A 72089-nucleotide genomic window follows, 5' to 3' on the forward strand; every position below is an offset into this window, starting at 1 on the left:
TTCAGGGTTTCTACTCCACGGCTATATTTCATACGGGTCCACATTTCAACAATCAAGTACCGTCTCTTTGCATCTGGACACAATCTGTCTCTATACCGTCATTTTCTTTTGAGCTACGTTTCAGAATGGTTGGTAGCAATCTTGTTTTGATTCGTGGCCTGCCAAGATGGTGCTGCGCTCCCACAATGCATTGCGACATTACGTCAACTCCAAAGCCCTTTGCGGGCAGGAGAGTATGCGCATGCGCATTGCCGTGGTGGTTTAAAAATAAAGATATAATGAAAAGTAATTAATAAAAATTAAATATTTAAACATTCCCACAAATGTGCAATGAACGTGCAAAAACTCTCTTTATTAGTTGTTGCTGTTTCTTTCTTTCTTTCTTTTTTTGAAAAATAACGACGTCTCTGAGGCGCGAATTCCGACAGTGAGAGGAACGGCCGGATACAGGAGGCGGGAAGAAACAAGCCGATTATGTTCGCGTTAATTAAGTGATTGGAAGATGTAAAATTCTCAATTCTGCCAACTGAACATATACGAGATTTTAATGAGGATGAATAATTAGCCGGCATGGAGGAAACGGACCTTTATTTGGTGGAGGGGCGACAAGAAGCCAAAAGGCGGGTGGCCGGTCTATGAAGCCTCCATCATCAAGCTAGCAGGTGCCTTTTCTCATATAATATTACTTTATTCTCGCTTATTTGGCACGGAAGCGTAGAGCTGCCACCCAGGCAAAAGAGAAATATAAGTATATCACGTTATAACGTGAAAAGTTTATCGTTCTAACAATATACTATCATGTTTATACAATATACTTTTCATGTTTGAACAACATGTTTTGAACAACATTGTACGAAAAATGTACATAATTATCACGTCCGTACAATATTGTGCGAACGTGATAATTATGTATATTGTAATAACGTGATATTATATTATACAAACATGAAAAGCATAATGTTAGAACAATAAACCTTTCACGTTATAACGTGATATAGAAGCCGAGACCATCACAGACTACAGGACCACCAAACCCTCCCCCGCATCCTCTGATGTCTCCTTCCTCAACGAGCTCAACAACTTTTATGCTCGTTTTGAGCGAGGGAACCCCACAACCACAACCAAAGCAGACGTGACGCCAGACCACCAACCTCTGACTCTCTCCCCCACCGATGTAGGAGCGGTGCTGAGCAGGATCAATGTCCACAAGGCTGCAGGCCCTGATGGCATACCCGGGCGTGTTCTCAGAGCGTGTTCTGGGGAGCTTGCAGGAGTGCTGACAGACATATTCAACCTGTCCTTGGCCCACGCTGTGGTACCGGCCTGCTTCAAATCCACCTCCATCGTCCCGATACCCAAAAACTCCAACCCATCTTGCCTCAATGACTACCGCCCAGTAGCACTCACCCCCATCATCACTAAGTGCTTAGAGCAGCTGGTCCTAGCACACTTCAAATCCTGTCTCCCCCCCACCCTGGACCCCCACCAATTCGCATAGCGCCAGAACAGGAGCACAGAGGATGCAGTCTCCATCGCACTGCACTCTGTCCTCTCACACCTGGACAACAACAACACCTACGCCAGAATGCTGTTTATAGACTTCAGTTCAGCGTTCAATACAATCCACCCCTCACAACTCTTCAGGAAACTGACAGACCTGGGCATCAGTTCCCTCATCTGCAAATGGTTACTGGACTTCCTGACCAACCGCCCCCAACATGTCCGGCTGGATAACCGCTGCTCATCTACCATCACAATGAACACCGGTGTACCACAAGGCTGTGTGATGAGCCCCTTCCTCTACTCCCTCTTCACCCACGACTGCAGACCTGCTGATGGTTCCAACACCATCATTAAGTTTGCAGATGACACCGCGGTGATTGGCCTCATCAGTGACAACGATGAGGCCGCCTACAGGGAGGAGGTGGATCGTCTGGCTGAGTGGTGCGACGGAAACAACCTGCTGCTTAACACCGAGAAGACCAAGGAGCTCATCGTGGACTACAGGAGGAATGCTGACCCACATCCACCCATCCACATTAAGGGGACGGCTGTGGAGCGTGTGAGCAGCTTCAAGTTCCTGGGAGTCCACATCTCCGAGGATCTCACCTGGACGACCAACTGCTCCAAGCTGGTCAAGAAGGCTCACCAGCGCCTCTTCTTCTTGAGGACTCTGAGGAAGAACCACCTGTCCTCAGACATCCTGGTGAACTTCTATCGTTGCACCATCGAGAGCATCCTGACCAACTGTATAACAGTCTGGCACGGGAACTGCTCTGCCTCGGACCGGAAGGCGTTGCAGAGGGTCGTGAAAACTGCCCAGCGCATCGCCGGAGCACCACTTCCTGCCATAAAAGACATCTACAGGAAGCGGTGTCTGAAAAGGGCTGGGAAAATCATCAGAGACCCCAGTCACCCATCACATGGACTCTTCACCCTCCTGCCCTCTGGGAGGCGCTACAGGAGCCGCCGGACTAAGACCACCAGGTACCGGAACAGCTTCTTCCCCACAGCTGTCAGACTCCTGAACTCTGCCTCCTGACATCTGACCCACGTTAACACATGGACTGAACATACACACACCCACAATGGACAACTGTACCCTCAAACACACAATAATAACATGGACTGAACCACCACTCACAACCACTAGCACTTTATATAGATACTGTAGAAATTATCCACATATCTAATTTATCTTAACTGCACTACTGTATAGCTCTGTAAATAATCATTCTGTACATACGATAATTTTTAACCCTACAACTGTTTACAACTTGCATAGTTCCCATTTCTGTATAACTGTATATCTCAGATTTCTGTAAAGTTATTTATTTCATATTCTGTATAGTTTTTCATATTTATATCCTGTTCATAGCCCGTACATAGCTTGTACTCACTACAGCCTGTACATACCTATAGTTATAGAATATTCACAACATACTTCATACCGTGTACATTATAACATACCATAATAGACCCATTTCTGTAATATACTTACATATCTATATTATTGCTAATATATATTGTAATATATCTATATCACTAAAGCACTTCTGGATGGATGCAAACTGCATTTCGTTGCCCTGTACCTGTGCATGTGCAATGACAATAAAGTTGAATTCTATTCTATTCTAATTCTATTCTCTATTTTGCTTTTGTCTGGGTGGCAGCTCCACGCTTCCATAATTTGGTAATCAAAATATGTAACTTAATGAATTATATTGTGACGTACTTTTGCCTTTTCTTATTATTCTGCCTTCTCAGAAAGGGAAAAAAAATACAAATAAAACTGTTTACACTTGTTATATACAATAACTATCAAAACCTATTCACATTTAATTTGGCTTTCACAGAAATCCCACCTCTCCTTCTGGCTACAGAGTACTTACCAAGGTTAGAAACGAAGCACAGTTATGCTTTATTAATGTTCGCTAATTACAATGTTCCACATTTCCTTGCTTTTTAAGTCATTTTTAGGCTTTTTAGAGTTTTTGTTTTTTTAGCAGTAATGTTTCTGCCTATTTATTTCAGCCCATGAAATCGAATGCAGATCTTCCTGATGTGAGATTGACATAAATGTAAGTAATTTTGTTTGTCATTGTCATTAATGTTGTTGCTGTTGTTGTTTTTGTGCAGTTTGCAATCATATAAACCTAGCAAGCATTAGTCAGCACAGTGACTAACCTAAACAGATTCTTGCTTTATTCACATATATTATATGTAATTATATATACCTGCACATTGTACCTAGGGTTGCAGCCACTTGGCCCCACCCCATTGTTGTGACAGCCCTGATTGTACTTATACACTGCATCTGAACAGGGAACAGTCTGCCACATTAATGTATTTTTAAGTGACTTGTTTGTAATACATGAATTTGTTTCTTACAGATGTCAAAGTCTCAACCTCATGCTGCCCTCCCCCATCCTCCTAAAGTAAGTATTTGTTGTTGTAGTTTTTTATGCAGTGTCTGTGTCACATGCTAATCATAATTATTGAAATAACTGTTTTCTAACAGATTTTCCAAAACACTAGTTATGTTTGTTGTCATTCAGACCAATACTACTGCTTAGACATTGCTTAGTGGTCATGCATGTTTGACAAGCTCGTTATGATACCAAAACAGTAGGCCTATCACAATAATCGATATATCGACTTAACACACAATACATGTACATGACCTCAATAATTGTTGATGATGTAATTTATCTGCCATTATATTTACAAAAATAAAATATAATGATAACAAAACAATAACATTAAATAACATTGTTTTCTATTTGTTAGAAAATTTACTATTTATTCAAGTTTTTAAGGTATCTAATATTTTGATTCCTAATTTCAATGATCTAAATACTTTAAGAATTAGATGTTGGTTTGTCAATTGAAAGTGTGTAGACCTTGCATTATTATGGTGTTATATTATGATTATACATTCAAAGACATAAAATGGTCTTAAAATGACAATGACATAACTTGTCGCAATTGTTTATGGGGCAATATACCGACCAACAAAAAGTCGTTATCGTAACAGGCCTTCAAAACAGACGGTTTTATGATTGATAAATTCAAAAAATAAATACATTTAATTTCTCTGAGATTCTCTAATATTCAGTTACAGTTCACAACACAGCTACCTGTACATGCAGTATTATACTGTAAATATAAATCTCTGCATTTAGCATCCCACTAGAAGAGTCACAGTTACTGCCTCTTTTTTTTTTTTTTTTTTTTTACAAATACCTGGATTATTACTAACATTTACTGTTTTACTTTTAGCCTGTGGATACAAATGCAGATTTCCTTAATGTAAGTTGTGCATTTTAATTACATCATGTTATTTTTATTATTATTTATTTATTTATTTTATTTTACATTCAAATATTTCAAGCTTCTTGGTTAAAGAAGCTTGATTGCTAGTAGGTAAAGAATAGTTCACCTATAATTGATATTCCCAATTAATTTCTCACCTCTGATTGAATGCCTTTGTTTGTTTGCCTTTTTTGACTATAACAAAACATTTTTGCAGGACATATATATATAGTGAATTTATATGCATAGATACAGTCGTAGTGCTTGACACATGCACACAGCAGTAGATGTACTAAAAAGGAAATAATTACAATCATGATGTTGATTGCTGATGTCAGTATATATATTTTAGAGGAATGTTTTGTTTTTCACCCAAAATGAACTATATTGCTTCAGAAGAGATTTATTACCCTACCTGACTCTTACATATTGTTCTGTTTTTTGTTTGTTTTTGTTATTTTCAGGTTCAATGGTGCGTGTTCTTCTAATGGCCGCCTTCCCACTGGAGGTTTTGATCCACAGCAATTTAAAAGGTAAACAGCTTTGAAAGTCAGTTCAAATGATTAGCTAATAGTACTCTAAAAAGCCTACAACTCTGTCACCAGTTTCTTTACCAAAAAGTACCCATAAAAGTATCTCTCAATAGCATATCATTGTAGTTCAAATGTTTAGTTGTACAAATATCAGATTTTTGGAAATCTAAAACTAGTCAAATACTCAAATGTTCATGCTTTTTATAGGAGGACAGAGCAAAACGGACATCAGCGCAGAGTGAAGAACTGCCCTTGATAAGGACACTATGACAGCTACATATAGTAAGTGAAGACTTTCTGTGTATCTAAAATTGCATACAGCACAAGTAACTTACTTTGCAACCATTAAAATAGGTTGTAAAGTAAGTTACCAATACAAATAGGCGATGATGCATTGTAGTGGTTGGTCTCAGACAAAGAAGGTCAACAGATTTATGAATGCTGGAGGGTAAGGAGAGACGACCAAAAGGGGTGTTAGCATTACTGTAATGTGAACTGGATAGACTTTCCATCTAGGAAAAAAAAAGAGGTAAAATTATGCGTAAAATATATCTGTATTAATATCTGTATCTATATAAACAGAAATATCTGTTTGCTAAATGAAGCCAGCTAACATAAATCATATTTTTATTTTAACTCTGATAAAAGTAATAGAACTGTGACTTTTGTTTGTTACAGTGGCAGTAAGGAAGAGGTTTCCCAATGTGTCCAGAGGGGCTTTGAGGATTGCAGTGAAAGCTGGGGGAACTGAGACTGCTGGAAAAGGAAAAGAAATTACATTTTAAGTATGTTGACTTATGTTCATACAATCATACACACATATACACATACACACACATATGTATATATATATGTATGTATATGTATATATATATATATATATATATATATATATATATATATGTGTGTGTGTGTGTATATGTATATATGTATATGTATATATATATATATGTATATATTAGAGATGGCACGATACCACTTTTTTATGTCCGATACCGATACCGATATCATAAATTTGGATATCTGCCGATACCGATATGAATCCGATGTAGTGTGTTTTTAATCAATAAAACGTTTTTTTAATATCTTGCTGCATTTTGTATAAGTTTATACTCAAGTTTAAATAAATAACAACACTAAAGCTATTCTGTTATACCTGTATGTAAAAAATACACTGCGCCCAAAATATTTCATAGTTCAGCAACACTGATCAATCTAATAAACTTAAACCTACTCCATCCTCCCTATTCTGGTATTTTAAAGAGTACTTAGCAGAAATATTAAGCAACCTAACTAATAGGGTTGCAAGCTCCCAGCAAAAAAAAATAGGGAACCACCCCCCACCCTCCACCTCATGATGCTTAATCGATGTAATCAACTTTAATTTGATGCAGTGTGGAAAAATGCACAGAAATAAATTATTTTTCAAGAATAATTAAATAGATTCAACATCTTTCTTCAACAGAATTGCAGACTGCACAGATGCTACTTTCCCAAAGGAAAAAGTACTATAGCTTATAGGGTATATTAGACTTAACAGTTACTATATACAGTAATGGACTTCTATATATTTTACATCAGATTAAAACTTTGGGTGTAAGATTCAGATAATTATTTATTAAAAGCTAGACATTTTAAATGAGAATAAGAAAGAAAAGTATGTCTTTGTGCCCCCCCCTGTTCATGCCCTATCGGTCCCCCTGGCTAAACTTTGCTAGATCCGCCCCTGCACAGTTACCAGCCGTCAGCTACGTAGAAAAAGATCCTGGTGTAGAAAGTAATCTTAAATAAATTGTAACAACAGCTTATCAAGCTTAATAGTGCTGCTGTTGTTCAGCCGCTGGTTTCCTCTTTCTGGTGAGAAGTGGGCCAAAAACAAAGAAGAGAGACGGACTCACGACAGAAAAGCCGATCAGCTGATCATTCAGCAGTTTCACGATTGAAGTAGCAGTAGGGGAGAGAGAGAGAGAGAGAGGCAGTCGCTCCATATATCGGTTGTTAAGCTTAACGTGGGAATGCTTTACAAACATTCAGAGATGAACTTACACACTTGCTTTACTTCTCTCTGGGAAAACTTCCTCGGAGATGAAATGCTGGATTGCTAGCGAGGCTACAAATACACACAGCCGCTCTATCACGTGATGCATACTGCTGCAACGTGCTACGGTTATGAGCCGAGTTACGCCGTGTAGCAAGTTTTGTGGGGTGCTTTTTTGATATTTAATGGATCGGATTACATTTTTTATTTCTCGCCGATATCCGATCCAGTAACACATTAAGTGTTTAAGTGTTTCTTAGTTTTAGACTAGTTGGTTAGTCTATTTCAACGTTTTAAACCATATCCCAGGGTTTTTACTTCACCATTGATGGGGTTTTAACAAGCAAATAAAAGACAGAGCTTAATTCTGTAAAGATTAGATGAAAACTACTCAAAGGATAAATTCAATTGGTTTATTATTTTGTTACATAAGTTGAAAAAAGTAAAACAAGTAACTACAGAAACAACAAAAGAAAAGTAAAACAAGCAAATAAGTAAATGAAGGGGGGAAAGGAGGAGGGGAGAAAACCCCAACAACCCCCTCTGAGCAAGCACGAGGCGACAGTGGGGAGGAAAAACTGCCTTTTGACGGGCAGAAACCTCCAGCAGAACCAGGCTCAGGAGGGGACAGTCAACTGCTGGGACTGGTTGGGGGGGAGGGTGAAAAAAGAAAAAAGATGAAGAAGGTGGAGAATATGTGTTAGGGGGGACAGGAGAGGTGAAAAGTAAGATGGATGACAGGTGGAGGAGGACGAGGCTAAATCATCTGAATAAGCAGCAGAACCAGCCTTTTTTCTTCTTTTTCAGGTATTTTTCCATGAGCTCGTGCTCCAGGAGAAGGATTCTCAATTGATCGTTTGTTTCTGCATTCTGCTGCTCGAGTCGCTGGCATCTTTGCTCCATTTCTTTTAAGGTTTCTTCTTTTTTTCTAAGCTTTTCTGTCAGGTCTTTGTATGTTGCCTCCTCCATTAGATTTGCCTTGCACATGTCTGTATTTCTCTCTTGTTGTTGCTTTTGTGCCTGCATTTCAATTATTTGGCTCTTCAAGTCATTGGACTTCAACAACATGTCTTTAATGACCGCTGAGTGTTTTCTCTTCATTCCATCAATCCTACGCTGCATCTTTGAACATCGTTTCTCCAGTATTTCCTTTTCTCTTTGCAGTTCAGGTGTTTCATTACAAAATTCTAGCAATGCTAGATTCCTTCTCTCAAAGTCCCGGAGAATACGTTTTTCTTCTTCCTGTTTCTTTTTTTCTTCAAGAAGCTCTTTATTTTTGCACATTGTTTTACCAAACCTGACTTTCAGATCGTTGTACAATTTCTGTGTGGCTTTGAGTTTGTCCTGCATTTGTATTTCCTTTTCTCTTTGCAGTTTAAGTGCTTCGTCATTTTCTTTATTACAAAATTCTTGCAATTCTAGAGCCCTTCTCTCAAAGTCCTGGAGAATACGTTTTTCTTCTTCCTGTTGCTTTTTTTCTTCAAGAAGCTCTTCATTTTTGCACTTTGTTTCACCAAACCTGACTATCAGATCGTTGTACAAGTTCTGCATGGCTTTGAGTTTGTCCTGCATTTGTATTTCCTGTTCAGTCTTCTGTTGGTGGATTTTTTCAATTGTTTTCTCCGCTTCATTGAGCTTTCCTTGAAGCACCTGATTCTGTTTCTCAGTGTTTTGGAGATCCCACTGTATCTCCTCAATAGCAGCTTTCTTTCCTTGAAGCTGGGCAGATGTTTCTTTTAATTCAGCAGTCTGTGTTCCTGATGAAAGAAAACGAGAAAAAATCTTCTCTCGTCCTTCACCAAACTTCTCTCCCGAGCCCTCATTGATCATTTTTATATCAGGCTGGCGTTGCTGTTTTTCTTCCAGGTCTTTTTTTTGTGCTTCCAGTTGTCTGCACTTTTCCTCTAGTTGAAGCTTCTCTTCTTCAATTTGTTTAATTTTGTAATGCAGGTCAGAATTTTCCTTCTGACTTTCCTGTAATGCTCTTTGGACTGATAAGACACCATCCGTGGTCATTTCTCCTGGAGAGATTGGCCGGCCAGAACACAAAGGACAGGCAGCATAATCTTGTTGTGTTTTTTGGCGTTTTCGTGGACGCATGTTGGAGCCTGTGCAGTGACTCTGAAAAGGCTTAGAAATATTTCCAAATGTATCTCTGGTCGAACGTTTGAAGGCTGTGAACAAACTGATTTTAAAATTGCTGTTGCTGATCCCTATTTATAGACTTCAGAACTTCAGAACTTCAAAGGATCAAAGGCAACAAAGTCCTTGTTCTTGTGACATCATCACTCCGTAAGCCAATCAGATTGTCACATGACATTTTAGAATGGGGATGTTTTTTTTTAATTGTTTTCAAATTTAACTTTAGTGTTTCTTAGTTTAAGACCAGTTGGTCTAACACCCCCCCCCCCCCCCCCCCCCATTTAGTTGATTCACGTATTAATTGCCACAAACACGTGTCAATAATAAATTTTATGATAAGTGTTTTTTCATTATCCTACCTTTATAAAAGGAAACATTATTTAAAGCAGCGGTCCCCAACCTTTTTTGCGCCACGGACCGGTTTATACCCAACAATATTTTCACGGACCGGCCTTTAAGTATGGAACGCCAGGACTGCCATAATGAATTAATTAAATACACCATTAAATAATTATTTACATGTGGCAATAATTAATTAAAATTGGAATTAATTAATTAACTAAATAGTTATGACACATGTAATTAATTATTTATGTATTTCACATTTTAATTAATTATTGACACATTTAATTCAGTTTAATTTGAAATTAAACTGACTTTTAAAATGTTTTTATACAAAGAGGAAAGAGAAGGCGCATTTCCACCGAGAGGAGCAGGGTTTGCAACAGCATGTTCATCATGAAGTCTGCAACCTGGACAGTAATATTATATCATCTGTTTTTTAATAGTTATTCAACTGTGTTCTAAGCACCAGCTGTCTGTTAGAATGTGATTTTTTTCTTTTTTCTTTTTTTTTCTTTTTCGGTCATGTTATGTTTAACTGTCAAAGGTTTGTTACAAACTATGAAACACATCGTGCAGACTTCTGGATGTTAGAAGAAAACTAATACTGCTCATGAAGGAGACTAAAGGCAGGAAGGTGTCCTTTAAAACTAAACATGTTAATAGGACCTCCCTATTTATATAATAGTTTATGCGGTAAAAAAATACATTTTTCCTGGCCAAAATATATTTCAAATATATGGTAAATATATTTTGTATTTGTGATGCTCCGAAAAAATATATTTTTGAAATTGAAAATATATTTCTTTCAAACCAAAATACATTTCAAAACAGATTTTAGGGTGAAGAAAATACATTTCCAACCTCACAGTAGAATGTATATCAAAATATCCTTTATTTAAAATGTATTTAGTGCAATAATGATGATAATGATAATAATAATGATAATAATACTAAAAGTAACAACATGTTTTATTTACATCTGCAAAAAACAGTTGGATTCCAACAAAACAGAGTCAAAGGTCTATCACGAATTAGGTTGTTTATTCATTTGCTTACAGTATTTCAACTTACACAATATCTCACTATAATGTAGCGTTCATTGACTTTGAAATTATTTGTCAGTGATACAGTAAACAAGATACAACAACTGCTATGTACACTTTAGTTTTTGACAATATATACAATATAGTACTTAAAGGAACACACTCCACTTTTTTTGGAAATAGGCTCATTCTCCATCTCCCTCAGAGTTAAAAATGCAGCGTCTTCTTTCTAGATCCGTACGTTAATAGGACTCTGGAGCGTGATCTTACGGGATGGGGCATAGCCAGGATTTTTGGTCGAGGCGCCATATTAGCAGGCCAAACAAATGCTTGCTGTGTGGCCGGTTGTAATGTTAGATTTCACTACTGGCAAAGGAATAAGCTTGAAAACAGGCTCTCTTTTCATTGTTTCCTCACCTGGAAGCATCATGAGGGAGCTTATGTGTTGGATGTTACCAAAAGAAGGCGTCTAGCCTGGATAGCAGCTGTGAGACGAGCTGATATTCAGTTCTCTACCATCCCCAGATCTGTTGGTTTGCTCCAGTATTTTCATTCAGGTAAGTTCTAAATAGGTTCATATTACTCTTTTTATTTTCAATGCGCTCTGAGATCATAGCACAAACTTAGAACAAACATGCAGAACTACCTTCTATTTATAGAGTTGCTAATTATTTGGCATTATTGCAGCAAACCAGGCTATGAAATGAATGAAACAAATCCCGACTGGGTTGCAATACTACACATGGGGCACTACAAAATCTTTGTTTCAAACTACATGCTACACACCACCATGCCAATCAGATTACTTCTTCCATGTGTGGTTAAAAAGGTGATCCTCCTGGATAAGATGGCAAAGGTTTGCTGCGTTTTGGTGAACATGTGCCCCAGTGTGTTAGTAAAACCAGGGAAAAATGCTCTTCTTAAATACTCTTAAGTCTTGTGCTGTTTATGTAGTGATAAGTTTTCAAAAGAGACAGTAAATTACAGAATGCTAGTAGTGGGTGATATTATATAAATGCTGTCATGATTTTATGTAAACATTTTGTCATTTGTAAACTATACATGACATTGATTCTACATTGTAACTGATGTGATGTTCTACAAAGTGGTTTTAATTAAAAATAGGCAAACATTTCTTTGTTTCTTTATTCAACTTTTGAACAGTGGTAATTAGTAAGTACATATTCAGTAAATGCAAATTATTTACATGCCCCCCTAAATTAAAACATTATGGGTTATTCAGAACAGAACTATGCTTGGAAAAATATTGTCCCATCAGTTGATCCAACTCCTCCACAGTAGCAGGTGGAACTTTTCTTTTTTGAGGACGGCTTCTTTTACCTGTCACAACGAATGGTCTGTTTATGTTTTGATCAAGAACCTTTTTTTGGGCAGCTGAAGAGGAGAAGTCTATCTTATGGCCAACCTCTGGCAAAACCCAGTATGCAGCTTTATCTGTAGCAGTCCTTGTGCCACAGATCCGCACTGTTGCTTCTACATTAAACAGAAGAGCAGCGACATGGCTGCAGGTCTCCACGACTCCGGCCATACAGCTGCAGTGGGCGGCTTCAACCTTCCCTGTGATGCTCACAATGACCTGTGGCTGCAATGCTGCAATTCAGTCTTTAAGAGTGCAGGACCTGAAACACACACAGACAAAGTTCATTTAAAGACAAGAACTTTAATAAGCCAAGGCCGACACAAATGTGTTTTTATTTACTTTTAAATCCATTTATCATAAATGTAACAAATAAAGTGTTTTTATGTATCCATCTATAGAACGCTGCATGTTATATTCTAAATCTGCCTGTTTCTTTTTAGAAACCTATCAGCAAAAAATGAACCTAAAGTATGTAATGCAAGGATGTAATCACTTTCAAGAGGGAGAAAACATAATGTTCGACTTTAAGTGACAATTATGGACACCTAATATGATAAGGAGATTCTGCAGGTCATTAATCAATGTATAAAACTAAAACAGAATGTATTTTTAGTGACACAGGACACAAACAAGGAAGCAAGATGTGTAATTAGGATTATTTATAATAAATATGAATTAATTAGGGCAATTTCTTTAACCATAAAGAATAACTAAATCCTTCAGGACAATGTCACATCAATGCACTGAACTCACTATGTTATCCCTCTAACAGAGCCTCTACATGTTCTCACTGTAATTTCCCCCTCATGAATGAATTTTTGCTAGCACTAATCTGAATGTTCGGGGGGAATCAAACGCATTTTACTCGCAGTACTCAAGCTGACTTACCTTTGCTTGAATGACGGCGTACTCACAACGTGGAGGCTTAAAAATAGCCAAATCTTGTACCCAGTCCTTGGTGAATTGGATGTGCGCCTCCAGAGATTTATAATTGCGAAATTGGTGCGCCGTGTATGCTCTGACTCCACAGACAAGGTACGAGGGTAGATCATGCTAAGTCAATAGCGGTTTGGTCTTCAGGGTTTCTACTCCACGGCTATATTTCATACGGGTCCACATTTCAACAATCAAGTACCGTCTCTTTGCATCTGGACACAATCTGTCTCTATACCGTCATTTTCTTTTGAGCTACGTTTCAGAATGGTTGGTAGCAATCTTGTTTTGATTCGTGGCCTGCCAAGATGGTGCTGCGCTCCCACAATGCATTGCGACATTACGTCAACTCCAAAGCCCTTTGCGGGCAGGAGAGTATGCGCATGCGCATTGCCGTGGTGGTTTAAAAATAAAGATATAATGAAAAGTAATTAATAAAAATTAAATATTTAAACATTCCCACAAATGTGCAATGAACGTGCAAAAACTCTCTTTATTAGTTGTTGCTGTTTCTTTCTTTCTTTCTTTTTTTGAAAAATAACGACGTCTCTGAGGCGCGAATTCCGACAGTGAGAGGAACGGCCGGATACAGGAGGCGGGAAGAAACAAGCCGATTATGTTCGCGTTAATTAAGTGATTGGAAGATGTAAAATTCTCAATTCTGCCAACTGAACATATACGAGATTTTAATGAGGATGAATAATTAGCCGGCATGGAGGAAACGGACCTTTATTTGGTGGAGGGGCGACAAGAAGCCAAAAGGCGGGTGGCCGGTCTATGAAGCCTCCATCATCAAGCTAGCAGGTGCCTTTTCTCATATAATATTACTTTATTCTCGCTTATTTGGCACGGAAGCGTAGAGCTGCCACCCAGGCAAAAGAGAAATATAAGTATATCACGTTATAACGTGAAAAGTTTATCGTTCTAACAATATACTATCATGTTTATACAATATACTTTTCATGTTTGAACAACATGTTTTGAACAACATTGTACGAAAAATGTACATAATTATCACGTCCGTACAATATTGTGCGAACGTGATAATTATGTATATTGTAATAACGTGATATTATATTATACAAACATGAAAAGCATAATGTTAGAACAATAAACCTTTCACGTTATAACGTGATATAGAAGCCGAGACCATCACAGACTACAGGACCACCAAACCCTCCCCCGCATCCTCTGATGTCTCCTTCCTCAACGAGCTCAACAACTTTTATGCTCGTTTTGAGCGAGGGAACCCCACAACCACAACCAAAGCAGACGTGACGCCAGACCACCAACCTCTGACTCTCTCCCCCACCGATGTAGGAGCGGTGCTGAGCAGGATCAATGTCCACAAGGCTGCAGGCCCTGATGGCATACCCGGGCGTGTTCTCAGAGCGTGTTCTGGGGAGCTTGCAGGAGTGCTGACAGACATATTCAACCTGTCCTTGGCCCACGCTGTGGTACCGGCCTGCTTCAAATCCACCTCCATCGTCCCGATACCCAAAAACTCCAACCCATCTTGCCTCAATGACTACCGCCCAGTAGCACTCACCCCCATCAACACTAAGTGCTTAGAGCAGCTGGTCCTAGCACACTTCAAATCCTGTCTCCCCCCCACCCTGGACCCCCACCAATTCGCATACCGCCAGAACAGGAGCACAGAGGATGCAGTCTCCATCGCACTGCACTCTGTCCTCTCACACCTGGACAACAACAACACCTACGCCAGAATGCTGTTTATAGACTTCAGTTCAGCGTTCAATACAATCCACCCCTCACAACTCTTCAGGAAACTGACAGACCTGGGCATCAGTTCCCTCATCTGCAAATGGTTACTGGACTTCCTGACCAACCGCCCCCAACATGTCCGGCTGGATAACCGCTGCTCATCTACAATCACGATGAACACCGGTGTACCACAAGGCTGTGTGATGAGCCCCTTCCTCTACTCCCTCTTCACCCACGACTGCAGACCTGCTGATGGTTCCAACACCATCATTAAGTTTGCAGATGACACCACGGTGATTGGCCTCATCAGTGACAACGATGAGGCCGCCTACAGGGAGGAGGTGGATCGTCTGGCTGAGTGGTGCGACACAAACAACCTGCTGCTTAACACCGAGAAGACCAAGGAGCTCATCGTGGACTACAGGAGGAATGCTGACCCACATCCACCCCTCCACATTAAGGGGACGGCTGTGGAGCGTGTGAGCAGCTTCAAGTTCCTGGGAGTCCACATCTCCGAGGATCTCACCTGGACGACCAACTGCTCCAAGCTGGTCAAGAAGGCTCACCAGCGCCTCTTCTTCTTGAGGACTCTGAGGAAGAACCACCTGTCCTCAGACATCCTGGTGAACTTCTATCGTTGCACCATCGAGAGCATCCTGACCAACTGTATAACAGTCTGGCACGGGAACTGCTCTGCCTCGGACCGGAAGGCGTTGCAGAGGGTCGTGAAAACTGCCCAGCGCATCGCCGGAGCACCACTTCCTGCCATAAAAGACATCTACAGGAAGCGGTGTCTGAAAAGGGCTGGGAAAATCATCAGAGACCCCAGTCACCCATCACATGGACTCTTCACCCTCCTGCCCTCTGGGAGGCGCTACAGGAGCCTCCGGACTAAGACCACCAGGTACCGGAACAGCTTCTTCCCCACAGCTGTCAGACTCCTGAACTCTGCCTCCTGACATCTGACCCACGTTAACACATGGACTGAACATACACACACCCACAATGGACAACTGTACCCTCAAACACACAATAATAACATGGACTGAACCACCACTCACAACCACTAGCACTTTATATAGATACTGTAGAAATTATCCACATATCTAATTTATCTTAACTGCACTACTGTATAGCTCTGTAAATAGTCATTCTGTACATACGATAATTTTTAACCCTACAACTGTTTACAACTTGCATAGTTCCCATTTCTGTATAACTGTATATCTCAGATTTCTGTAAAGTTATTTATTTCATATTCTGTATAGTTTTTCATATTTATATCCTGTTCATAGCCCGTACATAGCTTGTACTCACTACAGCCTGTACATACCTATAGTTATAGAATATTCACAACATACTTCATACCGTGTACATTATAACATACCATAATAGACCCATTTCTGTAATATACTTACATATCTATATTATTGCTAATATATATTGTAATATATCTATATCACTAAAGCACTTCTGGATGGATGCAAACTGCATTTCGTTGCCCTGTACCTGTGCATGTGCAATGACAATAAAGTTGAATTCTATTCTATTCTAATTCTATTCTCTATTTTGCTTTTGTCTGGGTGGCAGCTCCACGCTTCCATAATTTGGTAATCAAAATATGTAACTTAATGAATTATATTGTGACGTACTTTTGCCTTTTCTTATTATTCTGCCTTCTCAGGAAGGGAAAAAAAATACAAATAAAACTGTTTACACTTGTTATATACAATAACTATCAAAACCTATTCACATTTAATTTGGCTTTCACAGAAATCCCACCTCTCCTTCTGGCTACAGAGTACTTACCAAGGTTAGAAACAAAGCACAGTTATGCTTTATTAATGTTCGCTAATTACAATGTTCCACATTTCCTTGCTTTTTAAGTCATTTTTAGGCTTTTTAGAGTTTTTGTTTTTTTAGCAGTAATGTTTCTGCCTATTTATTTCAGCCCATGAAATCGAATGCAGATCTTCCTGATGTGAGATTGACATAAATGTAAGTAATTTTGTTTGTCATTGTCATTAATGTTGTTGCTGTTGTTGTTTTTGTGCAGTTTGCAATCATATAAACCTAGCAAGCATTAGTCAGCACAGTGACTAACCTAAACAGATTCTTGCTTTATTCACATATATTATATGTAATTATATATACCTGCACATTGTACCTAGGGTTGCAGCCACTTGGCCCCACCCCATTGTTGTGACAGCCCTGATTGTACTTATACACTGCATCTGAACAGGGAACAGTCTGCCACATTAATGTATTTTTAAGTGACTTGTTTGTAATACATGAATTTGTTTCTTACAGATGTCAAAGTCTCAACCTCATGCTGCCCTCCCCCATCCTCCTAAAGTAAGTATTTGTTGTTGTAGTTTTTTATGCAGTGTCTGTGTCACATGCTAATCATAATTATTGAAATAACTGTTTTCTAACAGATTTTCCAAAACACTAGTTATGTTTGTTGTCATTCAGACCAATACTACTGCTTAGACATTGCTTAGTGGTCATGCATGTTTGACAAGCTCGTTATGATACCAAAACAGTAGGCCTATCACAATAATCGATATATCGACTTAACACACAATACATGTACATGACCTCAATAATTGTTGATGATGTAATTTATCTGCCATTATATTTACAAAAATAAAATATAATGATAACAAAACAATAACATTAAATAACATTGTTTTCTATTTGTTAGAAAATTTACTATTTATTCAAGTTTTTAAGGTATCTAATATTTTGATTCCTAATTTCAATGATCTAAATACTTTAAGAATTAGATGTTGGTTTGTCAATTGAAAGTGTGTAGACCTTGCATTATTATGGTGTTATATTATGATTATACATTCAAAGACATAAAATGGTCTTAAAATGACAATGACATAACTTGTCGCAATTGTTTATGGGGCAATATACCGACCAACAAAAAGTCGTTATCGTAACAGGCCTTCAAAACAGACGGTTTTATGATTGATAAATTCAAAAAATAAATACATTTAATTTCTCTGAGATTCTCTAATATTCAGTTACAGTTCACAACACAGCTACCTGTACATGCAGTATTATACTGTAAATATAAATCTCTGCATTTAGCATCCCACTAGAAGAGTCACAGTTACTGCCTCTTTTTTTTTTTTTTTTTTTACAAATACCTGGATTATTACTAACACATTTACTGTTTTACTTTTAGCCTGTGGATACAAATGCAGATTTCCTTAATGTAAGTTGTGCATTTTAATTACATCATGTTATTTTTATTATTATTTATTTATTTATTTTATTTTACATTCAAATATTTCAAGCTTCTTGGTTAAAGAAGCTTGATTGCTAGTAGGTAAAGAATAGTTCACCTATAATTGATATTCCCAATTAATTTCTCACCTCTGATTGAATGCCTTTGTTTGTTTGCCTTTTTTGACTATAACAAAACATTTTTGCAGGACATATATATATAGTGAATTTATATGCATAGATACAGTCGTAGTGCTTGACACATGCACACAGCAGTAGATGTACTAAAAAGGAAATAATTACAATCATGATGTTGATTGCTGATGTCAGTATATATATTTTAGAGGAATGTTTTGTTTTTCACCCAAAATGAACTATATTGCTTCAGAAGAGATTTATTACCCTACCTGACTCTTACATATTGTTCTGTTTTTTGTTTGTTTTTGTTATTTTCAGGTTCAGTGGTGCGTGTTCTTCTAATGGCCGCCTTCCCACTGGAGGTTTTGATCCACAGCAATTTAAAAGGTAAACAGCTTTGAAAGTCAGTTCAAATGATTAGCTAATAGTACTCTAAAAAGCCTACAACTCTGTCACCAGTTTCTTTACCAAAAAGTACCCATAAAAGTATCTCTCAATAGCATATCATTGTAGTTCAAATGTTTAGTTGTACAAATATCAGATTTTTGGAAATCTAAAACTAGTCAAATACTCAAATGTTCATGCTTTTTATAGGAGGACAGAGCAAAACGGACATCGGCGCAGAGTGAAGAACTGCCCTTGATAAGGACACTATGACAGCCACATATAGTAAGTGAAGACTTTCTGTGTATCTAAAATTGCATACAGCACAAGTAACTTACTTTGCAACCATTAAAATAGGTTGTAAAGTAAGTTACCAATACAAATAGGCGATGATGCATTGTAGTGGTTGGTCTCAGACAAAGAAGGTCAACAGATTTATGAATGCTGGAGGGTAAGGAGAGACGACCAAAAGGGGTGTTAGCATTACTGTAATGTGAACTGGATAGACTTTCCATCTAGGAAAAAAAAAAAGAGGTAAAATTATGCGTAAAATATATCTGTATTAATATCTGTATCTATATAAACAGAAATATCTGTTTGCTAAATGAAGCCAGCTAACATAAATCATATTTTTATTTTAACTCTGATAAAAGTAATAGAACTGTGACTTTTGTTTGTTACAGTGGCAGTAAGGAAGAGGTTTCCCAATGTGTCCAGAGGGGCTTTGAGGATTGCAGTGAAAGCTGGGGGAACTGAGACTGCTGGAAAAGGAAAAGAAATTACATTTTAAGTATGTTGACTTATGTTCATATAATCATACACACATATACACATACACACACATATGTATATATATATGTATGTATATATATATATATATATATATATATATATATATATATATATATTAGAGATGGCACCATACCACTTTTTTATGTCCGATACCGATACCGATATCATAAATTTGGATATCTGCCGATACCGATATGAATCCGATATAGTGTGTTTTTTAATCAATAAAACGTTTTTTTAATATCTTGCTGCATTTTGTATACGTTTATACTCAAGTTTAAATAAATAACAACACTAAAGCTATTCTGTTATACCTGTATGTAAAAAATACACTGCGCCCAAAATATTTCATAGTTCAGCAACACTGATCAATCTAATAAACTTAAACCTACTCCATCCTCCCTATTCTGGTATTTTAAAGAGTACTTAGCAGAAATATTAAGCAACCTAACTAATAGGGTTGCAAGCTCCCAGCAAAAAAAAATAGGGAACCACCCCCCACCCTCCACCTCATGATGCTTAATCGATGTAATCAACTTTAATTTGATGCAGTGTGGAAAAATGCACAGAAATAAATTATTTTTCAAGAATAATTAAATAGATTCAACATCTTTCTTCAACAGAATTGCAGACTGCACAGATGCTACTTTCCCAAAGGAAAAAGTACTATAGCTTATAGGGTATATTAGACTTAACAGTTACTATATACAGTAATGGACTTCTATATATTTTACATCAGATTAAAACTTTGGGTGTAAGATTCAGATAATTATTTATTAAAAGCTAGACATTTTAAATGAGAATAAGAAAGAAAAGTATGTCTTTGTGCCCCCCCTGTTCATGCCCTATCGGTCCCCCTGGCTAAACTTTGCTAGATCCGCCCCTGCACAGTTACCAGCCGTCAGCTACGTAGAAAAAGATCCTGGTGTAGAAAGTAATCTTAAATAAATTGTAACAACAGCTTATCAAGCTTAATAGTGCTGCTGTTGTTCAGCCGCTGGTTTCCTCTTTCTGGTGAGAAGTGGGCCAAAAACAAAGAAGAGAGACGGACTCACGACAGAAAAGCCGATCAGCTGATCATTCAGCAGTTTCACGATTGAAGTAGCAGCAGGAGAGAGAGAGAGAGAGAGAGAGGCAGTCGCTCCATATATCGGTTGTTAAGCTTAACGTGGGAATGCTTTACAAACATTCAGAGATGAACTTACACACTTGCTTTACTTCTCTCTGGGAAAACTTCCTCGGAGATGAAATGCTGGATTGCTAGCGAGGCTACAAATACACACAGCCGCTCTATCACGTGATGCATACTGCTGCAACGTGCTACGGTTATGAGCCGAGTTACGCCGTGTAGCAAGTTTTGTGGGGTGCTTTTTTGATATTTAATGGATCGGATTACATTTTTTATTTCTCGCCGATATCCGATCCAGTAACACATTAAGTGTTTAAGTGTTTCTTAGTTTTAGACTAGTTGGTTAGTCTATTTCAACGTTTTAAACCATATCCCAGGGTTTTTACTTCACCATTGATGGGGTTTTAACAAGCAAATAAAAGACAGAGCTTAATTCTGTAAAGATTAGATGAAAACTACTCAAAGGATAAATTCAATTGGTTTATTATTTTGTTACATAAGTTGAAAAAAGTAAAACAAGTAACTACAGAAACAACAAAAGAAAAGTAAAACAAGCAAATAAGTAAATGAAGGGGGGAAAGGAGGAGGGGAGAAAACCCCAACAACCCCCTCTGAGCAAGCACGAGGCGACAGTGGGGAGGAAAAACTGCCTTTTGACGGGCAGAAACCTCCAGCAGAACCAGGCTCAGGAGGGGACAGTCAACTGCTGGGACTGGTTGGGGGGGAGGGTGAAAAAAGAAAAAAGATGAAGAAGGTGGAGAATATGTGTTAGGGGGGACAGGAGAGGTGAAAAGTAAGATGGATGACAGGTGGAGGAGGACGAGGCTAAATCATCTGAATAAGCAGCAGAACCAGCCTTTTTTCTTCTTTTTCAGGTATTTTTCCATGAGCTCGTGCTCCAGGAGAAGGATTCTCAATTGATCGTTTGTTTCTGCATTCTGCTGCTCGAGTCGCTGGCATCTTTGCTCCATTTCTTTTAAGGTTTCTTCTTTTTTTCTAAGCTTTTCTGTCAGGTCTTTGTATGTTGCCTCCTCCATTAGATTTGCCTTGCACATGTCTGTATTTCTCTCTTGTTGTTGCTTTTGTGCCTGCATTTCAATTATTTGGCTCTTCAAGTCATTGGACTTCAACAACATGTCTTTAATGACCGCTGAGTGTTTTCTCTTCATTCCATCAATCCTACGCTGCATCTTTGAACATCGTTTCTCCAGTATTTCCTTTTCTCTTTGCAGTTCAGGTGTTTCATTACAAAATTCTAGCAATGCTAGATTCCTTCTCTCAAAGTCCCGGAGAATACGTTTTTCTTCTTCCTGTTTCTTTTTTTCTTCAAGAAGCTCTTTATTTTTGCACATTGTTTTACCAAACCTGACTTTCAGATCGTTGTACAATTTCTGTGTGGCTTTGAGTTTGTCCTGCATTTGTATTTCCTTTTCTCTTTGCAGTTTAAGTGCTTCGTCATTTTCTTTATTACAAAATTCTTGCAATTCTAGAGCCCTTCTCTCAAAGTCCTGGAGAATACGTTTTTCTTCTTCCTGTTGCTTTTTTTCTTCAAGAAGCTCTTCATTTTTGCACTTTGTTTCACCAAACCTGACTATCAGATCGTTGTACAAGTTCTGCATGGCTTTGAGTTTGTCCTGCATTTGTATTTCCTGTTCAGTCTTCTGTTGGTGGATTTTTTCAATTGTTTTCTCCGCTTCATTGAGCTTTCCTTGAAGCACCTGATTCTGTTTCTCAGTGTTTTGGAGATCCCACTGTATCTCCTCAATAGCAGCTTTCTTTCCTTGAAGCTGGGCAGATGTTTCTTTTAATTCAGCAGTCTGTGTTCCTGATGAAAGAAAACGAGAAAAAATCTTCTCTCGTCCTTCACCAAACTTCTCTCCCGAGCCCTCATTGATCATTTTTATATCAGGCTGGCGTTGCTGTTTTTCTTCCAGGTCTTTTTTTTGTGCTTCCAGTTGTCTGCACTTTTCCTCTAGTTGAAGCTTCTCTTCTTCAATTTGTTTAATTTTGTAATGCAGGTCAGAATTTTCCTTCTGACTTTCCTGTAATGCTCTTTGGACTGATAAGACACCATCCGTGGTCATTTCTCCTGGAGAGATTGGCCGGCCAGAACACAAAGGACAGGCAGCATAATCTTGTTGTGTTTTTTGGCGTTTTCGTGGACGCATGTTGGAGCCTGTGCAGTGACTCTGAAAAGGCTTAGAAATATTTCCAAATGTATCTCTGGTCGAACGTTTGAAGGCTGTGAACAAACTGATTTTAAAATTGCTGTTGCTGATCCCTATTTATAGACTTCAGAACTTCAGAACTTCAAAGGATCAAAGGCAACAAAGTCCTTGTTCTTGTGACATCATCACTCCGTAAGCCAATCAGATTGTCACATGACATTTTAGAATGGGGATGTTTTTTTTTAATTGTTTTCAAATTTAACTTTAGTGTTTCTTAGTTTAAGACCAGTTGGTCTAACACCCCCCCCCCCCCCCCCCCCATTTAGTTGATTCACATATTAATTGCCACAAACACGTGTCAATAATAAATTTTATGATAAATGTTTTTTCATTATCCTACCTTTATAAAAGGAAACATTGTTTAAAGCAGCGGTCCCCAACCTTTTTTGTGCCACGGACCGGTTTATACCCAACAATATTTTCACGGACCGGCCTTTAAGTATGGAACGCCAGGACTGCCATAATGAATTAATTAAATACACCATTAAATAATTAATTAAATGTGGCAATAATTAATTAAAATTGGAATTAATTAATTAACTAAATAGTTATGACACATGTAATTAATTATTTATGTATTTCACATTTTAATTAATTATTGACACATTTAATTCAGTTTAATTTGAGATTAAACTGACTTTTAAAATGTTTTTATACAAAGAGGAAAGAGAAGGCGCATTTCCACCGAGAGGAGCAGGGTTTGCAACAGCATGTTCATCATGAAGTCTGCAACCTGGACAGTAATATTATATCATCTGTTTTTTAATAGTTATTCAACTGTGTTCTAAGCACCAGCTGTCTGTTAGAATGTGATTTTTTTCTTTTTTCTTTTTTTTTCTTTTTCGGTCATGTTATGTTTAACTGTCAAAGGTTTGTTACAAACTATGAAACACATCGTGCAGACTTCTGGATGTTAGAAGAAAACTAATACTGCTCATGAAGGAGACTAAAGGCAGGAAGGTGTCCTTTAAAACTAAACATGTTAATAGGACCTCCCTATTTATATAATAGTTTATGCGGTAAAAAAATACATTTTTCCTGGCCAAAATATATTTCAAATATATCGCAAATATATTTTGTATTTGTGATGCTCTGAAAAAATATATTTTTGAAATTGAAAATATATTTCTTTCAAACCAAAATACATTTCAAAACAGATTTTAGGGTGAAGAAAATACATTTCCAACCTCACAGTAGAATGTATATCAAAATATCCTTTATTTAAAATGTATTTAGTGCAATAATGATGATAATGATAATAATAATGATAATAATACTAAAAGTAACAACATGTTTTATTTACATCTGCAAAAAACAGTTGGATTCAAACAAAACAGAGTCAAAGGTCTATCACGAATTAGGTTGTTTATTCATTTGCTTACAGTATTTCAACTTACACAATATCTCACTATAATGTAGCGTTCATTGACTTTGAAATTATTTGTCAGTGATACAGTAAACAAGATACAACAACTGCTATGTACACTTTAGTTTTTGACAATATATACAATATAGTACTTAAAGGAACACACTCCACTTTTTTTGGAAATACACTGAAAAAAATGCAATAGGGTGGTTGTTGAATTTGCATAGAATTACTTCATATATCCAGCATGACTAATTTAAATTTCACATCTAAACATATTTTTGTCTTTTAATTTTCACATATTCTTTAAGAATATTCATTCTTTTAGAACAAATCATGTTGAAAAGAAACAAGTTAGTCGTGTTTTATCCTCAAGCTCCGCCCCCTGGAAAGGAAAAATCGGCTGCACTGTCCGCCATTTTTGTCTCTCGCTTTGGGAAATCTACTACCATCTGGAGTTTTACACTTGAAGGTAAATAAGACTTTAAAGCTAACACACCAGTGAGAAAGAGTGTAGACCCTTTATATATGTGGACTTTTACTGGGGTGTTGTTATTTTACAGGTATGTGGGCTGTTTATCGAAAACCATGAAAGGCTAATGTTAGGCTCCAGTTAGCTAATGGTAACCGAAATTATGCTATAAGCAAATTAGTAATTAACATATATAATGTGAGTTAATATTGTTTGTATATTCTTTCAGTCTAAATTAACAGACTATTACAAACTTGCATCGGTGTCTGTAGTAAGTGGTGGTACCTGCAGTGTCTTAACCATTAAACAAGCTAATGTAGGGCCGGGATATGACTAGTTTGTTGAAACATGTCTGCTGCCAATGTGACTGCTCACACACGGTAACATTACCAGCACATAGCCACAGCCGCTATAAACATGCTGAAAGGTCAATCTAGCTTCTGTAGTCAGCAGCTGGAAGACTCAACACAGACCCAAGATTCAGTGTAACGGTTATCTAAATGTTGTGTGTCCTGTTTGTAAGCCCAGAAAAAGAAATTAAATAAAATGACGACCTTGAGCGTCAAGCTAATGTAAGCGTAATGCTATAGCATAAAGCGACTAATGCAATGATGAGGTTGTTAAATTAGTAAAAATACAGTAAATATATCCAACATGAATCATTTATATTTTTGGTCTAAACATAATTAAGTCTCACGCCTTTCACTTGTTTTAGAAGGATGTTCAGTCTTTTAAAACCAGTCATGTCAAAATAACAGAAAATAGTTATGTTTTCTGTTGAAACTCCACCCCCCCAGGGTGTGTTCTGCGAGGGAAAATTCACTGTGGCGGTCCGCCATTTTTTGTCTTCGCTTAGTTTACGTTTGGTGCTGAGCTTTACTTTGTCGAGGTAAACTGAAAACTACATGTTTGAGAGGAAACGAAGAGAAAATCCATTAGATGGGGAAGTTTTTCTCATGAATTGCTGTTGAGCAACATAATGGAAAAAACAAGTCATTCCTTAAGTTAACTGACGATAATGCTAGCTTAAGCTGCGGGACAATATTATGGGCATTAGCTTTTTTTCAGTGTGTGCCCAGTCACATTCGCTTGTTTTTTCTCAGTGAATACAGACTAACAAACTTGTGTCCATTTAGTTAACTGGTTGCACCTAAAATGTTTTAGTTAAACAGTTAAATAAGCTAGTTTGCCATGGGGTGGGCTCTGTGTGTGTGTGTGTGTGTGTGTGTGTGTGTGTGTGTGTGTCTCGGGGGGGGGGGGTGTCTTCACTAAAGTCGGTTTATTTAGGGCATGACACCTATGCAGTACTCATTAGGAGAGGAAGTGCATGACGTGGGGCTTTATTTCATGTTCTGGGGCAGTGAATGTAATGTACTGATAACATGTTAAAGACACACAAAAACCCAACAAATTATTTTAACTGATTTATAGAGAGACTGAGAGGAGGGCTTAAAGAGATAAAAATAATGACGATAGAAATATGTTAAATTTATTTTTTCTGTATCGATATATGGTGCTTATCCCTGCTGAAGGGCAGATTGGTGTTGCTTCAGAACAATTCTCTAGCGCTGTTACGTAGAGGTGTTACAGTTAAGGTTTTAATAACATTATTTTATTTACTAGTGAAGATTTGCATATGTTATCTCACATTCTGTAAGGTAAATTTTCTGGAAAGGTCAAATTAACTAATTTAACTAAGTATTAATGAAAGACCTTGATGTGTATATGACAATAATAGATGTAGTTTCTGGGTCATTTGGCAGAACTGCAAAATGGCCAGAAGGAGGCAACTGCTGTGGTTGCAAACAGGCTTTGGGTGGTATGGAAGTAAGGGCAACTATGGAACTGCTCAGCAGCATGGGACCCATAGCTAATAAATAGTAATATGACAAAAAATAACAACTTTGTGTGGATGTAACCTTGTGAGATTTGAGATTTTGACAGCATTTTTATGTGACAACTTCTCTTTTTAGATAAATGCAGAGTTTAAGCGCATTACCACCATGCCACTGCAGTCCAGATTACTCTCGCAGATAGATGTGCTATCTGACAAACTAATAAAGGTCTTAAAAAGGCGAGGAGGACAAATAGGAAGAAGACTTCAGAACATTCTGGAGCCCACGGCCCAGGTAAGAAAAAAATTAATTTGTGTATACACTTTAGGGAAAATAATAATTTTAACAAAATGCTGCTTGTCACTCTATGCCAGGAGTATGTTGAAAATCACCTGGGATTTTCACAATTTACCATGGGTGCGTTTTTTTTTTTTTCTTCTTTTACCTGCATTAGAACTATGTGTGGAGTTCATAGTTGAACACCTCTCTATGCTCTGACAGTATTCTGCTTCTTTGCGTGGAGATTTCACTTCAGAAATGCATTACCTTTTTGAGCATTCTGAGGACTCAAATCACATGCTGTAATGAATCCATTTTTGTTCACCTAATGTGTTAATGTTAACATTTTTTGGAATAGTGACACAGATTAAAATAAGATTTGGTATAATGTTCTTTGACCAGTGTTCTCTTTAATTAAATTTTGGAATTCTGCATTTTCTAGGCCACAGATGAAGCCATTATCCAACGATCTAATGAGGAAACAACCATGGGAATTTACATCATAAAGTCAAGAGATGCCAATGGCAGCCCTGAGGACATCGGGATAGTCCTTGAAGGCCAGAGAGTCTGGCAGGATTTGGATAACTATACCCTAGCAGCTGCAATGCTGTTTGGACTAATGTACACTTTGAACCTCACCTACCCACTGGAAAAGTATACCTTCGAGGTATTATAGAAACTGGTTATGGAGCTCAAAAGGAACAGCCTTTCAAAGAAGGCCCAGGTTTTCAGGACCAGACTGTACGATTGAACAGTTTTCCAGTTATGATGTGGGAACAACATGTTTACCTCTTCGAATATGTACCATCCTTTCTTTTAAGCCAGCACTGGTAAAGTTGCAGTACATAGTGAAACTTATTTTTCTGGCACTTTTCAACTTGGGGCCTTTATTACTGCAGTTTTCACTTTTCAAGCCATGGCTCTTTTAAAAAAAAGTCAAACTTTGAATGTCCATTTTTCTCAATGGAAATGGTGCCTTGCACCAATTTCACCAGTTTGCAATTTTTTTCCCAAGGTGCACCACTACAAACAGATTGCATCGTCTAGTATTAGTGATTGTGATGTTTAGTGATAGAAGCAAGCCAATACTAATCAGTTTAGGTCTCTTGGTTTTGTGCCTGTGGGTTATAATGTTATTTTAAGTCTCTTCTTTGTGTCATTTTAATAATTACACCCCTGTTGCCATATTACCTTATGGCTCTTACATTTAAAAAACTATTTTTTACATAAGCGCGATGTCATAAGGCCCCACAATGTTGAATTCAGCTTACAGAAGATAACTTTGAGGAATGTTGTGGAATGTTTTTCAAGAGATGCATTGTAGAAATATGACTCATGTATATTTTGGAAGCCTGAATTGAAAGTCCATTGTTACAACTGTGTAGTATTTTCAAAAATACAGGTCATTGTTCAAAAATGTTTTGCTTATTTCTTTGATTGAAGAGAAAGTGTGCAGTACATACAGTAAGATCAGCCTTAATTTAGTTGTATTTATTGAACACTCAATTATATATTAGATTATATATTATATATTAGAAATTTGTTATAAAATAAAATAAGCTTACCATAAAATAATCTTGTCAATATAACACATAGTAGTCCAATACAATTAACACAAAAAGTTCATGTCTGATAAACAAGTGGTTTCTATAAATATTTGACCGGAATGAAAAACATAACAACAACATAACAAAGTCATGTTCATGTTACCAGAAAAATGTGTGCAGGTATAACATAAAAAACCAAGGTTAACCAAACATAACTTAATTTCGTGCAACCGATTACAATAATTTTTTTACGTTTATCCCACTGATTATTTTTTTCAGTGTAGGCTCATTCTCCATCTCCCTCATATATATATATATATATATATATATATATATATATATATATATATATATATATATACACACATATACACATACATACATACATACAGGGAGTGCAGAATTATTAGGCAAATGAGTATTTTGTCCACATCATCCTCTTCATGCATGTTGTCGTACTCCAAGCTGTATAGGCTCGAAAGCCTACTACCAATTAAGCATATTAGGTGATGTGCATCTCTGTAATGAGAAGGGGTGTGGTCTAATGACATCAACACCCTATATCAGGTGTGCCTAATTATTAGGCAACTTCCTTTCCTTTGGCAAAATGGGTCAAAAGAAGGACTTGACAGGCTCAGAAAAGTCAAAAATAGTGAGATATCTTGCAGAGGGATGCAGCAGTCTCAAAATTGCAAAGCTTCTGAAGCGTGATCATCGAACAATCAATCAGATTTTTTCATCAAAATCAAAACAGGCCATCTACCAGTAATTTCAGTGAGTAGACTTTAATTTTTTTCATGTCCAATTTGGCACACTTTGGAAATAGATTCAACAGGTAGTGCCTTACCTTTGTATAAGCCGGCTTATGCCCACTCACGTCAGACCACTGGCTCGTGCCTGTCCGTTCGACAACCTCGGACCGTCCAAACCTCCAACTTCCACCCCAATACCGCAGGACGAGCCCCCAAACTGTTACGGATTCAAATATTGGGGATGGATACAAGAGGAAAAAGCACAATAACAACACTGGTCCGGCCGGGTTGAGTCAAACGATGATTTTAATGATCACACGCGTGGGAGATGGACACCGTACGCAGACAGCATCAGATCTCAAAATGGTGGAGCATTGATCAAACTCTTATAGCCTCTAAAACTACTCAAAACTACTCAAAGGATAAATTCAATTGGTTTATTATTTTGTTACATAAGTTGAAAAAAGTAAAACAAGTAACTACAGAAACAACAAAAGAAAAGTTAAACAAGCAAATAAGTAAATGAAGGGGGGAAAGGAGGAGGGGAGAAAACCCCAACAACCCCCTCTGAGCAAGCACGAGGCGACAGTGGGGAGGAAAAACTGCCTTTTGACGGGCAGAAACCTCCAGCAGAACCAGGCTCAGGAGGGGACAGTCAACTGCTGGGACTGGTTGGGGGGGAGGGTGAAAAAAGAAAAAAGATGAAGAAGGTGGAGAATATGTGTTAGGGGGGACAGGAGAGGTGAAAAGTAAGATGGATGACAGGTGGAGGAGGACGAGGCTAAATCATCTGAATAAGCAGCAGAACCAGCCTTTTTTCTTCTTTTTCAGGTATTTTTCCATGAGCTCGTGCTCCAGGAGAAGGATTCTCAATTGATCGTTTGTTTCTGCATTCTGCTGCTCGAGTCGCTGGCATCTTTGCTCCATTTCTTTTAAGGTTTCTTGTTTTTTTCTAAGCTTTTCTGTCAGGTCTTTGTATGTTGCCTCCTCCATTAGATTTGCCTTGCACATGTCTGTATTTCTCTCTTGTTGTTGCTTTTGTGCCTGCATTTCAATTATTTGGCTCTTCAAGTCATTGGACTTCAACAACATGTCTTTAATGACCGCTGAGTGTTTTCTCTTCATTCCATCAATCCTACGCTGCATCTTTGAACATCGTTTCTCCAGTATTTCCTTTTCTCTTTGCAGTTCAGGTGTTTCATTACAAAATTCTAGCAATGCTAGATTCCTTCTCTCAAAGTCCCGGAGAATACGTTTTTCTTCTTCCTGTTTCTTTTTTTCTTCAAGAAGCTCTTTATTTTTGCACATTGTTTTACCAAACCTGACTTTCAGATCGTTGTACAATTTCTGTGTGGCTTTGAGTTTGTCCTGCATTTGTATTTCCTTTTCTCTTTGCAGTTTAAGTGCTTCGTCATTTTCTTTATTACAAAATTCTTGCAATTCTAGAGCCCTTCTCTCAAAGTCCTGGAGAATACGTTTTTCTTCTTCCTGTTGCTTTTTTTCTTCAAGAAGCTCTTCATTTTTGCACTTTGTTTCACCAAACCTGACTATCAGATCGTTGTACAAGTTCTGCATGGCTTTGAGTTTGTCCTGCATTTGTATTTCCTGTTCAGTCTTCTGTTGGTGGATTTTTTCAATTGTTTTCTCCGCTTCATTGAGCTTTCCTTGAAGCACCTGATTCTGTTTCTCAGTGTTTTGGAGATCCCACTGTATCTCCTCAATAGCAGCTTTCTTTCCTTGAAGCTGGGCAGATGTTTCTTTTAATTCAGCAGTCTGTGTTCCTGATGAAAGAAAACGAGAAAAAATCTTCTCTCGTCCTTCACCAAACTTCTCTCCCGAGCCCTCATTGATCATTTTTATATCAGGCTGGCGTTGCTGTTTTTCTTCCAGGTCGTTTTTTTGTGCTTCCAGTTGTCTGCACTTTTCCTCTAGTTGAAGCTTCTCTTCTTCAATTTGTTTAATTTTGTAATGCAGGTCAGAATTTTCCTTCTGACTTTCCTGTAATGCTCTTTGGACTGATAAGACACCATCCGTGGTCATTTCTCCTGGAGAGATTGGCCGGCCAGAACACAAAGGACAGGCAGCATAATCTTGTTGTGTTTTTTGGCGTTTTCGTGGACGCATGTTGGAGCCTGTGCAGTGACTCTGAAAAGGCTTAGAAATATTTCCAAATGTATCTCTGGTCGAACGTTTGAAGGCTGTGAACAAACTGATTTTAAAATTGCTGTTGCTGATCCCTATTTATAGACTTCAGAACTTCAGAACTTCAAAGGATCAAAGGCAACAAAGTCCTTGTTCTTGTGACATCATCACTCCGTAAGCCAATCAGATTGTCACATGACATTTTAGAATGGGGATGGTTTTTTTTAATTGTTTTCAAATGTAACTTTAGTGTTTCTTAGTTTAAGACCAGTTGGTCTAACACCCCCCCCCCCCCCCCCCCCCCGCCCCATTTAGTTGATTCACATATTAATTGCCACAAACATGTGTCAATAATAAATTTTATGATAAATGTTTTTTCATTATCCTACCTTTATAAAAGGAAACATTATTTAAAGCAGCGGTCCCCAACCTTTTTTGCGCCACGGACCGGTTTATACCCAACAATATTTTCACGGACCGGCCTTTAAGTATGGAACGCCAGGACTGCCATAATGAATTAATTAAATACACCATTAAATAATTATTTACATGTGGCAATAATTAATTAAAATTGGAATTAATTAACTAAATAGTTATGACACATGTAATTAATTATTTATGTATTTCACATTTTAATTAATTATTGACACATTTAATTCAGTTTAATTTGAGATTAAACTGACTTTTAAAATGTTTTTATACAAAGAGGAAAGAGAAGGCGCATTTCCACCGAGAGGAGCAGGGTTTGCAACAGCATGTTCATCATGAAGTCTGCAACCTGGACAGTAATATTATATCATCTGTTTTTTAATAGTTATTCAACTGTGTTCTAAGCACCAGCTGTCTGTTAGAATGTGATTTTTTTCTTTTTTCTTTTTTTTTCTTTTTCGGTCATGTTATGTTTAACTGTCAAAGGTTTGTTACAAACTATGAAACACATCGTGCAGACTTCTGGATGTTAGAAGAAAACTAATACTGCTCATGAAGGAGACTAAAGGCAGGAAGGTGTCCTTTAAAACTAAACATGTTAATAGGACCTCCCTATTTATATAATAGTTTATGCGGTAAAAAAATACATTTTTCCTGGCCAAAATATATTTCAAATATATGGTAAATATATTTTGTATTTGTGATGCTCTGAAAAAATATATTTTTGAAATTGAAAATATATTTCTTTCAAAGCAAAATACATTTCAAAACAGATTTTAGGGTGAAGAAAATACATTTCCAACCTCACAGTAGAATGTATATCAAAATATCCTTTATTTAAAATGTATTTAGTGCAATAATGATGATAATGATAATAATAATGATAATAATACTAAAAGTAACAACATGTTTTATTTACATCTGCAAAAAACAGTTGGATTCAAACAAAACAGAGTCAAAGGTCTATCACGAATTAGGTTGTTTATTCATTTGCTTACAGTATTTCAACTTACACAATATCTCACTATAATGTAGCGTTCATTGACTTTGAAATTATTTGTCAGTGATACAGTAAACAAGATACAACAACTGCTATGTACACTTTAGTTTTTGACAATATATACAATATAGTACTTAAAGGAACACACTCCACTTTTTTTGGAAATAGGCTCATTCTCCATCTCCCTCAGAGTTAAAAATGCAGCGTCTTCTTTCTAGATCCGTACGTTAATAGGACTCTGGAGCGTGATCTTACGGGATGGGGCATAGCCAGGATTTTTGGTCAAGGCGCCATATTAGCAGGCCAAACAAATGCTTGCTGTGTGGCCGGTTGTAATGTTAGATTTCACTACTGGCAAAGGAATAAGCTTGAAAACAGGCTCTCTTTTCATTGTTTCCTCACCTGGAAGCATCATGAGGGAGCTTATGTGTTGGATGTTACCAAAAGAAGGCGTCTAGCCTGGATAGCAGCTGCGAGACGAGCTGATATTCAGTTCTCTACCATCCCCAGATCTGTTGGTTTGCTCCAGTATTTTCACTCAGGTAAGTTCTAAATAGGTTCATATTACTCTTTTTATTTTCAATGCGCTCTGAGATCATAGCACAAACTTAGAACAAACATGCAGAACTACCTTCTATTTATAGAGTTGCTAATTATTTGGCATTATTGCAGCAAACCAGCCTATGAAATGAATGAAACAAATCCCGACTGGGTTGCAATACTACACATGGGGCACTACAAAATCTTTGTTTCAAACTACATGCTACACACCACCATGCCAATCAGATTACTTCTTCCATGTGTGGGTAAAAAGGTGATCCTCCTGGATAAGATGGCAAAGGTTTGCTGCGTTTTGGTGAACATGTGCCCCAGTGTGTTAGTAAAACCAGGGAAAAATGCTCTTCTTAAATACTCTTAAGTCTTGTGCTGTTTATGTAGTGATAAGTTTTCAAAAGAGACAGTAAATTACAGAATGCTAGTAGTGGGTGATATTATATAAATGCTGTCATGATTTTATGTAAACATTTTGTCATTTGTAAACTATACATGACATTGATTCTACATTGTAACTGATGTGATGTTCTACAAAGTGGTTTTAATTAAAAATAGGCAAACATTTCTTTGTTTCTTTATTCAACTTTTGAACAGTGGTAATTAGTAAGTACATATTCAGTAAATGCAAATTATTTACATGCCCCCCTAAATTAAAACATTATGGGTTATTCAGAACAGAACTATGCTTGGAAAAATATTGTCCCATCAGTTGATCCAACTCCTCCACAGTAGCAGGTGGAACTTTTCTTTTTTGAGGACGGCTTCTTTTACCTGTCACAACGAATGGTCTGTTTATGTTTTGATCAAGAACCTTTTTTTGGGCAGCTGAAGAGGAGAAGTCTATCTTATGGCCAACCTCTGGCAAAACCCAGTATGCAGCTTTATCTGTAGCAGTCCTTGTGCCACAGATCCGCACTGTTGCTTCTACATTAAACAGAAGAGCAGCGACATGGCTGCAGGTCTCCACGACTCCGGCCATACAGCTGCAGTGGGCGGCTTCAACCTTCCCTGTGATGCTCACAATGACCTGTGGCTGCAATGCTGCAATTCAGTCTTTAAGAGTGCAGGACCTGAAACACACACAGACAAAGTTCATTTAAAGACAAGAACTTTAATAAGCCAAGGCCGACACAAATGTGTTTTTATTTACTTTTAAATCCATTTATCATAAATGTAACAAAGTGTTTTTATGTATCCATCTATAGAACGCTGCATGTTATATTCTAAATCTGCCTGTTTCTTTTTAGAAACCTATCAGCAAAAAATGAACCTAAAGTATGTAATGCAAGGATGTAATCACTTTCAAGAGGGAGAAAACATAATGTTCGACTTTAAGTGACAATTATGGACACCTAATATGATAAGGAGATTCTGCAGGTCATTAATCAATGTATAAAACTAAAACAGAATGTATTTTTAGTGACACAGGACACAAACAAGGAAGCAAGATGTGTAATTAGGATTATTTATAATAAATATGAATTAATTAGGGCAATTTCTTTAACCATAAAGAATAACTAAATCCTTCAGGACAATGTCACATCAATGCACTGAACTCACTATGTTATCCCTCTAACAGAGCCTCTACATGTTCTCACTGTAATTTCCCCCTCATGAATGAATTTTTGCTAGCACTAATCTGAATGTTCGGGGGGGAATCAAACGCATTTTACTCGCAGTACTCAAGCTGACTTACCTTTGCTTGAATGACGGCGTACTCACAACGTGGAGGCTTAAAAATAGCCAAATCTTGTACCCAGTCCTTGGTGAATTGGATGTGCGCCTCCAGAGATTTATAATTGCGAAATTGGTGCGCCGTGTATGCTCTGACTCCACAGACAAGGTACGAGGGTAGATCATGCTAAGTCAATAGCGGTTTGGTCTTCAGGGTTTCTACTCCACGGCTATATTTCATACGGGTCCACATTTCAACAATCAAGTACCGTCTCTTTGCATCTGGACACAATCTGTCTCTATACCGTCATTTTCTTTTGAGCTACGTTTCAGAATGGTTGGTAGCAATCTTGTTTTGATTCGTGGCCTGCCAAGATGGTGCTGCGCTCCCACAATGCATTGCGACATTACGTCAACTCCAAAGCCCTTTGCGGGCAGGAGAGTATGCGCATGCGCATTGCCGTGGTGGTTTAAAAATAAAGATATAATGAAAAGTAATTAATAAAAATTAAATATTTAAACATTCCCACAAATGTGCAATGAACGTGCAAAAACTCTCTTTATTAGTTGTTGCTGTTTCTTTCTTTCTTTCTTTTTTTGAAAAATAACGACGTCTCTGAGGCGCGAATTCCGACAGTGAGAGGAACGGCCGGATACAGGAGGCGGGAAGAAACAAGCCGATTATGTTCGCGTTAATTAAGTGATTGGAAGATGTAAAATTCTCAATTCTGCCAACTGAACATATACGAGATTTTAATGAGGATGAATAATTAGCCGGCATGGAGGAAACGGACCTTTATTTGGTGGAGGGGCGACAAGAAGCCAAAAGGCGGGTGGCCGGTCTATGAAGCCTCCATCATCAAGCTAGCAGGTGCCTTTTCTCATATAATATTACTTTATTCTCGCTTATTTGGCACGGAAGCGTAGAGCTGCCACCCAGGCAAAAGAGAAATATAAGTATATCACGTTATAACGTGAAAAGTTTATCGTTCTAACAATATACTATCATGTTTATACAATATACTTTTCATGTTTGAACAACATGTTTTGAACAACATTGTACGAAAAATGTACATAATTATCACGTCCGTACAATATTGTGCGAACGTGATAATTATGTATATTGTAATAACGTGATATTATATTATACAAACATGAAAAGCATAATGTTAGAACAATAAACCTTTCACGTTATAACGTGATATAGAAGCCGAGACCATCACAGACTACAGGACCACCAAACCCTCCCCCGCATCCTCTGATGTCTCCTTCCTCAACGAGCTCAACAACTTTTATGCTCGTTTTGAGCGAGGGAACCCCACAACCACAACCAAAGCAGACGTGACGCCAGACCACCAACCTCTGACTCTCTCCCCCACCGATGTAGGAGCGGTGCTGAGCAGGATCAATGTCCACAAGGCTGCAGGCCCTGATGGCATACCCGGGCGTGTTCTCAGAGCGTGTTCTGGGGAGCTTGCAGGAGTGCTGACAGACATATTCAACCTGTCCTTGGCCCACGCTGTGGTACCGGCCTGCTTCAAATCCACCTCCATCGTCCCGATACCCAAAAACTCCAACCCATCTTGCCTCAATGACTACCGCCCAGTAGCACTCACCCCCATCATCACTAAGTGCTTAGAGCAGCTGGTCCTAGCACACTTCAAATCCTGTCTCCCCCCCACCCTGGACCCCCACCAATTCGCATACCGCCAGAACAGGAGCACAGAGGATGCAGTCTCCATCGCACTGCACTCTGTCCTCTCACACCTGGACAACAACAACACCTACGCCAGAATGCTGTTTATAGACTTCAGTTCAGCGTTCAATACAATCCACCCCTCACAACTCTTCAGGAAACTGACAGACCTGGGCATCAGTTCCCTCATCTGCAAATGGTTACTGGACGTCCTGACCAACCGCCCCCAACATGTCCGGCTGGATAACCGCTGCTCATCTACCATCACGATGAACACCGGTGTACCACAAGGCTGTGTGATGAGCCCCTTCCTCTACTCCCTCTTCACCCACGACTGCAGACCTGCTGATGGTTCCAACACCATCATTAAGTTTGCAGATGACACCACGGTGATTGGCCTCATCAGTGACAACGATGAGGCCGCCTACAGGGAGGAGGTGGATCGTCTGGCTGAGTGGTGCGACACAAACAACCTGCTGCTTAACACCGAGAAGACCAAGGAGCTCATCGTGGACTACAGGAGGAATGCTGACCCACATCCACCCATCCACATTAAGGGGACGGCTGTGGAGCGTGTGAGCAGCTTCAAGTTCCTGGGAGTCCACATCTCCGAGGATCTCACCTGGACGACCAACTGCTCCAAGCTGGTCAAGAAGGCTCACCAGCGCCTCTTCTTCTTGAGGACTCTGAGGAAGAACCACCTGTCCTCAGACATCCTGGTGAACTTCTATCGTTGCACCATCGAGAGCATCCTGACCAACTGTATAACAGTCTGGCACGGGAACTGCTCTGCCTCGGACCGGAAGGCGTTGCAGAGGGTCGTGAAAACTGCCCAGCGCATCGCCGGAGCACCACTTCCTGCCATAAAAGACATCTACAGGAAGCGGTGTCTGAAAAGGGCTGGGAAAATCATCAGAGACCCCAGTCACCCATCACATGGACTCTTCACCCTCCTGCCCTCTGGGAGGCGCTACAGGAGCCTCCGGACTAAGACCACCAGGTACCGGAACAGCTTCTTCCCCACAGCTGTCAGACTCCTGAACTCTGCCTCCTGACATCTGACCCACGTTAACACATGGACTGAACATACACACACCCACAATGGACAACTGTACCCTCAAACACACAATAATAACATGGACTGAACCACCACTCACAACCACTAGCACTTTATATAGATACTGTAGAAATTATCCACATATCTAATTTATCTTAACTGCACTACTGTATAGCTCTGTAAATAATCATTCTGTACATACGATAATTTTTAACCCTACAACTGTTTACAACTTGCATAGTTCCCATTTCTGTATAACTGTATATCTCAGATTTCTGTAAAGTTATTTATTTCATATTCTGTATAGTTTTTCATATTTATATCCTGTTCATAGCCCGTACATAGCTTGTACTCACTACAGCCTGTACATACCTATAGTTATAGAATATTCACAACATACTTCATACCGTGTACATTATAACATACCATAATAGACCCATTTCTGTAATATACTTACATATCTATATTATTGCTAATATATATTGTAATATATCTATATCACTAAAGCACTTCTGGATGGATGCAAACTGCATTTCGTTGCCCTGTACCTGTGCATGTGCAATGACAATAAAGTTGAATTCTATTCTATTCTAATTCTATTCTCTATTTTGCTTTTGTCTGGGTGGCAGCTCCACGCTTCCATAATTTGGTAATCAAAATATGTAACTTAATGAATTATATTGTGACGTACTTTTGCCTTTTCTTATTATTCTGCCTTCTCAGAAAGGGAAAAAAAAATACAAATAAAACTGTTTACACTTGTTATATACAATAACTATCAAAACCTATTCACATTTAATTTGGCTTTCACAGAAATCCCACCTCTCCTTCTGGCTACAGAGTACTTACCAAGGTTAGAAACAAAGCACAGTTATGCTTTATTAATGTTCGCTAATTACAATGTTCCACATTTCCTTGCTTTTTAAGTCATTTTTAGGCTTTTTAGAGTTTTTGTTTTTTTAGCAGTAATGTTTCTGCCTATTTATTTCAGCCCATGAAATCGAATGCAGATCTTCCTGATGTGAGATTGACATAAATGTAAGTAATTTTGTTTGTCATTGTCATTAATGTTGTTGCTGTTGTTGTTTTTGTGCAGTTTGCAATCATATAAACCTAGCAAGCATTAGTCAGCACAGTGACTAACCTAAACAGATTCTTGCTTTATTCACATATATTATATGTAATTATATATACCTGCACATTGTACCTAGGGTTGCAGCCACTTGGCCCCACCCCATTGTTGTGACAGCCCTGATTGTACTTATACACTGCATCTGAACAGGGAACAGTCTGCCACATTAATGTATTTTTAAGTGACTTGTTTGTAATACATGAATTTGTTTCTTACAGATGTCAAAGTCTCAACCTCATGCTGCCCTCCCCCATCCTCCTAAAGTAAGTATTTGTTGTTGTAGTTTTTTATGCAGTGTCTGTGTCACATGCTAATCATAATTATTGAAATAACTGTTTTCTAACAGATTTTCCAAAACACTAGTTATGTTTGTTGTCATTCAGACCAATACTACTGCTTAGACATTGCTTAGTGGTCATGCATGTTTGACAAGCTCGTTATGATACCAAAACAGTAGGCCTATCACAATAATCGATATATCGACTTAACACACAATACATGTACATGACCTCAATAATTGTTGATGATGTAATTTATCTGCCATTATATTTACAAAAATAAAATATAATGATAACAAAACAATAACATTAAATAACATTGTTTTCTATTTGTTAGAAAATTTACTATTTATTCAAGTTTTTAAGGTATCTAATATTTTGATTCCTAATTTCAATGATCTAAATACTTTAAGAATTAGATGTTGGTTTGTCAATTGAAAGTGTGTAGACCTTGCATTATTATGGTGTTATATTATGATTATACATTCAAAGACATAAAATGGTCTTAAAATGACAATGACATAACTTGTCGCAATTGTTTATGGGGCAATATACCGACCAACAAAAAGTCGTTATCGTAACAGGCCTTCAAAACAGACGGTTTTATGATTGATAAATTCAAAAAATAAATACATTTAATTTCTCTGAGATTCTCTAATATTCAGTTACAGTTCACAACACAGCTACCTGTACATGCAGTATTATACTGTAAATATAAATCTCTGCATTTAGCATCCCACTAGAAGAGTCACAGTTACTGCCTCTTTTTTTTTTTTTTTTTTTACAAATACCTGGATTATTACTAACACATTTACTGTTTTACTTTTAGCCTGTGGATACAAATGCAGATTTCCTTAATGTAAGTTGTGCATTTTAATTACATCATGTTATTTTTATTATTATTTATTTATTTATTTTATTTTACATTCAAATATTTCAAGCTTCTTGGTTAAAGAAGCTTGATTGCCAGTAGGTAAAGAATAGTTCACCTATAATTGATATTCCCAATTAATTTCTCACCTCTGATTGAATGCCTTTGTTTGTTTGCCTTTTTTGACTATAACAAAACATTTTTGCAGGACATATATATATATAGTGAATTTATATGCATAGATACAGTCGTAGTGCTTGACACATGCACACAGCAGTAGATGTACTAAAAAGGAAATAATTACAATCATGATGTTGATTGCTGATGTCAGTATATATATTTTAGAGGAATGTTTTGTTTTTCACCCAAAATGAACTATATTGCTTCAGAAGAGATTTATTACCCTACCTGACTCTTACATATTGTTCTGTTTTTTGTTTGTTTTTGTTATTTTCAGGTTCAATGGTGCGTGTTCTTCTAATGGCCGCCTTCCCACTGGAGGTTTTGATCCACAGCAATTTAAAAGGTAAACAGCTTTGAAAGTCAGTTCAAATGATTAGCTAATAGTACTCTAAAAAGCCTACAACTCTGTCACCAGTTTCTTTACCAAAAAGTACCCATAAAAGTATCTCTCAATAGCATATCATTGTAGTTCAAATGTTTAGTTGTACAAATATCAGATTTTTGGAAATCTAAAACTAGTCAAATACTCAAATGTTCATGCTTTTTATAGGAGGACAGAGCAAAACGGACATCGGCGCAGAGTGAAGAACTGCCCTTGATAAGGACACTATGACAGCCACATATAGTAAGTGAAGACTTTCTGTGTATCTAAAATTGCATACAGCACAAGTAACTTACTTTGCAACCATTAAAATAGGTTGTAAAGTAAGTTACCAATACAAATAGGCGATGATGCATTGTAGTGGTTGGTCTCAGACAAAGAAGGTCAACAGATTTATGAATGCTGGAGGGTAAGGAGAGACGACCAAAAGGGGTGTTAGCATTACTGTAATGTGAACTGGATAGACTTTCCATCTAGGAAAAAAAAAGAGGTAAAATTATGCGTAAAATATATCTGTATTAATATCTGTATCTATATAAACAGAAATATCTGTTTGCTAAATGAAGCCAGCTAACATAAATCATATTTTTATTTTAACTCTGATAAAAGTAATAGAACTGTGACTTTTGTTTGTTACAGTGGCAGTAAGGAAGAGGTTTCCCAATGTGTCCAGAGGGGCTTTGAGGATTGCAGTGAAAGCTGGGGGAACTGAGACTGCTGGAAAAGGAAAAGAAATTACATTTTAAGTATGTTGACTTATGTTCATACAATCATACACACATATACACATACACACACATATGTATATATATATGTATGTATATGTATATATATATATGTGTGTGTGTGTATATGTATATATGTATATGTATATATGTATATGTATATATATATATATGTATATATTAGAGATGGCACGATACCACTTTTTTATGTCCGATACCGATACCGATATCATAAATTTGGATATCTGCCGATACCGATATGAATCCGATGTAGTGTGTTTTTAATCAATAAAACGTTTTTTTAATATCTTGCTGCATTTTGTATACGTTTATACTCAAGTTTAAATAAATAACAACACTAAAGCTATTCTGTTATACCTGTATGTAAAAAATACACTGCGCCCAAAATATTTCATAGTTCAGCAACACTGATCAATCTAATAAACTTAAACCTACTCCATCCTCCCTATTCTGGTATTTTAAAGAGTACTTAGCAGAAATATTAAGCAACCTAACTAATAGGGTTGCAAGCTCCCAGCAAAAAAAAATAGGGAACCACCCCCCACCCTCCACCTCATGATGCTTAATCGATGTAATCAACTTTAATTTGATGCAGTGTGGAAAAATGCACAGAAATAAATTATTTTTCAAGAATAATTAAATAGATTCAACATCTTTCTTCAACAGAATTGCAGACTGCACAGATGCTACTTTCCCAAAGGAAAAAGTACTATAGCTTATAGGGTATATTAGACTTAACAGTTACTATATACAGTAATGGACTTCTATATATTTTACATCAGATTAAAACTTTGGGTGTAAGATTCAGATAATTATTTATTAAAAGCTAGACATTTTAAATGAGAATAAGAAAGAAAAGTATGTCTTTGTGCCCCCCCTGTTCATGCCCTATCGGTCCCCCTGGCTAAACTTTGCTAGATCCGCCCCTGCACAGTTACCAGCCGTCAGCTACGTAGAAAAAGATCCTGGTGTAGAAAGTAATCTTAAATAAATTGTAACAACAGCTTATCAAGCTTAATAGTGCTGCTGTTGTTCAGCCGCTGGTTTCCTCTTTCTGGTGAGAAGTGGGCCAAAAACAAAGAAGAGAGACGGACTCACGACAGAAAAGCCGATCAGCTGATCATTCAGCAGTTTCACGATTGAAGTAGCAGCAGGAGAGAGAGAGAGAGAGAGAGGCAGTCGCTCCATATATCGGTTGTTAAGCTTAACGTGGGAATGCTTTACAAACATTCAGAGATGAACTTACACACTTGCTTTACTTCTCTCTGGGAAAACTTCCTCGGAGATGAAATGCTGGATTGCTAGCGAGGCTACAAATACACACAGCCGCTCTATCACGTGATGCATACTGCTGCAACGTGCTACGGTTATGAGCGAGTTACGCCGTGTAGCAAGTTTTGTGGGGTGCTTTTTTGATATTTAATGGATCGGATTACATTTTTTATTTCTCGCCGATATCCGATCCAGTAACACATTAAGTGTTTAAGTGTTTCTTAGTTTTAGACTAGTTGGTTAGTCTATTTCAACGTTTTAAACCATATCCCAGGGTTTTTACTTCACCATTGATGGGGTTTTAACAAGCAAATAAAAGACAGAGCTTAATTCTGTAAAGATTAGATGAAAACTACTCAAAGGATAAATTCAATTGGTTTATTATTTTGTTACATAAGTTGAAAAAAGTAAAACAAGTAACTACAGAAACAACAAAAGAAAAGTAAAACAAGCAAATAAGTAAATGAAGGGGGGAAAGGAGGAGGGGAGAAAACCCCAACAACCCCCTCTGAGCAAGCACGAGGCGACAGTGGGGAGGAAAAACTGCCTTTTGACGGGCAGAAACCTCCAGCAGAACCAGGCTCAGGAGGGGACAGTCAACTGCTGGGACTGGTTGGGGGGGAGGGTGAAAAAAGAAAAAAGATGAAGAAGGTGGAGAATATGTGTTAGGGGGGACAGGAGAGGTGAAAAGTAAGATGGATGACAGGTGGAGGAGGACGAGGCTAAATCATCTGAATAAGCAGCAGAACCAGCCTTTTTTCTTCTTTTTCAGGTATTTTTCCATGAGCTCGTGCTCCAGGAGAAGGATTCTCAATTGATCGTTTGTTTCTGCATTCTGCTGCTCGAGTCGCTGGCATCTTTGCTCCATTTCTTTTAAGGTTTCTTCTTTTTTTCTAAGCTTTTCTGTCAGGTCTTTGTATGTTGCCTCCTCCATTAGGTTTGCCTTGCACATGTCTGTATTTCTCTCTTGTTGTTGCTTTTGTGCCTGCATTTCAATTATTTGGCTCTTCAAGTCATTGGACTTCAACAACATGTCTTTAATGACCGCTGAGTGTTTTCTCTTCATTCCATCAATCCTACGCTGCATCTTTGAACATCGTTTCTCCAGTATTTCCTTTTCTCTTTGCAGTTCAGGTGTTTCATTACAAAATTCTAGCAATGCTAGATTCCTTCTCTCAAAGTCCCGGAGAATACGTTTTTCTTCTTCCTGTTTCTTTTTTTCTTCAAGAAGCTCTTTATTTTTGCACATTGTTTTACCAAACCTGACTTTCAGATCGTTGTACAATTTCTGTGTGGCTTTGAGTTTGTCCTGCATTTGTATTTCCTTTTCTCTTTGCAGTTTAAGTGCTTCGTCATTTTCTTTATTACAAAATTCTTGCAATTCTAGAGCCCTTCTCTCAAAGTCCTGGAGAATACGTTTTTCTTCTTCCTGTTGCTTTTTTTCTTCAAGAAGCTCTTCATTTTTGCACTTTGTTTCACCAAACCTGACTATCAGATCGTTGTACAAGTTCTGCATGGCTTTGAGTTTGTCCTGCATTTGTATTTCCTGTTCAGTCTTCTGTTGGTGGATTTCTTCAATTGTTTTCTCCGCTTCATTGAGCTTTCCTTGAAGCACCTGATTCTGTTTCTCAGTGTTTTGGAGATCCCACTGTATCTCCTCAATAGCAGCTTTCTTTCCTTGAAGCTGGGCAGATGTTTCTTTTAATTCAGCAGTCTGTGTTCCTGATGAAAGAAAACGAGAAAAAATCTTCTCTCGTCCTTCACCAAACTTCTCTCCCGAGCCCTCATTGATCATTTTTATATCAGGCTGGCGTTGCTGTTTTTCTTCCAGGTCGTTTTTTTGTGCTTCCAGTTGTCTGCACTTTTCCTCTAGTTGAAGCTTCTCTTCTTCAATTTGTTTAATTTTGTAATGCAGGTCAGAATTTTCCTTCTGACTTTCCTGTAATGCTCTTTGGACTGATAAGACACCATCCGTGGTCATTTCTCCTGGAGAGATTGGCCGGCCAGAACACAAAGGACAGGCAGCATAATCTTGTTGTGTTTTTTGGCGTTTTCGTGGACGCATGTTGGAGCCTGTGCAGTGACTCTGAAAAGGCTTAGAAATATTTCCAAATGTATCTCTGGTCGAACGTTTGAAGGCTGTGAACAAACTGATTTGAAAATTGCTGTTGCTGATCCCTATTTATAGACTTCAGAACTTCAGAACTTCAAAGGATCAAAGGCAACAAAGTCCTTGTTCTTGTGACATCATCACTCCGTAAGCCAATCAGATTGTCACATGACATTTTAGAATGGGGATGTTTTTTTTTAATTGTTTTCAAATTTAACTTTAGTGTTTCTTAGTTTAAGACCAGTTGGTCTAACACCCCCCCCCCCCCCCCCCCCCCCCCCCATTTAGTTGATTCACATATTAATTGCCACAAACATGTGTCAATAATAAATTTTATGATAAATGTTTTTTCATTATCCTACCTTTATAAAAGGAAACATTATTTAAAGCAGCGGTCCCCAACCTTTTTTGCACCACGGACCGGTTTATACCCAACAATATTTTCACGGACCGGCCTTTAAGTATGGAACGCCAGGACTGCCATAATGAATTAATTAAATACACCATTAAATAATTATTTACATGTGGCAATAATTAATTAAAATTGGAATTAATTAATTAACTAAATAGTTATGACACATGTAATTAATTATTTATGTATTTCACATTTTAATTAATTATTGACACATTTAATTCAGTTTAATTTGAGATTAAACTGACTTTTAAAATGTTTTTATACAAAGAGGAAAGAGAAGGCGCATTTCCACCGAGAGGAGCAGGGTTTGCAACAGCATGTTCATCATGAAGTCTGCAACCTGGACAGTAATATTATATCATCTGTTTTTTAATAGTTATTCAACTGTGTTCTAAGCACCAGCTGTCTGTTAGAATGTGATTTTTTTCTTTTTTCTTTTTTTTTCTTTTTCGGTCATGTTATGTTTAACTGTCAAAGGTTTGTTACAAACTATGAAACACATCGTGCAGACTTCTGGATGTTAGAAGAAAACTAATACTGCTCATGAAGGAGACTAAAGGCAGGAAGGTGTCCTTTAAAACTAAACATGTTAATAGGACCTCCCTATTTATATAATAGTTTATGCGGTAAAAAAATACATTTTTCCTGGCCAAAATATATTTCAAATATATGGTAAATATATTTTGTATTTGTGATGCTTCGAAAAAATATATTTTTGAAATTGAAAATATATTTCTTTCAAACCAAAATACATTTCAAAACAGATTTTAGGGTGAAGAAAATACATTTCCAACCTCACAGTAGAATGTATATCAAAATATCCTTTATTTAAAATGTATTTAGTGCAATAATGATGATAATGATAATAATAATGATAATAATACTAAAAGTAACAACATGTTTTATTTACATCTGCAAAAAACAGTTGGATTCCAACAAAACAGAGTCAAAGGTCTATCACGAATTAGGTTGTTTATTCATTTGCTTACAGTATTTCAACTTACACAATATCTCACTATAATGTAGCGTTCATTGACTTTGAAATTATTTGTCAGTGATACAGTAAACAAGATACAACAACTGCTATGTACACTTTAGTTTTTGACAATATATACAATATAGTACTTAAAGGAACACACTCCACTTTTTTTGGAAATAGGCTCATTCTCCATCTCCCTCATATATATATATATATATATATATATATATATATATATATGTATACATACATACAGGGAGTGCAGAATTATTAGGCAAATGAGTATTTTGTCCACATCATCCTCTTCATGCATGTTGTCGTACTCCAAGCTGTATAGGCTCGAAAGCCTACTACCAATTAAGCATATTAGGTGATGTGCATCTCTGTAATGAGAAGGGGTGTGGTCTAATGACATCAACACCCTATATCAGGTGTGCCTAATTATTAGGCAACTTCCTTTCCTTTGGCAAAATGGGTCAAAAGAAGGACTTGACAGGCTCAGAAAAGTCAAAAATAGTGAGATATCTTGCAGAGGGATGCAGCAGTCTCAAAATTGCAAAGCTTCTGAAGCGTGATCATCGAACAATCAATCAGATTTTTTCATCAAAATCAAAACAGGCCATCTACCAGTAATTTCAGTGAGTAGACTTTAATTTTTTTCATGTCCAATTTGGCACACTTTGGAAATAGATTCAACAGGTAGTGCCTTACCTTTGTATAAGCCGGCTTATGCCCACTCACGTCAGACCACTGGCTCGTGCCTGTCCGTTCGACAACCTCGGACCGTCCAAACCTCCAACTTCCACCCCAATACCGCAGGACGAGCCCCCAAACTGTTACGGATTCAAATATTGGGGATGGATACAAGAGGAAAAAGCACAATAACAACACTGGTCCGGCCGGGTTGAGTCAAACGATGATTTTAATGATCACACGCGTGGGAGATGGACACCGTACGCAGACAGCATCAGATCTCAAAATGGTGGAGCATTGATCAAACTCTTATAGCCTCTAAAACTACTCAAAACTACTCAAAGGATAAATTCAATTGGTTTATTATTTTGTTACATAAGTTGAAAAAAGTAAAACAAGTAACTACAGAAACAACAAAAGAAAAGTAAAACAAGAAAATAAGTAAATGAAGGGGGGAAAGGAGGAGGGGAGAAAACCCCAACAACCCCCTCTGAGCAAGCACGAGGCGACAGTGGGGAGGAAAAACTGCCTTTTGACGGGCAGAAACCTCCAGCAGAACCAGGCTCAGGAGGGGACAGTCAACTGCTGGGACTGGTTGGGGGGGAGGGTGAAAAAAGAAAAAAGATGAAGAAGGTGGAGAATATGTGTTAGGGGGGACAGGAGAGGTGAAAAGTAAGATGGATGACAGGTGGAGGAGGACGAGGCTAAATCATCTGAATAAGCAGCAGAACCAGCCTTTTTTCTTCTTTTTCAGGTATTTTTCCATGAGCTCGTGCTCCAGGAGAAGGATTCTCAATTGATCGTTTGTTTCTGCATTCTGCTGCTCGAGTCGCTGGCATCTTTGCTCCATTTCTTTTAAGGTTTCTTGTTTTTTTCTAAGCTTTTCTGTCAGGTCTTTGTATGTTGCCTCCTCCATTAGATTTGCCTTGCACATGTCTGTATTTCTCTCTTGTTGTTGCTTTTGTGCCTGCATTTCAATTATTTGGCTCTTCAAGTCATTGGACTTCAACAACATGTCTTTAATGACCGCTGAGTGTTTTCTCTTCATTCCATCAATCCTACGCTGCATCTTTGAACATCGTTTCTCCAGTATTTCCTTTTCTCTTTGCAGTTCAGGTGTTTCATTACAAAATTCTAGCAATGCTAGATTCCTTCTCTCAAAGTCCCGGAGAATACGTTTTTCTTCTTCCTGTTTCTTTTTTTCTTCAAGAAGCTCTTTATTTTTGCACATTGTTTTACCAAACCTGACTTTCAGATCGTTGTACAATTTCTGTGTGGCTTTGAGTTTGTCCTGCATTTGTATTTCCTTTTCTCTTTGCAGTTTAAGTGCTTCGTCATTTTCTTTATTACAAAATTCTTGCAATTCTAGAGCCCTTCTCTCAAAGTCCTGGAGAATACGTTTTTCTTCTTCCTGTTGCTTTTTTTCTTCAAGAAGCTCTTCATTTTTGCACTTTGTTTCACCAAACCTGACTATCAGATCGTTGTACAAGTTCTGCATGGCTTTGAGTTTGTCCTGCATTTGTATTTCCTGTTCAGTCTTCTGTTGGTGGATTTTTTCAATTGTTTTCTCCGCTTCATTGAGCTTTCCTTGAAGCACCTGATTCTGTTTCTCAGTGTTTTGGAGATCCCACTGTATCTCCTCAATAGCAGCTTTCTTTCCTTGAAGCTGGGCAGATGTTTCTTTTAATTCAGCAGTCTGTGTTCCTGATGAAAGAAAACGAGAAAAAATCTTCTCTCGTCCTTCACCAAACTTCTCTCCCGAGCCCTCATTGATCATTTTTATATCAGGCTGGCGTTGCTGTTTTTCTTCCAGGTCTTTTTTTTGTGCTTCCAGTTGTCTGCACTTTTCCTCTAGTTGAAGCTTCTCTTCTTCAATTTGTTTAATTTTGTAATGCAGGTCAGAATTTTCCTTCTGACTTTCCTGTAATGCTCTTTGGACTGATAAGACACCATCCGTGGTCATTTCTCCTGGAGAGATTGGCCGGCCAGAACACAAAGGACAGGCAGCATAATCTTGTTGTGTTTTTTGGCGTTTTCGTGGACGCATGTTGGAGCCTGTGCAGTGACTCTGAAAAGGCTTAGAAATATTTCCAAATGTATCTCTGGTCGAACGTTTGAAGGCTGTGAACAAACTGATTTTAAAATTGCTGTTGCTGATCCCTATTTATAGACTTCAGAACTTCAGAACTTCAAAGGATCAAAGGCAACAAAGTCCTTGTCCTTGTGACATCATCACTCCGTAAGCCAATCAGATTGTCACATGACATTTTAGAATGGGGATGTTTTTTTTTAATTGTTTTCAAATTTAACTTTAGTGTTTCTTAGTTTAAGACCAGTTGGTCTAACACCCCCCCCCCCCCCCCCCCGCCCCATTTAGTTGATTCACATATTAATTGCCACAAACACGTGTCAATAATAAATTTTATGATAAATGTTTTTTCATTATCCTACCTTTATAAAAGGAAACATTATTTAAAGCAGCGGTCCCCAACCTTTTTTGCGCCACGGACCGGTTTATACCCAACAATATTTTCACGGACCGGCCTTTAAGTATGGAACGCCAGGACTGCCATAATGAATTAATTAAATACACCATTAAATAATTAATTAAATGTGGCAATAATTAATTAAAATTGGAATTAATTAATTAACTAAATAGTTATGACACATGTAATTAATTAATCATTGACACATTTTAATTAATTACTGACACATTTAATTAATTATTGACACATTTAATTAATTATTTAATGATATATTTATTTATTTCATTTTGGCAGTCCTGGCGCCTGGCTCTCATCTTGAATTAATTTTATCTGTCAGCCTCACCCATCAAACTCAGGGGGCGGGGTTAACGCTGCCCATGCAGCTTCTCTAACATTTGATTGGTTGCCGTGCAAAGTAAGTCAAAACAGGTCGGTCCTAGATAATCGATTGCTTGTGTAGACTTGGGGCAGCCAGGTATCCCAGAATGCAGATCAAATCACAGGCAGCAATGGTGGTGGTGTAGTTTTAAAATACCCCGTTTTTCTGTCACCAACTACACTTTTAACAGTGTTTTAGCCGCGAATGTCGCGCCGTATGTCTGGTCAGGTTGTCAACATAGAACATGTTTGCAAAAGTGCTCAGATGTTTTCAGAGATTTCACTAGCTCTGCTAACAGTCAGCATGCAGAGTGCACCGAGGGGGTCACGTTAACCGGTTTGTTTACATATTCCACTCTCCGTGTTCACATGTTGCATTCGCAGATTCTCATTTTCACCGAACGATCGTCTCTTTCCGCCTGGTCTTGTGTCTCTGTGCTTCTGTAACATAAAGAACGAGCTGACATTTTTCTCACGAAACCAGCGATCAGCTCAACAGACCCTCAGTTTACCTGCATGCATCCTCCTCCTCATCTGTCAGCTGTTTAACACCTGCTGCTAATTCAAGAAACACGCCTACGTTACCTGGTGATAGTCACAGTTTAACTGGGCAGCCGGTGCTCGATATAAAGCAATGTCAGCGCATTTTTCTGCACAAGATAAGTAAATATAGTGTTTTCCCAGAGCGCAGAGCTGCTGGAGCTTGTTTCCTTACAGAGCACTTTATAGGCGAACCAGCTTCATCAGCGGCTGATGTCCAATCACCGGCACACAGCTTTGAAACCTCACCTGAGTTTTAGCTCTCAGTGGTTAAACGCTGGACTTCATTCACTCAGGTTCTGTCTGTCGGGTCACGTTTACTTCGCTGTTTTATTTACAACTGAGCAAATCGGTTTGGCTGAGGTTAAAGTTACGTTTCATAACTGCATAGTTTTGCAGACCTTTAATGGTTCACTGGCACATGTGTTAGACTGAACTATTCGCTTTTCTTTATCTGGTGTGTTTTGGATTTAACAGTGAATTTTGAGATTAAACTGACTTTTAAAATGTTTTTATACAAAGAGGAAAGAGAAGGCGCATTTCCACCGAGAGGAGCAGGGTTTGCAACAGCATGTTCATCATGAAGTCTGCAACCTGGACAGTAATATTATATCATCTGTTTTTTAATAGTTATTCAACTGTGTTCTAAGCACCAGCTGTCTGTTAGAATGTGATTTTTTTCTTTTTTCTTTTTTTTTCTTTTTCGGTCATGTTATGTTTAACTGTCAAAGGTTTGTTACAAACTATGAAACACATCGTGCAGACTTCTGGATGTTAGAAGAAAACTAATACTGCTCATGAAGGAGACTAAAGGCAGGAAGGTGTCCTTTAAAACTAAACATGTTAATAGGACCTCCCTATTTATATAATAGTTTATGCGGTAAAAAAATACATTTTTCCTGGCCAAAATATATTTCAAATATATGGTAAATATATTTTGTATTTGTGATGCTCTGAAAAGATATATTTTTGAAATTGAAAATATATTTCTTTCAAACCAAAATACATTTCAAAACAGATTTTAGGGTGAAGAAAATACATTTCCAACCTCACGGTAGAATGTATATCAAAATATCCTTTATTTAAAATGTATTTAGTGCAATAATGATGATAATGATAATAATAATGATAATAATACTAAAAGTAACAACATGTTTTATTTACATCTGCAAAAAACAGTTGGATTCAAACAAAACAGAGTCAAAGGTCTATCACGAATTAGGTTGTTTATTCATTTGCTTACAGTATTTCAACTTACACAATATCTCACTATAATGTAGCGTTCATTGACTTTGAAATTATTTGTCAGTGATACAGTAAACAAGATACAACAACTGCTATGTACACTTTAGTTTTTGACAATATATACAATATAGTACTTAAAGGAACACACTCCACTTTTTTTGGAAATAGGCTCATTCTCCATCTCCCTCAGAGTTAAAAATGCAGCGTCTTCTTTCTAGATCCGTACGTTAATAGGACTCTGGAGCGTGATCTTACGGGATGGGGCATAGCCAGGATTTTTGGTCGAGGCGCCATATTAGCAGGCCAAACAAATGCTTGCTGTGTGGCCGGTTGTAATGTTAGATTGTACTACTGGCAAAGGAATAAGCTTGAAAACAGGCTCTCTTTTCATTGTTTCCTCACCTGGAAGCATCATGAGGGAGCTTATGTGTTGGATGTTACCAAAAGAAGGCGTCTAGCCTGGATAGCAGCTGCGAGACGAGCTGATATTCAGTTCTCTACCATCCCCAGATCTGTTGGTTTGCTCCAGTATTTTCATTCAGGTAAGTTCTAAATAGGTTCATATTACTCTTTTTATTTTCAATGCGCTCTGAGATCATAGCACAAACTTAGAACAAACATGCAGAACTACCTTCTATTTATAGAGTTGCTAATTATTTGGCATTATTGCAGCAAACCAGCCTATGAAATGAATGAAACAAATCCCGACTGGGTTGCAATACTACACATGGGGCACTACAAAATCTTTGTTTCAAACTACATGCTACACACCACCATGCCAATCAGATTACTTCTTCCATGTGTGGTTAAAAAGGTGATCCTCCTGGATAAGATGGCAAAGGTTTGCTGCGTTTTGGTGAACATGTGCCCCAGTGTGTTAGTAAAACCAGGGAAAAATGCTCTTCTTAAATACTCTTAAGTCTTGTGCTGTTTATGTAGTGATAAGTTTTCAAAAGAGACAGTAAATTACAGAATGCTAGTAGTGGGTGATATTATATAAATGCTGTCATGATTTTATGTAAACATTTTGTCATTTGTAAACTATACATGACATTGATTCTACATTGTAACTGATGTGATGTTCTACAAAGTGGTTTTAATTAAAAATAGGCAAACATTTCTTTGTTTCTTTATTCAACTTTTGAACAGTGGTAATTAGTAAGTACATATTCAGTAAATGCAAATTATTTACATGCCCCCCTAAATTAAAACATTATGGGTTATTCAGAACAGAACTATGCTTGGAAAAATATTGTCCCATCAGTTGATCCAACTCCTCCACAGTAGCAGGTGGAACTTTTCTTTTTTGAGGACGGCTTCTTTTACCTGTCACAACGAATGGTCTGTTTATGTTTTGATCAAGAACCTTTTTTTGGGCAGCTGAAGAGGAGAAGTCTATCTTATGGCCAACCTCTGGCAAAACCCAGTATGCAGCTTTATCTGTAGCAGTCCTTGTGCCACAGATCCGCACTGTTGCTTCTACATTAAACAGAAGAGCAGCGACATGGCTGCAGGTCTCCACGACTCCGGCCATACAGCTGCAGTGGGCGGCTTCAACCTTCCCTGTGATGCTCACAATGACCTGTGGCTGCAATGCTGCAATTCAGTCTTTAAGAGTGCAGGACCTGAAACACACACAGACAAAGTTCATTTAAAGACAAGAACTTTAATAAGCCAAGGCCGACACAAATGTGTTTTTATTTACTTTTAAATCCATTTATCATAAATGTAACAAATAAAGTGTTTTTATGTATCCATCTATAGAACGCTGCATGTTATATTCTAAATCTGCCTGTTTCTTTTTAGAAACCTATCAGCAAAAAATGAACCTAAAGTATGTAATGCAAGGATGTAATCACTTTCAAGAGGGAGAAAACATAATGTTCGACTTTAAGTGACAATTATGGACACCTAATATGATAAGGAGATTCTGCAGGTCATTAATCAATGTATAAAACTAAAACAGAATGTATTTTTAGTGACACAGGACACAAACAAGGAAGCAAGATGTGTAATTAGGATTATTTATAATAAATATGAATTAATTAGGGCAATTTCTTTAACCATAAAGAATAACTAAATCCTTCAGGACAATGTCACATCAATGCACTGAACTCACTATGTTATCCCTCTAACAGAGCCTCTACATGTTCTCACTGTAATTTCCCCCTCATGAATGAATTTTTGCTAGCACTAATCTGAATGTTCGGGGGGAATCAAACGCATTTTACTCGCAGTACTCAAGCTGACTTACCTTTGCTTGAATGACGGCGTACTCACAACGTGGAGGCTTAAAAATAGCCAAATCTTGTACCCAGTCCTTGGTGAATTGGATGTGCGCCTCCAGAGATTTATAATTGCGAAATTGGTGCGCCGTGTATGCTCTGACTCCACAGACAAGGTACGAGGGTAGATCATGCTAAGTCAATAGCGGTTTGGTCTTCAGGGTTTCTACTCCACGGCTATATTTCATACGGGTCCACATTTCAACAATCAAGTACCGTCTCTTTGCATCTGGACACAATCTGTCTCTATACCGTCATTTTCTTTTGAGCTACGTTTCAGAATGGTTGGTAGCAATCTTGTTTTGATTCGTGGCCTGCCAAGATGGTGCTGCGCTCCCACAATGCATTGCGACATTACATCAACTCCAAAGCCCTTTGCGGGCAGGAGAGTATGCGCATGCGCATTGCCGTGGTGGTTTAAAAATAAAGATATAATGAAAAGTAATTAATAAAAATTAAATATTTAAACATTCCCACAAATGTGCAATGAACGTGCAAAAACTCTCTTTATTAGTTGTTGCTGTTTCTTTCTTTCTTTCTTTTTTTGAAAAATAACGACGTCTCTGAGGTGCGAATTCCGACAGTGAGAGGAACGGCCGGATACAGGAGGCGGGAAGAAACAAGCCGATTATGTTCGCGTTAATTAAGTGATTGGAAGATGTAAAATTCTCAATTCTGCCAACTGAACATATACGAGATTTTAATGAGGATGAATAATTAGCCGGCATGGAGGAAACGGACCTTTATTTGGTGGAGGGGCGACAAGAAGCCAAAAGGCGGGTGGCCGGTCTATGAAGCCTCCATCATCAAGCTAGCAGGTGCCTTTTCTCATATAATATTACTTTATTCTCGCTTATTTGGCACGGAAGCGTAGAGCTGCCACCCAGGCAAAAGAGAAATATAAGTATATCACGTTATAACGTGAAAAGTTTATCGTTCTAACAATATACTATCATGTTTATACAATATACTTTTCATGTTTGAACAACATGTTTTGAACAACATTGTACGAAAAATGTACATAATTATCACGTCCGTACAATATTGTGCGAACGTGATAATTATGTATATTGTAATAACGTGATATTATATTATACAAACATGAAAAGCATAATGTTAGAACAATAAACCTTTCACGTTATAACGTGATATAGAAGCCGAGACCATCACAGACTACAGGACCACCAAACCCTCCCCCGCATCCTCTGATGTCTCCTTCCTCAACGAGCTCAACAACTTTTATGCTCGTTTTAAGCGAGGGAACCCCACAACCACAACCAAAGCAGACGTGACGCCAGACCACCAACCTCTGACTCTCTCCCCCACCGATGTAGGAGCGGTGCCGAGCAGGATCAATGTCCACAAGGCTGCAGGCCCTGATGGCATACCCGGGCGTGTTCTCAGAGCGTGTTCTGGGGAGCTTGCAGGAGTGCTGACAGACATATTCAACCTGTCCTTGGCCCACGCTGTGGTACCGGCCTGCTTCAAATCCACCTCCATCGTCCCGATACCCAAGAACTCCAACCCATCTTGCCTCAATGACTACCGCCCAGTAGCACTCACCCCCATCAACACTAAGTGCTTAGAGCAGCTGGTCCTAGCACACTTCAAATCCTGTCTCCCCCCCACCCTGGACCCCCACCAATTCGCATACCGCCAGAACAGGAGCACAGAGGATGCAGTCTCCATCGCACTGCACTCTGTCCTCTCACACCTGGACAACAACAACACCTACGCCAGAATGCTGTTTATAGACTTCAGTTCAGCGTTCAATACAATCCACCCCTCACAACTCTTCAGGAAACTGACAGACCTGGGCATCAGTTCCCTCATCTGCAAATGGTTACTGGACTTCCTGACCAACCGCCCCCAACATGTCCGGCTGGATAACCGCTGCTCATCTACAATCACGATGAACACCGGTGTACCACAAGGCTGTGTGATGAGCCCCTTCCTCTACTCCCTCTTCACCCACGACTGCAGACCTGCTGATGGTTCCAACACCATCATTAAGTTTGCAGATGACACCACGGTGATTGGCCTCATCAGTGACAACGATGAGGCCGCCTACAGGGAGGAGGTGGATCGTCTGGCTGAGTGGTGCGACACAAACAACCTGCTGCTTAACACCGAGAAGACCAAGGAGCTCATCGTGGACTACAGGAGGAATGCTGACCCACATCCACCCATCCACATTAAGGGGACGGCTGTGGAGCGTGTGAGCAGCTTCAAGTTCCTGGGAGTCCACATCTCCGAGGATCTCACCTGGACGACCAACTGCTCCAAGCTGGTCAAGAAGGCTCACCAGCGCCTCTTCTTCTTGAGGACTCTGAGGAAGAACCACCTGTCCTCAGACATCCTGGTGAACTTCTATCGTTGCACCATCGAGAGCATCCTGACCAACTGTATAACAGTCTGGCACGGGAACTGCTCTGCCTCGGACCGGAAGGCGTTGCAGAGGGTCGTGAAAACTGCCCAGCGCATCGCCGGAGCACCACTTCCTGCCATAAAAGACATCTACAGGAAGCGGTGTCTGAAAAGGGCTGGGAAAATCATCAGAGACCCCAGTCACCCATCACATGGACTCTTCACCCTCCTGCCCTCTGGGAGGCGCTACAGGAGCCTCCGGACTAAGACCACCAGGTACCGGAACAGCTTCTTCCCCACAGCTGTCAGACTCCTGAACTCTGCCTCCTGACATCTGACCCACGTTAACACATGGACTGGACATACACACACCCACAATGGACAACTGTACCCTCAAACACACAATAATAACATGGACTGAACCACCACTCACAACCACTAGCACTTTATATAGATACTGTAGAAATTATCCACATATCTAATTTATCTTAACTGCACTACTGTATAGCTCTGTAAATAATCATTCTGTACATACGATAATTTTTAACCCTACAACTGTTTACAACTTGCATAGTTCCCATTTCTGTATAACTGTATATCTCAGATTTCTGTAAAGTTATTTATTTCATATTCTGTATAGTTTTTCATATTTATATCCTGTTCATAGCCCGTACATAGCTTGTACTCACTACAGCCTGTACATACCTATAGTTATAGAATATTCACAACATACTTCATACCGTGTACATTATAACATACCATAATAGACCCATTTCTGTAATATACTTACATATCTATATTATTGCTAATATATATTGTAATATATCTATATCACTAAAGCACTTCTGGATGGATGCAAACTGCATTTCGTTGCCCTGTACCTGTGCATGTGCAATGACAATAAAGTTGAATTCTATTCTATTCTAATTCTATTCTCTATTTTGCTTTTGTCTGGGTGGCAGCTCCACGCTTCCATAATTTGGTAATCAAAATATGTAACTTAATGAATTATATTGTGACGTACTTTTGCCTTTTCTTATTATTCTGCCTTCTCAGAAAGGGAAAAAAAATACAAATAAAACTGTTTACACTTGTTATATACAATAACTATCAAAACCTATTCACATTTAATTTGGCTTTCACAGAAATCCCACCTCTCCTTCTGGCTACAGAGTACTTACCAAGGTTAGAAACAAAGCACAGTTATGCTTTATTAATGTTCGCTAATTACAATGTTCCACATTTCCTTGCTTTTTAAGTCATTTTTAGGCTTTTTAGAGTTTTTGTTTTTTTAGCAGTACTGTTTCTGCCTATTTATTTCAGCCCATGAAATCGAATGCAGATCTTCCTGATGTGAGATTGACATAAATGTAAGTAATTTTGTTTGTCATTGTCATTAATGTTGTTGCTGTTGTTGTTTTTGTGCAGTTTGCAATCATATAAACCTAGCAAGCATTAGTCAGCACAGTGACTAACCTAAACAGATTCTTGCTTTATTCACATATATTATATGTAATTATATATACCTGCACATTGTACCTAGGGTTGCAGCCACTTGGCCCCACCCCATTGTTGTGACAGCCCTGATTGTACTTATACACTGCATCTGAACAGGGAACAGTCTGCCACATTAATGTATTTTTAAGTGACTTGTTTGTAATACATGAATTTGTTTCTTACAGATGTCAAAGTCTCAACCTCATGCTGCCCTCCCCCATCCTCCTAAAGTAAGTATTTGTTGTTGTAGTTTTTTATGCAGTGTCTGTGTCACATGCTAATCATAATTATTGAAATAACTGTTTTCTAACAGATTTTCCAAAACACTAGTTATGTTTGTTGTCATTCAGACCAATACTACTGCTTAGACATTGCTTAGTGGTCATGCATGTTTGACAAGCTCGTTATGATACCAAAACAGTAGGCCTATCACAATAATCGATATATCGACTTAACACACAATACATGTACATGACCTCAATAATTGTTGATGATGTAATTTATCTGCCATTATATTTACAAAAATAAAATATAATGATAACAAAACAATAACATTAAATAACATTGTTTTCTATTTGTTAGAAAATTTACTATTTATTCAAGTTTTTAAGGTATCTAATATTTTGATTCCTAATTTCAATGATCTAAATACTTTAAGAATTAGATGTTGGTTTGTCAATTGAAAGTGTGTAGACCTTGCATTATTATGGTGTTATATTATGATTATACATTCAAAGACATAAAATGGTCTTAAAATGACAATGACATAACTTGTCGCAATTGTTTATGGGGCAATATACCGACCAACAAAAAGTCGTTATCGTAACAGGCCTTCAAAACAGACGGTTTTATGATTGATAAATTCAAAAAATAAATACATTTAATTTCTCTGAGATTCTCTAATATTCAGTTACAGTTCACAACACAGCTACCTGTACATGCAGTATTATACTGTAAATATAAATCTCTGCATTTAGCATCCCACTAGAAGAGTCACAGTTACTGCCTCTTTTTTTTTTTTTTACAAATACCTGGATTATTACTAACACATTTACTGTTTTACTTTTAGCCTGTGGATACAAATGCAGATTTCCTTAATGTAAGTTGTGCATTTTAATTACATCATGTTATTTTTATTATTATTTATTTATTTATTTTATTTTACATTCAAATATTTCAAGCTTCTTGGTTAAAGAAGCTTGATTGCTAGTAGGTAAAGAATAGTTCACCTATAATTGATATTCCCAATTAATTTCTCACCTCTGATTGAATGCCTTTGTTTGTTTGCCTTTTTTGACTATAACAAAACATTTTTGCAGGACATATATATATATAGTGAATTTATATGCATAGATACAGTCGTAGTGCTTGACACATGCACACAGCAGTAGATGTACTAAAAAGGAAATAATTACAATCATGATGTTGATTGCTGATGTCAGTATATATATTTTAGAGGAATGTTTTGTTTTTCACCCAAAATGAACTATATTGCTTCAGAAGAGATTTATTACCCTACCTGACTCTTACATATTGTTCTGTTTTTTGTTTGTTTTTGTTATTTTCAGGTTCAATGGTGCGTGTTCTTCTAATGGCCGCCTTCCCACTGGAGGTTTTGATCCACAGCAATTTAAAAGGTAAACAGCTTTGAAAGTCAGTTCAAATGATTAGCTAATAGTACTCTAAAAAGCCTACAACTCTGTCACCAGTTTCTTTACCAAAAAGTACCCATAAAAGTATCTCTCAATAGCATATCATTGTAGTTCAAATGTTTAGTTGTACAAATATCAGATTTTTGGAAATCTAAAACTAGTCAAATACTCAAATGTTCATGCTTTTTATAGGAGGACAGAGCAAAACGGACATCGGCGCAGAGTGAAGAACTGCCCTTGATAAGGACACTATGACAGCCACATATAGTAAGTGAAGACTTTCTGTGTATCTAAAATTGCATACAGCACAAGTAACTTACTTTGCAACCATTAAAATAGGTTGTAAAGTAAGTTACCAATACAAATAGGCGATGATGCATTGTAGTGGTTGGTCTCAGACAAAGAAGGTCAACAGATTTATGAATGCTGGAGGGTAAGGAGAGACGACCAAAAGGGGTGTTAGCATTACTGTAATGTGAACTGGATAGACTTTCCATCTAGGAAAAAAAAAGAGGTAAAATTATGCGTAAAATATATCTGTATTAATATCTGTATCTATATAAACAGAAATATCTGTTTGCTAAATGAAGCCAGCTAACATAAATCATATTTTTATTTTAACTCTGATAAAAGTAATAGAACTGTGACTTTTGTTTGTTACAGTGGCAGTAAGGAAGAGGTTTCCCAATGTGTCCAGAGGGGCTTTGAGGATTGCAGTGAAAGCTGGGGGAACTGAGACTGCTGGAAAAGGAAAAGAAATTACATTTTAAGTATGTTGACTTATGTTCATACAATCATACACACATACACACACATATGTATATGTATATGTATGTATATATATATATATATATATATATATATATATATATATATATATATATATATATATATATATATATATGTGTGTGTGTATATGTATATATGTATATGTATATATATATATATGTATATATTAGAGATGGCACGATACCACTTTTTTATGTCCGATACCGATACCGATATCATAAATTTGGATATCTGCCGATACCGATATGAATCCGATGTAGTGTGTTTTTAATCAATAAAACGTTTTTTTAATATCTTGCTGCATTTTGTATAAGTTTATACTCAAGTTTAAATAAATAACAACACTAAAGCTATTCTGTTATACCTGTATGTAAAAAATACACTGCGCCCAAAATATTTCATAGTTCAGCAACACTGATCAATCTAATAAACTTAAACCTACTCCATCCTCCCTATTCTGGTATTTTAAAGAGTACTTAGCAGAAATATTAAGCAACCTAACTAATAGGGTTGCAAGCTCCCAGCAAAAAAAAATAGGGAACCACCCCCCACCCTCCACCTCATGATGCTTAATCGATGTAATCAACTTTAATTTGATGCAGTGTGGAAAAATGCACAGAAATAAATTATTTTTCAAGAATAATTAAATAGATTCAACATCTTTCTTCAACAGAATTGCAGACTGCACAGATGCTACTTTCCCAAAGGAAAAAGTACTATAGCTTATAGGGTATATTAGACTTAACAGTTACTATATACAGTAATGGACTTCTATATATTTTACATCAGATTAAAACTTTGGGTGTAAGATTCAGATAATTATTTATTAAAAGCTCGACATTTTAAATGAGAATAAGAAAGAAAAGTATGTCTTTGTGCCCCCCCTGTTCATGCCCTATCGGTCCCCCTGGCTAAACTTTGCTAGATCCGCCCCTGCACAGTTACCAGCCGTCAGCTACGTAGAAAAAGATCCTGGTGTAGAAAGTAATCTTAAATAAATTGTAACAACAGCTTATCAAGCTTAATAGTGCTGCTGTTGTTCAGCCGCTGGTTTCCTCTTTCTGGTGAGAAGTGGGCCAAAAACAAAGAAGACAGACGGACTCACGACAGAAAAGCCGATCAGCTGATCATTCAGCAGTTTCACGATTGAAGTAGCAGCAGGAGAGAGAGAGAGAGAGAGAGGCAGTCGCTCCATATATCGGTTGTTAAGCTTAACGTGGGAATGCTTTACAAACATTCAGAGATGAACTTACACACTTGCTTTACTTCTCTCTGGGAAAACTTCCTCGGAGATGAAATGCTGGATTGCTAGCGAGGCTACAAATACACACAGCCGCTCTATCACGTGATGCATACTGCTGCAACGTGCTACGGTTATGAGCGAGTTACGCCGTGTAGCAAGTTTTGTGGGGTGCTTTTTTGATATTTAATGGATCGGATTACATTTTTTATTTCTCGCCGATATCCGATCCAGTAACACATTAAGTGTTTAAGTGTTTCTTAGTTTTAGACTAGTTGGTTAGTCTATTTCAACGTTTTAAACCATATCCCAGGGTTTTTACTTCACCATTGATGGGGTTTTAACAAGCAAATAAAAGACAGAGCTTAATTCTGTAAAGATTAGATGAAAACTACTCAAAGGATAAATTCAATTGGTTTATTATTTTGTTACATAAGTTGAAAAAAGTAAAACAAGTAACTACAGAAACAACAAAAGAAAAGTAAAACAAGCAAATAAGTAAATGAAGGGGGGAAAGGAGGAGGGGAGAAAACCCCAACAACCCCCTCTGAGCAAGCACGAGGCGACAGTGGGGAGGAAAAACTGCCTTTTGACGGGCAGAAACCTCCAGCAGAACCAGGCTCAGGAGGGGACAGTCAACTGCTGGGACTGGTTGGGGGGGAGGGTGAAAAAAGAAAAAAGATGAAGAAGGTGGAGAATATGTGTTAGGGGGGACAGGAGAGGTGAAAAGTAAGATGGATGACAGGTGGAGGAGGACGAGGCTAAATCATCTGAATAAGCAGCAGAACCAGCCTTTTTTCTTCTTTTTCAGGTATTTTTCCATGAGCTCGTGCTCCAGGAGAAGGATTCTCAATTGATCGTTTGTTTCTGCATTCTGCTGCTCGAGTCGCTGGCATCTTTGCTCCATTTCTTTTAAGGTTTCTTGTTTTTTTCTAAGCTTTTCTGTCAGGTCTTTGTATGTTGCCTCCTCCATTAGATTTGCCTTGCACATGTCTGTATTTCTCTCTTGTTGTTGCTTTTGTGCCTGCATTTCAATTATTTGGCTCTTCAAGTCATTGGACTTCAACAACATGTCTTTAATGACCGCTGAGTGTTTTCTCTTCATTCCATCAATCCTACGCTGCATCTTTGAACATCGTTTCTCCAGTATTTCCTTTTCTCTTTGCAGTTCAGGTGTTTCATTACAAAATTCTAGCAATGCTAGATTCCTTCTCTCAAAGTCCCGGAGAATACGTTTTTCTTCTTCCTGTTTCTTTTTTTCTTCAAGAAGCTCTTTATTTTTGCACATTGTTTTACCAAACCTGACTTTCAGATCGTTGTACAATTTCTGTGTGGCTTTGAGTTTGTCCTGCATTTGTATTTCCTTTTCTCTTTGCAGTTTAAGTGCTTCGTCATTTTCTTTATTACAAAATTCTTGCAATTCTAGAGCCCTTCTCTCAAAGTCCTGGAGAATACGTTTTTCTTCTTCCTGTTGCTTTTTTTCTTCAAGAAGCTCTTCATTTTTGCACTTTGTTTCACCAAACCTGACTATCAGATCGTTGTACAAGTTCTGCATGGCTTTGAGTTTGTCCTGCATTTGTATTTCCTGTTCAGTCTTCTGTTGGTGGATTTTTTCAATTGTTTTCTCCGCTTCATTGAGCTTTCCTTGAAGCACCTGATTCTGTTTCTCAGTGTTTTGGAGATCCCACTGTATCTCCTCAATAGCAGCTTTCTTTCCTTGAAGCTGGGCAGATGTTTCTTTTAATTCAGCAGTCTGTGTTCCTGATGAAAGAAAACGAGAAAAAATCTTCTCTCGTCCTTCACCAAACTTCTCTCCCGAGCCCTCATTGATCATTTTTATATCAGGCTGGCGTTGCTGTTTTTCTTCCAGGTCGTTTTTTTGTGCTTCCAGTTGTCTGCACTTTTCCTCTAGTTGAAGCTTTTCTTCTTCAATTTGTTTAATTTTGTAATGCAGGTCAGAATTTTCCTTCTGACTTTCCTGTAATGCTCTTTGGACTGATGATAAAACACCATCCGTGGTCATTTCTCCTGGAGAGATTGGCCGGCCAGAACACAAAGGACAGGCAGCATAATCTTGTTGTGTTTTTTGGCGTTTTCGTGGACGCATGTTGGAGCCTGTGCAGTGACTCTGAAAAGGCTTAGAAATATTTCCAAATGTATCTCTGGTCGAACGTTTGAAGGCTGTGAACAAACTGATTTTAAAATTGCTGTTGCTGATCCCTATTTATAGACTTCAGAACTTCAGAACTTCAAAGGATCAAAGGCAACAAAGTCCTTGTTCTTGTGACATCATCACTCCGTAAGCCAATCAGATTGTCACATGACATTTTAGAATGGGGATGTTTTTTTTTAATTGTTTTCAAATTTAACTTTAGTGTTTCTTAGTTTAAGACCAGTTGGTCTAACACCCCCCCCCCCCCCCCCCCGCCCCATTTAGTTGATTCACATATTAATTGCCACAAACATGTGTCAATAATAAATTTTATGATAAATGTTTTTTCATTATCCTACCTTTATAAAAGGAAACATTATTTAAAGCAGCGGTCCCCAACCTTTTTTGCGCCACGGACCGGTTTATACCCAACAATATTTTCACGGACCGGCCTTTAAGTATGGAACGCCAGGACTGCCATAATGAATTAATTAAATACACCATTAAATAATTATTTACATGTGGCAATAATTAATTAAAATTGGAATTAATTAATTAACTAAATAGTTATGACACATGTAATTAATTATTTATGTATTTCACATTTTAATTAATTATTGACACATTTAATTCAGTTTAATTTGAGATTAAACTGACTTTTAAAATGTTTTTATACAAAGAGGAAAGAGAAGGCGCATTTCCACCGAGAGGAGCAGGGTTTGCAACAGCATGTTCATCATGAAGTCTGCAACCTGGACAGTAATATTATATCATCTGTTTTTTAATAGTTATTCAACTGTGTTCTAAGCACCAGCTGTCTGTTAGAATGTGATTTTTTTCTTTTTTCTTTTTTTTTCTTTTTCGGTCATGTTATGTTTAACTGTCAAAGGTTTGTTACAAACTATGAAACACATCGTGCAGACTTCTGGATGTTAGAAGAAAACTAATACTGCTCATGAAGGAGACTAAAGGCAGGAAGGTGTCCTTTAAAACTAAACATGTTAATAGGACCTCCCTATTTATATAATAGTTTATGCGGTAAAAAAATACATTTTTCCTGGCCAAAATATATTTCAAATATATGGTAAATATATTTTGTATTTGTGATGCTCTGAAAAAATATATTTTTGAAATTGAAAATATATTTCTTTCAAAGCAAAATACATTTCAAAACAGATTTTAGGGTGAAGAAAATACATTTCCAACCTCACGGTAGAATGTATATCAAAATATCCTTTATTTAAAATGTATTTAGTGCAATAATGATGATAATGATAATAATAATGATAATAATACTAAAAGTAACAACATGTTTTATTTACATCTGCAAAAAACAGTTGGATTCCAACAAAACAGAGTCAAAGGTCTATCACGAATTAGGTTGTTTATTCATTTGCTTACAGTATTTCAACTTACACAATATCTCACTATAATGTAGCGTTCATTGACTTTGAAATTATTTGTCAGTGATACAGTAAACAAGATACAACAACTGCTATGTACACTTTAGTTTTTGACAATATATACAATATAGTACTTAAAGGAACACACTCCACTTTTTTTGGAAATAGGCTCATTCTCCATCTCCCTCATATATATATATATATATATATATATATATATATATATACAGGGAGTGCAGAATTATTAGGCAAATGAGTATTTTGTCCACATCATCCTCTTCATGCATGTTGTCGTACTCCAAGCTGTATAGGCTCGAAAGCCTACTACCAATTAAGCATATTAGGTGATGTGCATCTCTGTAATGAGAAGGGGTGTGGTCTAATGACATCAACACCCTATATCAGGTGTGCCTAATTATTAGGCAACTTCCTTTCCTTTGGCAAAATGGGTCAAAAGAAGGACTTGACAGGCTCAGAAAAGTCAAAAATAGTGAGATATCTTGCAGAGGGATGCAGCAGTCTCAAAATTGCAAAGCTTCTGAAGCGTGATCATCGAACAATCAATCAGATTTTTTCATCAAAATCAAAACAGGCCATCTACCAGTAATTTCAGTGAGTAGACTTTCATTTTTTTCATGTCCAATTTGGCACACTTTGGAAATAGATTCAACAGGTAGTGCCTTACCTTTGTATAAGCCGGCTTATGCCCACTCACGTCAGACCACTGGCTCGTGCCTGTCCGTTCGACAACCTCGGACCGTCCAAACCTCCAACTTCCACCCCAATACCGCAGGACGAGCCCCCAAACTGTTACGGATTCAAATATTGGGGATGGATACAAGAGGAAAAACCACAATAACAACACTGGTCCGGCCGGGTTGAGTCAAACGATGATTTTAATGATCACACGCGTGGGAGATGGACACCGTACGCAGACAGCATCAGATCTCAAAATGGTGGAGCATTGATCAAACTCTTATAGCCTCTAAAACTACTCAAAACTACTCAAAGGATAAATTCAATTGGTTTATTATTTTGTTACATAAGTTGAAAAAAGTAAAACAAGTAACTACAGAAACAACAAAAGAAAAGTAAAACAAGCAAATAAGTAAATGAAGGGGGGAAAGGAGGAGGGGAGAAAACCCCAACAACCCCCTCTGAGCAAGCACGAGGCGACAGTGGGGAGGAAAAACTGCCTTTTGACGGGCAGAAACCTCCAGCAGAACCAGGCTCAGGAGGGGACAGTCAACTGCTGGGACTGGTTGGGGGGGAGGGTGAAAAAAGAAAAAAGATGAAGAAGGTGGAGAATATGTGTTAGGGGGGACAGGAGAGGTGAAAAGTAAGATGGATGACAGGTGGAGGAGGACGAGGCTAAATCATCTGAATAAGCAGCAGAACCAGCCTTTTTTCTTCTTTTTCAGGTATTTTTCCATGAGCTCGTGCTCCAGGAGAAGGATTCTCAATTGATCGTTTGTTTCTGCATTCTGCTGCTCGAGTCGCTGGCATCTTTGCTCCATTTCTTTTAAGGTTTCTTCTTTTTTTCTAAGCTTTTCTGTCAGGTCTTTGTATGTTGCCTCCTCCATTAGATTTGCCTTGCACATGTCTGTATTTCTCTCTTGTTGTTGCTTTTGTGCCTGCATTTCAATTATTTGGCTCTTCAAGTCATTGGACTTCAACAACATGTCTTTAATGACCGCTGAGTGTTTTCTCTTCATTCCATCAATCCTACGCTGCATCTTTGAACATCGTTTCTCCAGTATTTCCTTTTCTCTTTGCAGTTCAGGTGTTTCATTACAGAATTCTAGCAATGCTAGATTCCTTCTCTCAAAGTCCCGGAGAATACGTTTTTCTTCTTCCTGTTTCTTTTTTTCTTCAAGAAGCTCTTTATTTTTGCACATTGTTTTACCAAACCTGACTTTCAGATCGTTGTACAATTTCTGTGTGGCTTTGAGTTTGTCCTGCATTTGTATTTCCTTTTCTCTTTGCAGTTTAAGTGCTTCGTCATTTTCTTTATTACAAAATTCTTGCAATTCTAGAGCCCTTCTCTCAAAGTCCTGGAGAATACGTTTTTCTTCTTCCTGTTGCTTTTTTTCTTCAAGAAGCTCTTCATTTTTGCACTTTGTTTCACCAAACCTGACTATCAGATCGTTGTACAAGTTCTGCATGGCTTTGAGTTTGTCCTGCATTTGTATTTCCTGTTCAGTCTTCTGTTGGTGGATTTCTTCAATTGTTTTCTCCGCTTCATTGAGCTTTCCTTGAAGCACCTGATTCTGTTTCTCAGTGTTTTGGAGATCCCACTGTATCTCCTCAATAGCAGCTTTCTTTCCTTGAAGCTGGGCAGCTGTTTCTTTTAATTCAGCAGTCTGTGTTCCTGATGAAAGAAAACGAGAAAAAATCTTCTCTCGTCCTTCACCAAACTTCTCTCCCGAGCCCTCATTGATCATTTTTATATCAGGCTGGCGTTGCTGTTTTTCTTCCAGGTCGTTTTTTTGTGCTTCCAGTTGTCTGCACTTTTCCTCTAGTTGAAGCTTCTCTTCTTCAATTTGTTTAATTTTGTAATGCAGGTCAGAATTTTCCTTCTGACTTTCCTGTAATGCTCTTTGGACTGATAAGACACCATCCGTGGTCATTTCTCCTGGAGAGATTGGCCGGCCAGAACACAAAGGACAGGCAGCATAATCTTGTTGTGTTTTTTGGCGTTTTCGTGGACGCATGTTGGAGCCTGTGCAGTGACTCTGAAAAGGCTTAGAAATATTTCCAAATGTATCTCTGGTCGAACGTTTGAAGGCTGTGAACAAACTGATTTTAAAATTGCTGTTGCTGATCCCTATTTATAGACTTCAGAACTTCAGAACTTCAAAGGATCAAAGGCAACAAAGTCCTTGTCCTTGTGACATCATCACTCCGTAAGCCAATCAGATTGTCACATGACATTTTAGAATGGGGATGTTTTTTTTTAATTGTTTTCAAATTTAACTTTAGTGTTTCTTAGTTTAAGACCAGTTGGTCTAACACCCCCCCCCCCCCCCCCCCGCCCCATTTAGTTGATTCACATATTAATTGCCACAAACACGTGTCAATAATAAATTTTATGATAAATGTTTTTTCATTATCCTACCTTTATAAAAGGAAACATTATTTAAAGCAGCGGTCCCCAACCTTTTTTGCGCCACGGACCGGTTTATACCCAACAATATTTTCACGGACCGGCCTTTAAGTATGGAACGCCAGGACTGCCATAATGAATTAATTAAATACACCATTAAATAATTAATTAAATGTGGCAATAATTAATTAATCATTGACACATTTTAATTAATTACTGACACATTTAATTAATTATTTAATGATATATTTATTTATTTCATTTTGGCAGTCCTGGCGCCTGGCTCTCATCTTGAATTAATTTTATCTGTCAGCCTCACCCATCAAACTCAGGGGGCGGGGTTAACGCTGCCCATGCAGCTTCTCTAACATTTGATTGGTTGCCGTGCAAAGTAAGTCAAAACAGGTCGGTCCTAGATAATCGATTGCTTGTGTAGACTTGGGGCAGCCAGGTATCCCAGAATGCAGATCAAATCACAGGCAGCAATGGTGGTGGTGTAGTTTTAAAATACCCCGTTTTTCTGTCACCAACTACACTTTTAACAGTGTTTTAGCCGCGAATGTCGCGCCGTATGCCTGGTCAGGTTGTCAACATAGAACATGTTTGCAAAAGTGCTCAGATGTTTTCAGAGATTTCACTAGCTCTGCTAACAGTCAGCATGCAGAGTGCACCGAGGGGGTCACGTTAACCGGTTTGTTTACATATTCCACTCTCCGTGTTCACATGTTGCATTCGCAGATTCTCATTTTCACCGAACGATCGTCTCTTTCCGCCTGGTCTTGTGTCTCTGTGCTTCTGTAACATAAAGAACGAGCTGACATTTTTCTCACGAAACCAGCGATCAGCTCAACAGACCCTCAGTTTACCTGCATGCATCCTCCTCCTCATCTGTCAGCTGTTTAACACCTGCTGCTAATTCAAGAAACACGCCTACGTTACCTGGTGATAGTCACAGTTTAACTGGGCAGCCGGTGCTCGATATAAAGCAATGTCAGCGCATTTTTCTGCACAAGATAAGTAAATATAGTGTTTTCCCAGAGCGCAGAGCTGCTGGACCTTGTTTCCTTACAGAGCACTTTATAGGCGAACCAGCTTCATCAGCGGCTGATGTCCAATCACCGGCACACAGCTTTGAAACCTCACCTGAGTTTTAGCTCTCAGTGGTTAAAAGCTGGACTTCATTCACTCAGGTTCTGTCTGTCGGGTCACGTTTACTTCGCTGTTTTATTTACAACTGAGCAAATCGGTTTGGCTGAGGTTAAAGTTACGTTTCATAACTGCATAGTTTTGCAGACCTTTAATGGTTCACTGGCACATGTGTTAGACTGAACTATTCGCTTTTCTTTATCTGGTGTGTTTTGGATTTAACAGTGAATTTTGAGATTAAACTGACTTTTAAAATGTTTTTATACAAAGAGGAAAGAGAAGGCGCATTTCCACCGAGAGGAGCAGGGTTTGCAACAGCATGTTCATCATGAAGTCTGCAACCTGGACAGTAATATTATATCATCTGTTTTTTAATAGTTATTCAACTGTGTTCTAAGCACCAGCTGTCTGTTAGAATGTGATTTTTTTCTTTTTTCTTTTTTTTTCTTTTTCGGTCATGTTATGTTTAACTGTCAAAGGTTTGTTACAAACTATGAAACACATCGTGCAGACTTCTGGATGTTAGAAGAAAATTAATACTGCTCATGAAGGAGACTAAAGGCAGGAAGGTGTCCTTTAAAACTAAACATGTTAATAGGACCTCCCTATTTATATAATAGTTTATGCGGTAAAAAAATACATTTTTCCTGGCCAAAATATATTTCAAATATATGGTAAATATATTTTGTATTTGTGATGCTCTGAAAAAATATATTTTTGAAATTGAAAATATATTTCTTTCAAACCAAAATACATTTCAAAACAGATTTTAGGGTGAAGAAAATACATTTCCAACCTCACAGTAGAATGTATATCAAAATATCCTTTATTTAAAATGTATTTAGTGCAATAATGATGATAATAATAATGATAATAATACTAAAAGTAACAACATGTTTTATTTACATCTGCAAAAAACAGTTGGATTCCAACAAAACAGAGTCAAAGGTCTATCACGAATTAGGTTGTTTATTCATTTGCTTACAGTATTTCAACTTACACAATATCTCACTATAATGTAGCGTTCATTGACTTTGAAATTATTTGTCAGTGATACAGTAAACAAGATACAACAACTGCTATGTACACTTTAGTTTTTGACAATATATACAATATAGTACTTAAAGGAACACACTCCACTTTTTTTGGAAATAGGCTCATTCTCCATCTCCCTCAGAGTTAAAAATGCAGCGTCTTCTTTCTAGATCCGTACGTTAATAGGACTCTGGAGCGTGATCTTACGGGATGGGGCATAGCCAGGATTTTTGGTCGAGGCGCCATATTAGCAGGCCAAACAAATGCTTGCTGTGTGGCCGGTTGTAATGTTAGATTGCACTACTGGCAAAGGAATAAGCTTGAAAACAGGCTCTCTTTTCATTGTTTCCTCACCTGGAAGCATCATGAGGGAGCTTATGTGTTGGATGTTACCAAAAGAAGGCGTCTAGCCTGGATAGCAGCTGCGAGACGAGCTGATATTCAGTTCTCTACCATCCCCAGATCTGTTGGTTTGCTCCAGTATTTTCATTCAGGTAAGTTCTAAATAGGTTCATATTACTCTTTTTATTTTCAATGCGCTCTGAGATCATAGCACAAACTTAGAACAAACATGCAGAACTACCTTCTATTTATAGAGTTGCTAATTATTTGGCATTATTGCAGCAAACCAGCCTATGAAATGAATGAAACAAATCCCGACTGGGTTGCAATACTACACATGGGGCACTACAAAATCTTTGTTTCAAACTACATGCTACACACCACCATGCCAATCAGATTACTTCTTCCATGTGTGGTTAAAAAGGTGATCCTCCTGGATAAGATGGCAAAGGTTTGCTGCGTTTTGGTGAACATGTGCCCCAGTGTGTTAGTAAAACCAGGGAAAAATGCTCTTCTTAAATACTCTTAAGTCTTGTGCTGTTTATGTAGTGATAAGTTTTCAAAAGAGACAGTAAATTACAGAATGCTAGTAGTGGGTGATATTATATAAATGCTGTCATGATTTTATGTAAACATTTTGTCATTTGTAAACTATACATGACATTGATTCTACATTGTAACTGATGTGATGTTCTACAAAGTGGTTTTAATTAAAAATAGGCAAACATTTCTTTGTTTCTTTATTCAACTTTTGAACAGTGGTAATTAGTAAGTACATATTCAGTAAATGCAAATTATTTACATGCCCCCCTAAATTAAAACATTATGGGTTATTCAGAACAGAACTATGCTTGGAAAAATATTGTCCCATCAGTTGATCCAACTCCTCCACAGTAGCAGGTGGAACTTTTCTTTTTTGAGGACGGCTTCTTTTACCTGTCACAACGAATGGTCTGTTTATGTTTTGATCAAGAACCTTTTTTTGGGCAGCTGAAGAGGAGAAGTCTATCTTATGGCCAACCTCTGGCAAAACCCAGTATGCAGCTTTATCTGTAGCAGTCCTTGTGCCACAGATCCGCACTGTTGCTTCTACATTAAACAGAAGAGCAGCGACATGGCTGCAGGTCTTCATGACTCCGGCCATACAGCTGCAGTGGGCGGCTTCAACCTTCCCTGTGATGCTCACAATGACCTGTGGCTGCAATGCTGCAATTCAGTCTTTAAGAGTGCAGGACCTGAAACACACACAGACAAAGTTCATTTAAAGACAAGAACTTTAATAAGCCAAGGCCGACACAAATGTGTTTTTATTTACTTTTAAATCCATTTATCATAAATGTAACAAATAAAGTGTTTTTATGTATCCATCTATAGAACGCTGCATGTTATATTCTAAATCTGCCTGTTTCTTTTTAGAAACCTATCAGCAAAAAATGAACCTAAAGTATGTAATGCAAGGATGTAATCACTTTCAAGAGGGAGAAAACATAATGTTCGACTTTAAGTGACAATTATGGACACCTAATATGATAAGGAGATTCTGCAGGTCATTAATCAATGTATAAAACTAAAACAGAATGTATTTTTAGTGACACAGGACACAAACAAGGAAGCAAGATGTGTAATTAGGATTATTTATAATAAATATGAATTAATTAGGGCAATTTCTTTAACCATAAAGAATAACTAAATCCT

Source organism: Perissodus microlepis, chromosome 8, assembly GCF_051167445.1.
Source record: "Perissodus microlepis isolate ML-2025 ecotype Zambia chromosome 8, ASM5116744v1, whole genome shotgun sequence".
In the NCBI taxonomy this organism is placed as follows: domain Eukaryota; kingdom Metazoa; phylum Chordata; class Actinopteri; order Cichliformes; family Cichlidae; genus Perissodus; species Perissodus microlepis.